This window comes from Hibiscus syriacus, unplaced genomic scaffold (genome assembly GCF_006381635.1).
Source record: "Hibiscus syriacus cultivar Baekdansim isolate YM2019G1 unplaced genomic scaffold, ASM638163v2 tig00009023_pilon, whole genome shotgun sequence".
Classification (NCBI taxonomy): Eukaryota; Viridiplantae; Streptophyta; class Magnoliopsida; order Malvales; family Malvaceae; genus Hibiscus; species Hibiscus syriacus.
The window spans coordinates 256037-328125 of record NW_024062184.1 but is presented as its reverse complement, the minus strand read 5'-3'; the positions used below and the strand labels follow the sequence as shown (position 1 = coordinate 328125).

The 72089-nt window shown below is 32.9% G+C and overlaps 1 protein-coding gene and 1 pseudogene across 1 annotated transcript; both read left to right on the top strand.

The window, feature by feature from the left end:
- The first annotated feature begins 44784 nt into the window (after nucleotides 1-44784).
- On the top strand, nucleotides 44785-60829 carry LOC120203080 (annotated as a pseudogene).
- LOC120203045 (ubiquitin carboxyl-terminal hydrolase 16-like) lies at nucleotides 45135-47486 on the top strand. Its single transcript, XM_039203415.1, has 3 exons — nucleotides 45135-45418; nucleotides 46198-46750; nucleotides 46866-47486. Exons 1-3 carry the CDS (start codon nucleotides 45135-45137, stop codon nucleotides 47484-47486), a joined length of 1458 nt encoding a protein of 485 aa, XP_039059346.1.
- Nucleotides 60830-72089: the final 11260 nt, after the last annotated feature.

The following is a 72089-nucleotide window of genomic DNA, read 5'->3' as shown; positions in this document are numbered from 1 at the left end:
TAAGCTAAAGTTAGAGTCTCTAGGATACCAAAGTCCTAAACTAGGAGTGTCCTTAAGGTATCTAAAGATTCTTTTAACAACTAGTAAATGTGATTTCTTAGGACATGATTGAAATCTAGCACATAACCAAACACTAAACATAATTTTCGGTCTACTTGCAGTTAGATAAAGCAAAGAGCAATCATTGACCTATATAATTTAACATCCACACATTTACCTCCTTCATCTATGTCAAGCTTTGTTGATGAGCTCATTGGAGTGTTATGTGGTTTCCCATTTTCCAGTCCAAACTTCTTGAGCATATCTTTGACGTACTTAGCTTGATTGATGAAGATGCCATCTTTTCTTTGCTTGATTTGGAGTCCCAAGAAAAATGAGATCTCCCCCATCATGCTCATCTCGAATTCACTTTGCATTAGCTTAGAAAATTCTTGGCAAAGAACATCATTAGTAGAACCAAATATTATATCATCAACATAAATTTGAACTACTAATAAATATTTACCTTTATGCTTTAAAAACAATGTAATGTCAACCTTTCCTTTTGAAAAACCTTTTTCGATTAAAAAATTTGACAATCTTTCATACCAAACTCTAGGAGTTTTTTTTAAACCATAAAGTGCTTTTGTCAATTTAAGAACATGATTTGGAAATTTTGAATCTTCAAAACCAGGAGGTTGTTCCACATACACTTCTTCTTTTATAAAACCATTTAAAAATGCACTTTTAACATCCATTTGATATAATTTAAATTCATGAAAACATGCAAATGCTAATAATATTCTAATTGCTTCCATCCTAGGTATGGGAGCGTATGTTTCATCATAGTCTATGCCCACTTCTTGAGTATACCCTTGAGCAACAAGTCTAGCCTTGTTTCTCACTATATTACCACTTTCATCATGCTTATTCCTAAATACCCATCTAGTACCTACAGTAGATTTATTACTAGGCCTTTCAACTAATGTCCATACTTTACTTCTCTCAAATTGATTTAACTCTTCTTGCATAGCCATAATCCAATGTTCATCTTTTAATGCTTCTTTAATATTCTTAGGCTCTATGCATGAAATAAATGCAACATAATTACAAATATTTCTAAGAGAAGATCGAGTAGTTACCCCTTTGGATGGATCACCTATAATTTCACCATCCTTGACATAGTTGTACTCTCTTAGATAATATACTTCCCTTTCTGCAATGGTTGGGTTCTCGAGAGGATCATGAGTTTCCTCATCTTTTGTTTCTTCTTTTGATGATGATTCTCCAATGTCATGTCTAACGTCATTTGCTTGCATAACCCTACATCATCATCAACATAAGAATCCTTCCTCGGAAGGGGATTATCATCGAAAACAACATGTATAGACTCTTCTACAACTAATGTTCTTTTATTAAATACTCGATAAGCTTTAGAATTTAAGGAATAACCCAGAAAAAATCCTTCATCACTTTTAGCATCAAATTTGCCAAGGTTTTCTTCACCGTTGTTTAAAATAAAACATTTACATCCAAAAGGATGAAAATAGCTAATGTTAGACTTTTATTTTTGAAACTTTCATGTAGAGTTTTCTTTAAAATTGGCCTAATCATTACTCGATTTACAACATAACAAGTGGTATTTGTGGCTTCCACCCAAAAATATTTTGGCAAATTATTTTCAAAAAGCATGGTTCTAGCCATTTCCTCTAAAGTTCGATTTTTCCTCTCAACAACTCCATTTTTTTGAGGAGTTATAGGTGCTGAAAAATTATGGCTAATACCATTAGAATTACAAAATTCAGTAAATCCAAGATTTTCAAATTCAGTTCCATGATCACTCCTAACACTAGTTATAGAGTAACCTTTTTCGTTTTAGGATTACTTTTGAAACGTGATGAATTTTTATAATGCTTCATCTTTAGTTTTCCACCCAAGCTAGTAGTTCTAGATGGCCTAAAAGATCTAAATGGATCAATTGTAATACTCTATTTCCTCTAAGTTCGATTTTTCCTCTCAACAACTCCATTTTTTGAGGAGTTTAGTGCTGAAAATATGGCTAATACCATTAGAATTACAAAATTCAGTAAATCCAAGATTTTCAAATTCAGTTCCATGATCCATCCCTAACACTAGTTATAGAGTAACCTTTTTCGTTTTGGATTACTTTTGAAAACGTGATGAATTTTTATAATGCTTCATCTTTAGTACTTAAGATAACCCAGTATATCTACAATAGTCATCTACCAATACAAAAGCATATTGTTTTCCACCCAAGCTAGTAGTTCTAGATGGCCTAAAAAGATCTAAATGGATCAATTGTAATACTCTACTAGTGGATACGTCATTAATGGATTTAAAAGAATTCGCTTTTGTTTTCCTTTAGCACAAGCATCAGATTTTATCATTATAAATTTTAATTTAGGCAACCCTCGAACTAATCTCCTTGAATTAGCCGTTGCAAAACACTCATACTAGCATGTCCTAGTCTCCTATGCCATAACCAACTATCATACTCATCTTTAGCAACTAGGCATAAATTAGTCATATCTATGGAATCTAAATGCACCATGTAATGTTTCCTATTCTATGACCAATAAGCATAATCCGATTAGATGCAATGTCAATGACCTTACAACCATTAATATCAAATATGACATTGAATCCTTTATCGCACAATTGACTAATACTTAATAGATTATGCTTTAATCCATTAACATATAAAGCATTCTTAATTTTTATGGAAGAGGTATTACCTATAATGCCTATACCTTCAATGTGACCTTTTGAGTTATCACCAAAAGTCACCTCTCCTCCATTTTTGGATTTGAACTCTATGAACCGGCTTTTTTCACCGGTCATGTGTCTTGAGCATCCACTATCAAGGTACCATGTGAATTTGTTTCCCATGCCTTGTAGCAATGCTCCTTTTCCTACAAACATATATTATTTTTTATTTTTGGTACCCAAATTATTTTGGGTCCATATTCATTAGTTTCCAAAATTCTAGTCCCCTTAGCTATCCATTTGTGTAGGATAACCTTATCTTTAGTAGTAATGAGTTCTTTAGGAACCCATATACTTCTAATGATTTTTCCATTAGAGGTTCTTTGGGGACCTCTATGATTGTAGTTTCTAAAACTTTTTCTAACAAAGTTGGTTTTTGAAGTTTTTCCTTTTTCAAAAAGTTTTGATCCTACTTTATAAAAATAAGCTTTAAGATCATCAATTTTCTTTTGATGATCATCATTGACTCTAGAAAGTAAATTTTGCAAATCAAAATTTTTCTTTTCAAACTCTTCTAGTTTGATTTGTAAATTTTTTATTTTACTTTCAAGATCATTGTTGGTCTTGGATATGAGATTATTTTCATTTTTCAATTTTAAAATATCATTTTTGTATTTTAAAAACAATTTCTCATAATCTAAAGCCAACCCATTATATTCCTCTAATAACTCATCATAAGATAAATCATCTAAATCAAATGAGTTATAGGTTACCTTAGAATCTTCCCCCAATACCATCAAGCACAAGTTTGCTACTTCTTGTTCCTCTTCATTGGAACCTTCTTCATCGCTCCATGTAGCCACGTGAGCCTTGTGCTTATTCTTTGATTGACCCTTTCTCTTCAATTATGGGCAATCATATTTGACATGCCCCGGTTTTTTGCATTCATAGCAAATGATCGGGTCTTTTTCTTTTGGTTCATTCTTGAAGCCTTCATTTCGTTTGAATTTTCTTCCTTGGTTTGGCCTCATCATTTTTTCAGAACTGTTTGGCAAACAATGCCATCTCCTCGTCATTTTCATCTTCATCCGAATCACTCTCATTTTTTGTTGATTTGATAGCAACTCCCACGTTCTTCTTCTTCTCCTTCTCCTTTGGTGTCTCGTCAATCTTATCGAGGTCCACCTCATCTTCAAGCATCATTTCATGAGTGAGGAGAGAACCGATTATCTCTTCAAGAGTTAAGGACTTTAGGTTCTTAACCTCGATGATTGTCGTATTCTTTGATTGCCACGATTTTGGAAGTGAGTAAACTAAATTCCTCACAAGCTTTTCGTTTGGAATGATCTCTCCATATGATTTGAGACCATTGACAATCGTTGAGAATCTATCTATCATAGCTTTGATATCTTCATTTGGTTTCATCCTGAAATTTTCATAGCTATGTGTTAAAAGACTAATTTTAGATTCTTTTACCTTGTTTGTGCCTTCATGAGTGACTTGTAGTTTATCCCATATTTCTTTAGCGGTTTTACAAGATGAAACTCTTCCGTATTCATCTGGTCCAAGAGCACAAAATATGATATGAATAGCTTTGGAGTTGAGCTGGAACATTATTGTCTCTCATTCACTCCACAATCTTTGATGAGTGAGAGGCTTGATATATCCGTCTTTTATAGCATTCCATGCTCCCATGTCACTTGCTTGAATTAAATACATCATCATATTCTTCCAATAGGCATAATTAGCTCCATTGAAGAAAGGAGGCTTGTTGACGGGCATCGAATCGAGACCGGAGTTGAAGTTTGAAGTGGAGGCCATTCATGACTTGATTATCGATGTAACTCTTCTCGAATCGACTCAAGAGGTGATTAAACCTTCAAATGAGTGAGGCTCCAATACCAATTGTTGATTTAATCGATCGATGGAATCGGTCAAGAGGGGGTGAATTGACAATTAAAATTTTGGTGGAAGCTTTTTGCAGAAAATTGAAAAACTTTGCACAACGATTTAGAGTGGTTCGACTTTCTTAACCAAAGTCTACGTCCACTAACTTAGCTATCCAAACTAAGGATTTTCCAACAAATTCACTAATTTTTTCTTTCTTTTGAGGCCAAAGAGATAACCTTACAACTCCCTCAAGAATATACCTCAATTCTTGAGAACACTCTTTCTCAAAGAGAAGATTACAAATTTACAAACTTAATGAAAAACCTCACAAGACAAATGTGTTTGCACAATTCTAGAACAAAGAAAAGAACACTCAAGAATAAATACAATTGAGTACAAGTAGTGTTCTTGAAAGCAAAATGAATATTGAATGAAAAATAGGCTTGAAATGCTCAAACTTGAGGTTTGATGCTTTCTCTTTGATTCTCTCTTAATTCTTGATTCTTGTTGTTTCTTGTTTTTTATCAATGGCTTCTAAGTTTGTTTAAATACTCCTTCAATTGATTCTGAACGTTGGGGATGATTAGTTGAGTCAATAGAGTCGTGTAAGTGTGAAAACAATTAATAAAATAATTGGGAGCGCGTCTTATGCATCGATGCATAAGGCTAGTGCATCGGTACACTATGTGTAAAATTCAAATATTTCGACCGTTGGACCCTTAGTACATTGGTGCACTAAGAGTGCATCGATGCATAAAGTGCATTCGATGTTTCAAACAAGCCTAAGTGCATCGCTGCATGGTATGTGCATCGATGCATATAATGCATTCGATGTTCAATTTATTCAATGGTTATGATACGTTTATGTCCGTAGGCCATATGTTCCAAGGAAGCCAGTTAGCTAAGGAACCATTTGTTGAGAATGCATTGGAAGATTTAGGCATTGATGTGATATTGGATGATGAGGCTAAATAAGGAAGAGCAATATTACACCATCAGGCTTCGTGCTAAACAATTGGACTGCAGAAGAGTTACCATAAGTTTACAAAACTTTTTCAGAGTAATGCATAAAACATTTTCTTGTTGTCTAAACCTAGGGCAATAGGTGATCTTTTGTAAAGGGTTAATCTACTTGTTTTAAATCTTCAATGAAAGATGCATTCCCATTAATTCACAAAGTAGCAAACATTCTCCCGTGCATTTTTTCACTCTTTATTATTTATGTATATATTATTTCATTCTATTTTGATATGGGATATATTCTTCTGTATGTGTATATGTATATATATCTTCTCATTCATTATTATTTCAGGACCTCTGATATCAATAGTATGAATGATGATGATACTGACCAGAAGATTGATTTCGAGCTACCCATATATCAAGGGGAAATTGAGGGTTATGATATTAATGAGGAATGTTACTTACCTTCTGAACTGTTAAAAATGGTGGAAATGGAAGATAAATAGATTGTGACTCATGAAGAGTCCACTGAAATTTTGAATATGGGATTAGATGAAAATAAGAAAGAAGTAAAGTTTGGCACCACCCTATCTGCCGGAGGACGACAGAGTTTGATTGAACTGCTTCGAGAGTACAAAGACGTGTTTTCTTGGTCATATGAGGACATTCTAGGTTTAGATACTGAATTTGTGATACACAAATTATCGATAAAGCCAGAATATAAACTTGTGCAACTAAAGCTTAGAACGATGAGACCCAATATGCTATTGAAAATTAAATAAGAAGTAAAGAAGCAATTCGATGATGGATTCCTTAAAGTAGCCAAGTATCTTGTGTGGGTGGAAAATATCATCCCAGTACCAAAGAAGGATGTGAAAGTTCATATGTGTGTTGACTATAGAGATCTTAATAGGGCGAACCTGAAAGATAATTTTCCTTTGCCACACATAGACATACTAGTGGACAATACTGCTGTAAATTCCCTATCTTCGTTCATGGATGGGTTCTCTGGTTACAATCAAATAAAGATACATCCTGAAGATATGGAAAATAGTAAGTTTTTCAATATGTGGGGAACATTTTGCTACAAGGTGATGTTGTTTGGGCTAAAGAATATAGGGGTAACATACCAGAAAGACATGGTAATATTGTTTGATGACATGATGGATAAAGAAATATAAATTTATGTCGATGATATGAATGTTAAGGCCAATACAGAGGAGGAACACGTAGAGAATTTGAGGAAACTCTTCCAAATATTGAGAAAATGCCAGCTAAAACTCAATCCAAGCAAATGTACATTCGAGGTGATGTTTGGGAAACTTTTGGGGTTTATAGTGAACAAAAAAGGATTGAAGTAGATCCAGATAAACTCAAAGCTATTCAGGATTTACCACCCCCATAAACACAATAAGAAGTTCAAGGATTCTTGGGAGATTAAACTACATTGCTCGATTTATTTCATAAATTAATCAAGAAGTATGATCCAATATTTTTCCTTCTCTGTAAAAATAACCCAGGGGTATGGGGTGATGATTGTCAAGAAGCATTTGAAGCAATAAAGTGATATTTGTCAAATGATTCAGTCTTAATGCCACCTATCTCAGGCAAACCATTAATTCTTTGTCTGACAATCTTTGATAATTCAATGGGGTGTGTATTAGGGCAGCATGACCAAACTAAGGAAAAAAAGAGAGCAATTTACTACCTCAACAAAAAGTTTGTTGATTGCGAGGCAAGGTACTCACTGATCAAAAAGTTGTGTTGTGCATTAGTTTGGACTACTCGAAGGCTTAGGCAGTATATGTTGTATTACTCTAATTGGTTTATCTCTAGACTTGACCCTTTGAAATATTTAATGAGTGTACCTACTTTATCTAGAAGATTGGCTCGTTGCCAAATTTTATTGTCTGAGTTTGACATACAATATGTGAGCCAAAAAGCAATTAAATGAAGTACTATAGCAAATTTCATTGCAAATAAGGCTTCTGAAGAGTATGAAATGTTGAACCTCGATTTCTCAAACAAAGATGTGATGGCTATTTCAGTTGAAGGGGCATTTACTTCTACCAATGAACATTGGAAGTTGAACTTTGATGGTGCTTCGAATGCCTTGGGGAAATTTTGGTCTCACATGGTGGAGAACACTATTCTTTCACTAGTCGATTGAATTTTGATTGCACAAACAACATGGGTGAGTATGAATCATGTATTTTGGGTCTCAGAGCTTCTATTGAGTGTAAAGTAAAACACTCAAAGTGTATGGGAATTCAGCTCTGGTAATTTATCAACTTAGAGGTGAATGGGAAACAAAATATCCCAAGTTGGTGGAATATCGTAAGTTGGTCTTGGAGCTTATCAAAAAGTTTGAAGAAGTCATATTCCATTACCTCCCGAGAGAAGAGAATTAAATGGCGGATGCTCTAGCCACTTTGGTAGAAACCTTTAAAGAAAATAAGCATTCAAATATGATGCCCATTGAGATGTCTTATGAGTATCCAGCCTATTACTATAGCATAGAAGAGGAAGATGATGGAAATCCTTAGTATTATTATCTCCTGCAATACATCAGATGTCAAAGTTATCATTAACAGGTAACTGAGAATGATAAAAAAACTATTAGAAGGATGGCTGTAGAGTATGTGCTTGATGACAAGATCTTGTAACAGAAAAGTCATGATCAAGTTTTGTTGAGATGTGTGGATGCCAAAGAAGCCAAAACAATCACTGAAGAAGTGCATGAGGGAGTATGTGGTACACATGCTAATGAACATGCAATGACTAGATAAATAATGAGATTTGGATATTATTGGTCAACCATGGAAACCGATTGCATCAATTAAGACAGAAAATGTCACAAGTGCCAGATTTATGGAGATAAAATCCATACCCATCCTCATATATTATACGTGATAATTGCTCTGTGGCCATTCTATATGTAGGGCATGGGTTTCATTGGACAAAATTTTCCCAAGGCTTCAAATGGGAGTCATTTCATCTTGGTGGCAATAGACTACTTCACCAAATGTGTAGAAGTGGCTTCCTATACAAATGTCACTCATTTAACAGTCTGCAAGTTCTTAAAGAAATAGATTATTTTTCGATATGGGTTACCATAAAGAATTGTCACTGACAATGCCTTGAAATAAAACAATAAGATGATGGAATCAGTATGTAAGCAGTTCAAGATAAAATATCATAATTCCACTTCTTATCACTCGAAGATAAATGGGGCAGTAGAGGTAGCCAATAGGAACATCAAGAGGATTATAGAGAAAATGACTGGACTTATAAAGGCTGGCATGAGAAGTTATCATTTGCTCTGTTTGCCTATCGAACTTCGATAAGAACATCAATTGGGGCAACTCCATTTTCTTTAGCATATGGGATGGAAACTATGTTACCCATCAGGTAAAAATTCCATCGCTTTGAGTTCCATCAGAAGTTAAATTAGATGAAGAAGAATGGGTACAAGCTAGGTATGACCAACTGGATCTGATTGATGAGAAAATATTAAAAGCTATCTGTCATGGAAAGATGTACCAGAAATGTATGATGAGGGCACACGATAAGAAGGTTTACCCATGAGAGTATTAGGAAAGAGATCTAGTACTTAAAAAGATACTGCCAATTAAAAAAGACTTTAGAGTTAAATAGATGCAAAATTGGAAGATACATTATATTGTGAAGAAGGTCTTTTCCAGAGGAACTTTGATCCTCATAGAGATGGATAGACCAGAGTTACCTAACCCTGTGAATTTTGACACTATCAATAAATACTTCGCTTGAAGAAAAAAATGAAGAAAATAGAAAAACAAAAATGAAAAATAAATAAAATGGGGTTAGGATGAAAATCAGTAAAGGGCGTCTTGAAACCAAATGAGGTCTCAAGTTGAAAACCCGCAAAGGGCAGCTTGAGAATCATTCAAATTCAGGATTCATGCATGGTGGAGGTTCTGAATTAATTTTGAGGATTTGAGAAGTGACATCAAATAGTGACCAGGGTTAGGACTAGAGATTGAAAAAGGCTTGAATAACCATAAAAGAAATAAAGAGCACATAAGATGCAAATACATGTTTACAGCATCCAACAATCAGGGAATTTGGTAGTACAGGGGGAACTTCACACCCTTGTGCATTGTCACAATTCTCATGATCCCTTTAACAAAAGCTACACTTTAGTCATTTTGCAGCGTGCCAGTTCAAAAGCATTCATACTATTAATATCTAGAGCTGCCTACTTCATTTTTTTTTAATTTTTCAGTTAAAAGTTTGGCATGTATTTACCCAAAAAATTCTTTACGTTTATAATTAAAAAGCAGTCTTTTTCTTGTTAAAACCATGTTGCAAGCATCCTAATTTGAAGATAAAAACATGTAGATTAACTTGGAAAACATGAGATCAGTGTGTATTATTGTACCAAAATTTTTAGAAAAGTGCAAGTGTTCTAAAGCTAACAAGGGTTTTAGCATGAGGTTTACATGATAATGGGCTACAAAAAAATAAAACCTTGGGCTACATTTAAAAGCTCAGCAAGTTTGGATAATCCAAGATGTTTGTTAATTATCAAGTAGCTAGTCATGAATAATGTATGGGTTCAGGAATAAAGAGAATCAAAGTCATGTATAACCAAAGAGTGTCTGATCAAGATTGTTAGTTCGGGTGAACTACTGGGGATTTTTGGGCCCGAGGTTTGACTGAATTACAACGTGGTCACCAAAAGAGAGTTCTTATTTGAAAAAGAAAATACCCTAAAATTGCATCATTGCACACATTTTAGACATACATAGGATCATGGCATTCATAAAATGCATGATGATGATAAATGTAATTAAGTACTTACAGGTTTTCCAAAGGGAAAGTTTGAAGTTGTCGAGACCCAATATAAAGTATCCAACTCAAAGTCCCAAAAAGGGAAAGGTTCAACTGACACTCTAGTCGAGGCAGATTCCCATATTTGGTGGCTGCGAGATAAGCTTCAAAGAAAAATCATTTTCCAAAGATTATCTTGAATTCCAAAACTTTCAGGTATGATGTTTTCAAATTCTCAAACATATTCTAATAAGTGGTAATGCTTAATTTTCAGATTTGATATTCTTGAAAACAAGAGAAGTAAATCGAAATCGATCCAATCTTCTCTAGAGAACAGTGGAATGAATCAACATTTCCAGATCTGATCTACCCTGAAGAAACAGCAGAACAAATCCCCTATTTCCAAATTTGATCTTCCATGAAGAAGCAATGGAACAAGTCTTCCTCGATTCAATATTCCCTAAAGAATAGTGGAATGAATCAACATTTCCAAATCTGATATACCCTAAAGAAACAGCGGAACAAATCCCTTATTTTTTTCATATTTGATCTTTCCTAAGAACAGTGGAACAATTCTGTCTCGATTCAATATTCCCTGAAGAACAGTGAAATGAATCAACGTTTCCATATCTAATCTACCCAGAAGAAGCAGTGGAGTAGATCTCTTTTTCAGATTCTATCTTCAAAAATCTCTCTTGAGATGTTCATTTCCAGTCTTATTTGAGATAATATCATATTTCCAAGTACATATTTGATCGGAAAAAATATCTTTGTCTCTTCGTCTTTGCCCTATTCTTGTTAACACAATAATGGGCAAAGAGGGGCAGTTGTTGACACTCGTTTTCACACGGGGATCTTGTTAATTTTATTATTATTAATTATTATTATTATTATTATTATTATTATTACTATCATTATTATTTATTATTTATATTAATTTTTATTTTTATATCTGTGGCAGGACAAATTACAAACCCAAATTGGGCCCCAAATACAACCAGCCTAAGTGACCCAGTGGGCCTAAATAGTAGGTCCAGGCCCACTAAGATTAAGGTTTGTTGAAACCCTAGCCTCTCACGCCGCCGTCGCTTCCATTTCCTATCCAAGAAGCACACCGCGCTGATCTTCGGAGCCATCAAGCCGAGCAGGGTCAGATTTTGACGAAATCCAAGGCGTTTAATGTCTTACCATCTGTGGTCTACCCCAAACAAAGAGATTGATGCTCCAACACTCCATTCCACACCAACTTAGCAAGCAACTACAAGTTCAAGGCAATGTCATAATTCAAATTTTTTCAAAAAAAATGTAAATCGAGGTTATAAAACCCCGATTTTGAGTTGTAAAATATTTTTTTCCTTTGATTTTCGGAAGCAATAAAAGAGCAAAAAATTTAAGGTAAACCTTCTTTTTTTCTTTTTTTTATTTTGAAATATATATATATATATAAACAATAAAAAAAGAGGAGGAAACCGAGTAATTAACTGAGAGAGTAGTCGCCCGGTGATTATTTGTCGTCGAGATGGTCGGAGATAAGGGAAACCAAAGTGTCGAAGCCTTTTTGTTGGTGTTTAGAAATGATTTTTGGTGAGTTTTAGCCCCTGATCAGGGTCTAAGGTAGTAGATATGGAATTTTAAGGTTTTTGGGTCAGTTTAGGAGTTCTGATCGTCGTGTACGGCAGTCGAAGTAGTGGTGTGAGGTGGTCGGCAATGGCTGGTCGAAGGAAAGAATAGATGGAAAAGATTTAATTTTTTTTAAGTTTTAGATGAAAATGAAAAAATGAGAAAAGTGAGTTTTATAGGAGAAGTTTAGGGGAAAATCATGCATAGGTCCCTCATAGTTTAGCACGTTTTTTCATGTTGGTCACCTTCGAGGACCTAGGTTGTTATTTACCTGTTTTCAGGCATGTTATGTATTTTTTGGATATTTTCTATTTAGTCTCTTAGGGTGCGTTTGGTTCACGGAATGTAAGATTACCAGTGGGAATGTAAGATTACCAGTGGGAATAAAAGATTACCAGGTAATAGGATTACTGGGAATGTTGTATTTTGTGTTTGGTTGGTTTAGCATAAATGTAAGATTACCGTGTTTGGTTAAAGGAATAAAAGATTATTGGAATGTATTTGACCAAATTGTCCTTATTATATATTTGCATAATATTACAAATTGTAAAATATTTATATTTCTTTAAAAAAAATTAATTCATAAATTTATATAATTTTTTTACAAAATTAAAAATATAAAAAGAATGAAGGGTAAATTTTTTTCAACCCCTGAACTTCATATAAAATTTTAATTATAGACTTTTTTTTGTAAATCTAAATAACTTAAGGATAAATTTGTAATTTAACCTTCGTAGAATTTTTATCAATAGAAAAAAATATTTGAAAAAAATAAAAATTTAAGTCCAAAACGCCGGTAATGTAACAATACGGGAATTGAGTAATTCCCGGTAATACCCCAAAAAATCTATTATTGGTAATAAAACATTACCGGAATGAGATTCCCGACCAACCAAACATGGGAATGCGGGATTCCCATCCCATGGGAATCCCACAATCCTTGAACCAAACACCCCCTTATAGTTTAGCATTTTTTGCATATTGGTCACCTACGAGGACCTTAGTTGTTATTTACCCATTTTTATGCATGTTATGTTTTTGTTTTGGAATATTCACTGTTTAGTCCCCTTATTTAGGTGTGTTTTTACATTTTGGTCATGTGTAGTGATTATTTAATTTTATTTTAATATTTTTGGACTGATTTAGTAATTTACCCATTTTTCTTTAATAGTATGTTTTAGGCTTTGAAAATGAATAATTATTAAATAGTCCCTGTAGTTTCAATATGTTTTATATTTTGGTCTCTGGTCTGTTTTTTTTTTAATTTAGTTTAACCATGTCATTTAATTTTATTTTAATTCGATCCCCGTATCTTTCTTATTTTTATTCATTAAAATTTTGGCACTTAATGTTGAATATGTCCATTTTGGTCACTTTTGCACTTTATTTTATTTTAATTTTTGACATGATGATTTATTTGTTTACATTCTAGTGATTTTTGCAGTTTGTTTTATTTTAATTTTGCATGTTGCTTTTATGTTATTTTATTTTAGTCACTAATTAGTTATGTTATTTCTATTTTTAAATTAATTTGCATGGTACCCTCATAAGAATTTCTTGACTCGAATCAAAATAATTTGACTAAGTGTAATATTCGTTCATTTTAAGATTGTCGTAAAGTGACTATCTTAACTTATAAGAAAGTTAATTTCAATGTTTTAAAATGAAAGTTTATCCCATTAAGTGAAATGAATTAAATGATTCCATTTTAAAATTTGGGGATTGAGAAAAAGATCATGTTCTTTTAATTAAGTTCACCGAGAAAAGGTTGTTAGATCGAATCTAAGGTCTCGTCTCGATGTATTTAAATAATCGAACATTCTTATTCTCATTAAAGGTTGGTAAATTAAATAATTAATTGTACTTCCTTGATGTATGTTTTTAATTTTTTATTTCTGGCATGTATTTTCAATGGGATTTCAAAATAAATAATATTCGAATTAATATTAAATTTTAGGATGAAATATTAATATCTCTTTATTTCGATTGGAGTAATAAATGACTGCTTTAAGGCATGAGAGGTCATTTATTATCGATTGGAAATATTTAGACATTATCGTTTTCCCTCTTGAAATTCAAAGAATGTATTTTTTTTAAAAGGTCTTAGAGTTATTTTGTTTTATTGTATTGTTATTTATACGCTTAATTTTTTAGTTAATAATGAGCTTAACTATAGAATTGCAATATTTCTTTATTTTAGTTGGAGTAAGAATCGACTGTTTTAAGGCATGAGAGGTCGATTCTTCTAGATAGGAAACAATTAAATATTATTATTTTTTGTTCTAAAAGTCAAATAATATTATTTGTACGGTATCTTAAACTAAATTAAACTCGAACTCATAAATTTCATTGCAAAGACAACTAATTAATCGACTAGGTACCGATTTAGGGAACTGTGGGGGTGCTAATCCTTCTCCGCACGTAATCGACTCCTGAACTCAAATTTTGGTAACACATACAGTAAATTTGTTGTTTTAATTAAAATTAATATTTTTCTTAAAATAACAAATGCATTTTTGGGTGCCCAATCACACTCTAATCAAAGATTGGTGGTAACTCCTTGAATCAAGTTTTATTGATAATAGGTCATTAAATTATTTGAGACATGATCTTTTAAAAATCACTTCTTTTAAAATTTAAATTATGTTATTTTAGAAATAAAAAAAAATCGTTTCGAAAATATCAATTGTTGAATTTAAGTGCATGTGCATAAAGCTATCCAAAAATGTTATGCATTTGAAAATTTGATATCAATTGTTAGAGAGATATCAATTGTTAGAGAGATATCATTTGCACTAAATTACATGCATAAACATTTAAATTTAGGTCAAAAGTTAAAATTTGTAAAAACAAAACATTAAAACCAATTTTGACCAAAATTGTTTATATGATGAACTAAAAATTATGAAAGATCATTAATACTTTAAAATGTCCATCGTAATACACTTTTCAACATACATGAGATTAAAAACATAAAATTATTTAAAATCAAAACTCATGCATGCTTAAACTGGATGAGCAACCAATTATGCAAGATAATTAAAATAAGCTTAGGTGTTACCCATTTCTTTTCAAGTGTGACTAGAGCATTTGAATATCTTCACTTTCATCACCATTGCTCCCACACACCTACAAGAGACATTTATTTGGATTTTTGGTATCCAAATTGCTTTGGATCCTTGAACGTTAGTGCCAATGTCTCTAGTTTCATTAGGAACCCATACTTGTCTAATTTTAAAAGATTTTCTTTTCTTTATAGGACAAGTATATACATTGTGACCATGAAAATGGAAATGTGAGCATTTTGCCATTTTTAAACATAATGATTGTTTCTAGAAATTAATTATTTTTCTTTTGTTAAGCTTTCAAGCTTAACTTTCAAATCAAAATTTTCTTTTGTTTCTAAATCATTGATTTTGACTTTTGAAAGCTCTAAATAATTTTTCAAAGTTTCATTTTATTTTTCAAAATCAATTTTTTCTTTCAAAATCACATCATTTTCAATTTTAAATTTTGAAATTAATTTATTATATTTGGAATTCATGGTCTCAATTTCTAAATACAACTCATCCTAGGCAACTTGTAACTCGTTAAAAAATAAGAATTTGATTCACTAGAGCTAGAAGATACCATTGAATCTTCTTCGATGGCCATGAGGCATAGGTTGGTTACTTTATCTTCATCATTGAAGTCATCTTCATCACTCCAAGCCATCAAAAATGTCTTCTTCTTACTTGATCCCTTCTTATTTAGGAGGGGATAATCATACGTGACATGCCCCGTTCTTTGACATTCGAAACACACCGGGGGACCCTTCTTTTTCCTTGATTCATGCTTCACTTCCTTAGAAGTCATGAATCTCTTGAATATTTTGAAGAGCTTGGCCATCTCTTCTTCTTCATATTCATTATCCACCTCTTCACTTGAGTCTTGATCACTCTCATTGGTGGAATGAAGCTCTAATACCAATTATTGGGGATTATCGATAAACTCAATTGAACAACCGAATAATTAACAAGAGGGGTGAATTGGCTTTTTGAGTTTAGGGAGTAAGGAGTAAAAAAAGGATAGGAAAATTTGCCCAAGAATTTATAGTGGTTCAAATTCTCAACCAAGTCTACATCCACTACCTTCGCTACTCACTGAGGATTTTCTAATAGATTCACTAATTTGTTCTTTCTTTTTACAGGATCAAGAGATAACCTTTACACTCCCTAGCTGTTCAAAGGCTTAGCTAGAACATATCCCTTTTTCAAAGGGTTAAAGAAGTAAAAAAGAAAAATCTCTTAAAAGGAAGGTGTTTACAAAGAGTTAAGCTCAAAATAATAAAACCTAAAGATATTCAATTAAGCTCAAAACACAAATATTTACAAGAGAAAGAAAAATAAAGATTGAAAAACTTTTCTCTTGTGTATGAATGTTTGGATAGGTGTTGGTAACCTTCTTCAAGTGTCCTCAACATGTTTTTATATGCTGGAATGAGTTTGTGGTCGTTTCTAGTTGTTGGGATGATTTGGAGCCGTTAAGGATTATTTTTCTGCAAAATAAAACTGCATAGGACAGGGAGTATCGGTTCCTTTAATGAGTATCGATACTACCTTTGTAATATTTAAATAAACTAGTCGTTATTATCCTTTGGTCCTGACCAGTAACGATAATATGCTTCATGGTATCGATACTATTGTGTAAAGTGTTATTGGTACCCCTTTGAGTATCGGTACCTATTTTGTATCGTGAAATTTGAGTTATTTGGAAAACATCTGGTAGTATCGATACTACCTAGAGAGTATCGCTACTTTTCTTACATTTGGTATCGGTACTACATGAACAATATCGGTATTGTTCATGTAGTATTGTTCATGTAGTACCGATACTATAAGAACAATATTAGTACTTCGTACCCATAAAAACGTTCTTTGCTCTAATTCTAGTTTAATGAACTTTGAATTATTTTTGAAAACTTTGAAAAGATTCAATCAAATCCAAAAACATTTTGCCTTAATTTGTTATATCAAAATATTATAAAACATAGTTCAACAATTAAGCTCATTAAACTTTTGTTCGACTCGTGCTCGTTAAAAAAACTTGTTGCTCGACTCATTGCTCCTTAAGTTCGATGCTCGTTAAGCTCACCAAAATTTTTAACTTATTTTCTTAAATATAGGTAAAATCTACTAATACTATATATAGCTTAATATAAACATAAATTAATAAATTTAACCAAAAATATTATCAAAAGGTTGTATGAAACAATTTCAAAGTCTAAACTCCAAAGTAACAATCCACAAATACATTTTGATTTTTTAGTGTATTAAAATACTAATTAATAATTTAGTATTTTTTTATTATTTATTAGAAAATTGATAGAATAGTAATTTATCATCTTTTCTATTATCTATTAGTAAATTAATATTTTTTAATGAAATAATGTTTTAAGATAACTACTGAAAAATTACATAAAAAAATTAACGAGCTACTCAAGAACTTATCGAGCCGAATTGGACTTTACTCGTTTCAACTCGTTAAGGTCTCAAGTTGAGCTCAAGTTCGAGTCGAGTCATCCTAGGTCAAGTTTTTATCGAGTTGAGTTCGAGATGCTCACGAGTTGGTCAACTCATTAAGCACCCCTAACCAAGACATCTCTCGTCATTTTAAGTTAAATGAACGATTTACACTTTCTTCAAAATCTCATTAGTTGGAGTATTGAAGATATCTCTTATCGCTTTAAGTTAGAGGAACGACTCACTTTCTTTAAAGTTGCAATGCCTCAAGTTGAAGGACCAAAGACATATCTCATCACTTCCATTGCTCCTTAAGTTCGATGCTCGTTAAGCTCACCAAAATTTTTAACTTATTTTCTTAAATATAGGTAAAATCTCTAATACTATATAGCTTAATATAAACATAAATTAATAAATTAACCAAAAATATTATCAAAAGGTTGTATGAAACAATTTCAAAGTCTAACTCCAAGTAACAATCCACAAATACATTTGATTTTGAGGTGTATAAAATACTAATAATAATTTAATGTTTTTTTTATTATTAGAAAATTGATAGAATAGTAATTTATCATCTTCCTATTATCTATTAGTAAATTAATTTTTAATGAAATATGTTTTAAGATAACTACTGAAAATTACAAAAAAATTAACGAGCTACTCAAGAACTTATCGAGCCGAATTGGACTTTACTCGTTTTCAACTCGTTAAGGTCTCAAGTTGAGCTCAAGTTCGAGTCGAGTCATCCTAGGTCAAGTTTTTATCGAGTTGAGTTCGAGATGCTCACGAGTTGGTCAACTCATTAAGCACCCCTAACCAAGACATCTCTCGTCATTTTAAGTTAAATGAACGATTTACACTTTCTTCAAAATCTCATTAGTTGGAGTATTGAAGATATCTCTTATCGCTTTAAGTTAGAGGAACGACTCACTTTCTTTAAAGTTGCAATGCCTCAAGTTGAAGGACCAAAGACATATCTCATCACTTCAAGGTGGAGGGATAATTCACTTTCTTCAAAGTCTCAATGCCTCAAGTTGAAGGATTGAAGACATCTATCATAGCTTCAAGTTGGAGGAGCGATTTACACTTTATTTGGAGCCTTAATGTGTAAAGTTGGAAGAAAAAAGACATTTCTTATCGCTTCATGTTGTATGAACATTTCCCTTTTTTTAAAGATTTAGTGCCTTGGTTGGAGGACTGGAGATATTTCTCATTGTTTCAAGTTGGAGGAGCGATTTACTTTTTCAAAAATCCCATTGCCTCAAATTGAATAGACAAGTCATCATCATATTGAAATCACATCTCCTCGGGTTGGAAGAACGAATCATCTCCTCAGTTTAAAGCTTCACTTATGACTAAATAACTTCAAAGAACATGTAACATGTCAATCTTTTTTTTTTCTTTTTTTTCATCATGATAAGGAATCCTTGCTGAACTTTAGAACTCCACGTTCAACAGAGTACTTATACCTTTTTGAATCTCGAATATTAAGTGAAATTAGATTCTTTTTCAGATCTGGTACATATCGTACATTACTGAGAGTTTTAACGACATCATCAAACATCTTCACTTTGTTTATTCCTATCCCTACAATTCTGTATGAGACATAATTACCCATCAAATTAACACATGTTGAAATAGTTTCATATATTGTAAATCTATCTTGATTAGGACATATATGATTGGTACACCTATAGTTGATGATCTATTCTTCGCTTGCTTTAGAGTTGTTGTCAGCTATGACTAGGAGTTATTTATCATTGTACTTTCCTCTACGTTGACCTCACTAGATTTTTCAAAGTTATACTCCATGTTTTATCTTTTGATTTTATTATGTAACTTGTAACACTCTAATTTAAAGTGGCTTTCTTTTTTAAAAAAAAATTACCTTTGTTGGAGGATATTGACATGACCTTGCCTTTACCTCTGAAATTACATTATATTTTCCCTCAATTTTTACTTGTCGATCCATGAACTATGGGACTCTCTGTTTGGGACTTTGGTCCAGCTACAAGATGCTTAATATTTTTACACGAATGTATGTTATCATGCATTTCTCCAAGAGTAAGTGTTGTATTGCATAAGATGGTTTATCTGAAGGAGAAGTTAGAGAGGGGCAATGAACAAAAGAAAATCAATCTTAAGTTTATTAGTTGTACTTCACATCCATGGTCTCTAGATCATATATAATTTCATTGGATGCAACTAGGTGGTTTTTAAGTGACAAACATTTTGCTAACTTGTGTAAGTAGAGACATTACTTCATATACAACTTTTTTATTAATATTTTTTTTCATGCATAGTTGCTCCAATTTCACCTATAAAAAAGCAAATGTCTTTTCTTTCAACACATCTTGTGAATTTTGATTTAATAAGTGTAGATGAATCTAATATAAGGGATTTTTAACACACTCTATTAATCTTATATCTTTATTAATTTGAATCGGATCAAACTCAAATCAAACTCTAACACTTATAATATACAAAACGATTGAAAAACAATATCATCTGTCCCTCATGTTATTGTTTTTCTCTCTTTAATTTTTTTCTTATTCCTACTATAAATTTTATAATTTAATACGATTATAATATTTATGATAATAATATATGTTTTCAATTTTTATTATAGCATTTATTCGGTATTCATAAGCCTCAAAGCGAGTACTTTTTTTCCCTTTTTTGGATCAATAATTGAAAAGAATCTAACTATTTTCCTTTTGTTCTTTTGTGGATCTGAAATTCCACTAGATGTCGGTGTGACTTAAATAAGAAATAAAAATCTTAAGTAATTTTTATGAATAATAATACATTATTGATAATATTGTATTAAATGTAATAAGTTTTGCAATGCATTTGATGAATATATTACTATTGAGTATTTTCTAATGGGGCAGGATCCAATTACATAGTATAATTTTTTTAGTTATATATCTTTCTAGGATCGTTTAATGAGAGAAATCAAAGGCTGAGATTAACAGTAGGAAATGTGAAGATATTCAATGGGAAAAAAACAAGGAGTTAATATCAGCCTTTGATTTCTCCTTATCCAACGATCCTAAAATTGTGTAAAACTAAAAGTTTTACACTAGGTGTAAGTGGATCCTAACCATTTTCTAATAGTACTTTTAGAATATTTGTTTATAATTTTTTATAAGATTAAAATTACATTTAGAACACCTTGAATCTAATACAATCATGTAGATTAATTTATAGTTTTAATTCAATTATACATTTAGAACATTAAATTAATTAATATATATATATATATATATTATATAAATGAAATTTTAACAAAATTGATAAGATCTGATAGACCTAATAAATATAATTCGATTAATTGAATTAAATATCTTGGACTATAATCTAAATTTAAAATTGAGATATATTTAAAATATATGGACCAAGTATGTGCATGGGTGCACCTTATTGCATTAACTCCCTTAAATTTCAATGGCATTGTACTTAACAAATATAACTAAATCCAAGTTGTTTATGTGATATGTATACCCATTTTATAATTTGATTTGTGTATTTTATATATGCTTCAACTCATGTCATACTGAAATGAGTATTTAATATCCAAATTAATGACTAAAGTGTTGAAAATATTTAATTGATATAGTATTAATATTCTAAATGTATAATTAAATAATTTTTAATTTAAGAATTTAATTTAAAATTTAAAAGATAATTTAAGGATTTTCCATGAAATTAACCTTTATATAAGTACCCTGTTGAAACATAGTATTCAAATACAAAATTATGGAGAGTTCTGCTGTAAGGCGGTTAAAAAACGACTAAAAAATGGCATGATTGGTTAAACAAGTGACAGGTTAAAATCAATACCATAAATGTTAATTGATTTAACCGGAAATATTATTTGAGTTGGTAATAAAAACGGTAATAACCGGTTATGTTATCATCCTATGTAAAATGCGCAAAAAAAAATATAGACGATAACATAACCTGTTAATTACCGTTAACATTATCAAACACAATAACATATTAGGTAGCGCTTATATAACGTAATAGGTAGCACCTATTTAAAGCTGATGGGGCTTTGGAAATCCGACGATAACATAATTGGTTAATTACTGGAAACATTATCAAGCATAATAACATATTAGGTAGCGCTTATATAACGTAATAGGTAGCGCCTTTTTAAGCTGATGGGGCTTTGGAAATCTGACGATAACAAAATAGGTTAATTACTTAATTTGTTATTAGTATTATCAACATATTAGGTAACGCCTAAAATGTTACCAAAGTTTAAGCTGATAGAGCCTTAGAAATCCGACGATAACATAACCGGTTAATTACTAGAAACATTATCAAACATAATAACATATTAGGTAGCGCTTATATAACGTAATATGTAGTGCCTTTCTAATGTTGATGGGGCTTTGGAAATCCGACGATAACAAAATAGGTTAACTACTTAATTTGTTATTTGTATTATCAACATATTAGGTAACGCCTAAAATGTTACCAAAGTTTAAGCTGATAGAGCCTTAGAAATCCGAAGATAACATAACCGGTTAATTACTGGAAACATTATCAAGCATAATAACATATTAGGTAGTGCTTATGTAACGTAATAGGTTGCGCATTATTAAAGTTGATGGGGCCTTAGAAATCTGATGATAATAAAATAGGTTAATTACTTAATTTGTTATCAGTATTATCAACATATTAGGTAACGCCTAAATGTTAACAAAATTTAAGTTGATGAAGCCTTAGGAATCCAACGATAATATAACCGGTTAATCACTTGATTTTTTTTCAAGCTTTATCAACATGGTAATTGTTTACGCATATTATAATGATGCCGGTTGACTTTAACCGTTTTCATTGGAAATTAATCTATTACTTTAAAGTAATTGGTTTCGAAATTATAAGTATGGAATATATATGTGTGTGTGTGTGTCGATACATTTAACGTGTATATTGTTTGAGCCTTTAAGTGGAATTAACCAAAGTTAAAGCTGATGGAGCCTTAGAATTGATGATAACATGATCGGTTAATTACTTGATTTGTTATCAAGTTTTACCAACATATTACCCTGTACATTGTTTACTTAATTTTCATGATACCAATTGACTTTAACCGTTTTCATTGTCAATTAGCCTATTACTTGAAAGTAATAGGTTTTGGAATTATAAGTATGGAATATATATATATATATATATATATATCGATACATTTTGCATGCAGATTGTTTGAGCCTTCATGTGGAATTAAAGTATCGAGACTGATATAACAAAGTATTGATACATATATAAAAGTTTACGATATTATCATTATACCGATATAATTTTACCGTGTACCTTCTAAATTTAACTATTACTTATACAAAGCTCTTTATCTATGGGTTATCAGAATGTTGGATTTACACATAAAGGCAATTACAATGCACTTGAAAGATGTAAAGAAAAGGAAATCGTCAATGGGATGTCAACGCACTAATTCCTTGCTTTTATCAGGTACTTGGAGTATCGATACTCGGACCTTTCCATATGTTCCCTTGCATCATGTACTTGGACCTTGCCAAACAATTTGTAAAATAGAGTCTCCCGGAAATCATGGACATAATCAACTTTGTAGTTAGGATTATCCAGGTTAATCATGTTGATTGCATAGCCCAATAAAACCCTCTTACAGGGTCCAAATGGTAAGCTAGGAATTGGTAAGACAAGCTTTCTTTGAGGGTTTAGGGACTGAACCCCTCCCACGTAAGGAGTGCATGATTGAACATTACATATAATAGTTGTATTCAGCTCTTGAAGAATTGTTCTTCATTGTATATAAGGATAGTTGTAATGATATCCGTTCATGTTTCAAAACCAATTAGTTAGATGCATGCAGTACCCTATATCCTCGAGGTAGATGACAAGAAATCTGGCACTTAAAGATTTACCAAGAGTGGTAGCTTTTTTCTCTACATGAAGACGAAACCTATAATCAACATCGTTGTTATCCATTATGCCTATAATGCTCAAGAGAACCTGCTGAATGAAGGGATTTGCACACAACCGCGAGTATTTTATGGGAAACCCCAAGTATGGGTTACCCATACATCTCTGTTGTAGAATTTTAGTAGAGTAGTTGGGGTTTCTAATAAAATACTCGTAGTTGTGTGCAAATCCTATCATTTAGTAGGTTCTCTTCAGCAGTATAGGCATAATGGCAAAGTTGATTCTAGGTTCGGTCTTCATGCAGAGCAGAAGCTACCGCTCTTGGTAAATCTTTAAGTGTCAGATTTCTTGTACTCTGTCTCGAGAATATAGGGTATTGCATGCATTCAACTAATTGGTTTCGAAACGTGAACATATATCATTACAACTATCATTATATACAATGAAGAACAATTATTCAATAACTGAATACAACTATTATATGTAATGTTCAATCATGCACTCCTTATGTGGAAGGGGTTTAATCCCTAAAACCTCAAAGAAAGCTTGTCTTACCAATTCCTAGCTTAATATTTGGACCCTGCAATGGGGTTTTATTGGCTATACAGTCAACATTATTATCAGCTTCCTGCATCATTTGGCATTCAGTCAAACTGTAGAGATTTGAAATTTGTAATCAATTAAAAGTTCTTAAATACTTTAATCCAATTACCATTTCAAGAACAATTACATGAATACATTAATACTTACTGGAAGTACATATATTCACACAGTGGTTGCTTTCGATTTTCTTCAATGTTGATACATTGGGGCTCCATTTGAAGGCCATCATCTTCTCAAACAAAGATTGAACTTTCAACCTATAATAGGTCCATTTCAAGGTCATCATCTTCGCGAAGAAATGCTTATTTAATTCGAAAACACCAAACTCAAAAACCTAACCCCTAATTATGAAGACTATAATACTAAAAAATTAGGATTTTTATAGCATACCTTTCGATTCGATTACATCAACAAACAAACAACTACGCTTCCAAAAATACGCTACCACTATTTAAAACAACTAATTTCCCTCTAAAACTATGGTCATCTTCTATATATTTCTCTAGATTAGGGTTATCTTTGTAACCCCGATATGTTGTTTATATTGAATACTTTTACAAAAGTATCAATACTTTTGTGTACGGTATTGATACTTTGGAGATGTTTCATTTTTTCAAAACCGGTAGCTATTTACCGGTTACATTGTATATTGAAACTGATTTTATCAATTTTTAACCTTTTATATCATCATGTATCGATACATGTGTCATAAGTATCGATACTTCTTACGTGCATCTAGTTTTGGGAAGCATACTGGACAAAAAGTATCGATACATATACCAAAAGTATCAATACTTTATATAAACATATTTTGCCATTAAACCGATATATTTTTACAGCTTACACTGTATATTTACCTATTACTTTAAAGTAATTGGTTTTGTAGTTTTAAGAATCGATACTTTTCATACGCGTATCAATACTTTATAGGCGCAATTATGGAAATCAGTTTTTTCAGAAAGATGAACATGTTATATTATTTTAAAATCGATACCATTACCCTTACAGAAGTATCGATACTTTTATGTACAATATCGATACTTTCGAGATGTTTAGTTTTTTTTCAAAACCTGTAGCTATTTACCATTTTTGTCATATCAAAACCGGTTTTATCAATTTTAGCATGTTATATTATCATGTATCGATATATGTGTCATAGGTATCGATACTTCCTACGTGCATCTAGTTTGAGAAGCATACTGGACAAAAAGTATCGATACTTTATATAAACATATTTCACCATTAAACTGGTATATTTTTATAGCTTACATTGTATATTTACCTATTACTTTAAAGTAATCGGTTTCGATGTTTTAATAATCGATATTTTTTATACGTGTATCGATACTTTATAGGCGCAATTATGGAAACCGATTTTGTCAAAAAGATGAACATGTTATGTTATTTTAAAATCAATACCATTACCCTTATAAAAGTATCGATACTTTTATGTACAATATTGATACTCTCGAGACGTTTTTTTTTTTCAAAATCGGTAGCTATTTACCATTTTTGTCATATTAAAACTGGTTTTATCAATTTTTAACATGTTATATTATCATGTATCGATGCATGTGTCATAGGTATCGATATTTCCTACGTGTATCTAGTTTGGGAAGCATACTGGAACCAAAGTATCGATACATATACCAAAAGTATCAATACTTTATATAAACATATTTTACCATTAAACCGATATATTTTTACAGCTTACATTGTATATTTACCTATTACTTTAAAGTAATTGGTTTCGAAGTTTTAAGAATCGATATTCTTCATAAGTGTATCGATATTTTATAGGCGTAGTTATGGAAATCGGTTTTGTCAATTTTTTAGATGTTAAGTTATTTATATTGAAATCGGTTTTGTCAATTTCCAACCTGTTATATTGTCATGTATCGGTACACGTTTCTTAGGTACCGATACTTTATAGGCGCAATTATAGAAACTGGTTGTGTCCATTTTTAATATGCTATATTTAATCGATTGTTTAAAATTTTTACCGTTTTCACAAATTTTAACCGGTATAGAAATTCTAAGTATGGAAACTTTTGTTGAGATTATAAAAAACGATACTTTAATAATGTGTATTGATACATTTGAAGGCAGATATAAAATACATTAATAACTAGTAATTATATTTTAACAATCTTCAAATATAAAATATAGATACGTGTAGTATGTGTATCGATACAGAGACGTAAATATGGATATAAAATCTTGACCAATCAACCAACAACGCTTCGGAGATCAAATGTCGTTATATATTCGGAGCAATCAACCTAAATGAAACACGAGGGAAACCCGACCATCATAATTTTAAGTAACAAGCAGGAAGATTGGATATGTGAATAATGTCTTCCAGATAGTATCCATTTCATCCATCTCATGAAGATAGGAGAACCGTAAACCGAAACCGTCTAAGAGAAACATAGCTGATGTAGAAGCAGCTGTATATTTAAAATCTCGAAGGCGATCCATTTGGTTCTCAAACATTTAAAGCATCATAACCATATCGGACTTATGATTTGGGTGCTACACGGGAAATGAACAAAATGTAACAAAAAATTCTCAAGAATTAAATACTAGATCTTTTAATAATAATGTTAAATAATGGAAGATACACACGTAAATCATAAGTATCAGTACATGGAATTTTAAAACCTATTACTTTAAAGTAATAGGTAAATTAACAATGTAAATGAATAAAAGTGCTCCGGTATAATAAAAATAGTCGTAAATGACAAGTTGAGACGCTTGTCATGTATGCCTATTATCGTTGCACCGGTAGAATTTGACCATTTACATTGTTAATTTAGCTAATTATCGATACTTTATGCATGTGTATAACCTTCAATTTTTTTTATTATTATTACAAGTTATAGCCCTCAATTATCGGGATTTTTAGTTGTCCTTTCTTGCATTTCTCGTATATCACTCAGATCATACGTCCAAAACGTTTCTAACGCTTTAACTGTTTGAAAACCAAATACATCACCGTTGAGATTTTAAATCTGCATCTGCTTCTACATCATGTATGTTTCGCTCTGATGGTTTTAGTTTAGGGTTAACCTATCTCAATTAGCTGGTTGAAATGGATAATATCCGAAAGGCATTCTTCATATATCCAATCTCTCAGCTTGTTCCTCAAAATTATGAAGGTCGGGATTTACCTCGCGTTTCGAGTTGGGAAAAACAATGGAAATTAGGAATAATCAATGATAATATGCAAATTGTCTAAGTTAATAAGTATTGAAAAAGGTTGTTGTTACCTTAGAAATGGCATTTGATGTTACCTCCCGATGCATTGAGCAAGTTGTTGTTTGAAGGGAACAAAGGCTCTAGCTCATATTTATAGTGGAGCCGAAATTTAAATTGAAATTCAAACTCCAATTTAAAATGAAATAAACATGAATTGAAGTCTTAAATTGAACATGAAAATTGCATAATTGATTCCTATTATTCAAGTAGCATGCGTTATGTACCATCAAGCCGAGAAAGACAATACTGATTCAGTTCAAAGCTGAGTTGATGGGGTTGTCACATGGGAATAAAGCAGTGACATGGAAGAGAAGAGGAGATAGATAGATTATTATCTTTGCATTGCCCCATCAAAATAGAATATTTATTGTGTAAGTCATATGTTCTACTGTGGAATATTAAAATACACATTTATTGTGTTATATGTTTTAGTATATTTAAATGAAAATAGTGCATTATGTGTTTTATGTGAATCGAATAAAATATACACACAATATAAGTAAACCAAACAAACATACACAATAATTTTATACATAACAATGTTCAAATAATCTACCCACAACGAAATTAATCTGAAGAAAAAGGGTTATTACTAACGAAGTCTGAAACATTAGGCATATTCCACAAATTTTCCAAATACTCTCGTATGTTACCGCTTTTTGCTAAGGACATATATAAATAATTAAAATTATCAAACTAATCAGGTGTAATTTTACTAACAAGAAACTAAATTCATATAAGCATGAATAAATTTGTGTCATATCTAAAGCATTGTCCTCCGAATACGAAGCGTCAAAGGGATGTGGACATATGTAATTGTATTGCTATATAAAAACATAAAATGTTAATCAACCAATGTATGAACACCTGTTTAACTAGAGAAACATAAGGTATAAATGTAACTTACCAGATTATAAATCATTTTTCCCGCTGAATCATCAGCCAACAGTGTATTTATGGCGTTAAATTCAGGAAACACATTCCAAACATCATGGAGATCTTTACAGTATATAACACTATTTTTGTTTTGCACTTTCCTTGATCCTGTTTACAGACAGTCGAACATAAATATGTAAGAATCATAAACAAATAAAAGTTAGCAAAGTTTAATGACATTCATCTTACCCAAATGAATAGAAACTGTCACACAACAAAGGTAGTTTCTGAAGTACACGATCGATGTTATACATGAGATTGTTAACAATTTCGAATATTAACATCTAATTGTAGATTAACGATTTTTTCTATAGTAATTCAATTTCTTAATAGTGTTAACCTCATCTTGAAAGACCAAATGGCAACAACAAAATTTTCTAAACAAAAATGTTCATATACTCCTGGTCTCAATATAACATCTACAACATGAAGAAAATAAAATTAAAGTTGTACGCTTATATGTTAAAATAATGGATACAAATGAACAGAATTAAAACCTTTTGGATTTCATGAGAAGTAGGCAAAAACACCATTGACATAAAAAATTACAAGTTTTCTTACCGGCGGTGTTGCAGACACGATATACTTGTTTGGATCTTCATCGTCGTCATCATCATCTATAATGTCGTCATCTCCATTGAACACTTGGTTTTCCACCATTGTTAAAAGAAAATCAAATACATTTTACAACATGTAAATGTTTAGAACATAAATAATAAATTAATTAACTCGTTTGATCTCGTTGACGTAATTCGTTACGCAAGTTGGAGACTTCATCGCGCAATGATGCAATATCAGCTTGCATTTCACTCATACGAGAATCAAAATGCTCCTGGAAATTGACCATATATTCCATCATTGTCTTCATTGTGACATCATCTCCACCTATAGTGTCTTCCATTGTTGCGTCTTCTATCGGTTATTGCGGCTTCCATCGGTTGGTGGTCTTCATAGCCAATGGGGTACATTTTCTCCTTCTCTTGTTCTACTCCAACGCCATCCTTGACAAGCTTCCAACCGAAATTTTTAATAAAATCGTATCTCGCTCTAGTCATCGATAACATGTCAATCTTACGGGTTAATCGAACAGGGGAGTCAAGCAAAAAATCAACTTCATGCTTCTTCAATAGATGGGTGATGACATATCCATATAGTAGTGAAGTTGTGATAGATGCTCCCTTTGTGATTATATAAACAATTGTCTTAAATATCAGTTGAGCAATGTTTGCAGCCATTTTAGAGCTATACTTCGCTAACCACCAATAATCGCAAGCTCGAATAACGAAAAAAATTCCCCCAGAAGGTCGAATAAACCAAGTGAGCATTTTGTGAAACACTCTTGACTCTACATCGAGGTAAATTGGGCTATTTCATTCAATGCGTTTTATTGTAGTATCTAAATCGTTTTCATCCGAATCCCCTTTATTCTCGACACCTATACCCACAACAATAGAATCTGGAGATATATATATATATATATCCTTCCCCATGACATGCGTATTAATTTCGATTATTTTATTCCTATTAGGTTCAAGCTCAAAGGAAGCATTATTGTAGAAGACTCTAACTAGGTATATGAAATATTTTTGTTCTACACCAAGAAATTCAAGCCAACACCAAGATGTAAATATCTCTTTAAAACTAAAATTATATTTTTCATCAAACATGAAATCCATGTCAATAACACGTTCGGGACGAATCTTCCTTACTTTGAAACTCCGATGACATTTTTCTTTCTCCTTATCGGTTCTAAAGTTGTGAATATCAAACGACCTGATTTGGTCAGAATCCCTTTGTTGAGAAGAAGAGCTTGGTTGAGAAGAAGGTTGGCGCTGAAAAGACCCGCGCCTCTGACGTTTTAGAGCCATTTTTAGGTGTGGATGCTGTTACATTGAAACAAAAGGCATTAAGGGAAAAAATAGTCCAATCCGTAAATCAATCAAACTCTAATTTATGGAAAAATATCGATAAATTTACCTGAAGATCTTATCGTAATTGTTCTGAATGATTGTATTCATCGGAGTGGAAGAGTTATGATTTGCCTTTAGGGTTTAGGGTTTTTTATTTAGAGGGGAGGACCGATTCTTCTATCTTTTAAATAATTAAGACAAAAAAACACGCGTAATATCAACAGGTTAAAAATATTAACTTAACCGATTAATATCGTAATATCGGTAATAGTATCGAAAGTATCGGTGTTTTCATATTGGAAAAAAAGTATAGATACAACTTAAAAAAGTATCGATACTTTTTGTTTATCTATTCTCTCATTAAATCGGTATATTTTTACCGGTTACATTATAAATTTACCTATTACTTTATAATAATCGGTTCAATGTTTTAAGGATCGATACTTCTCATATATGTATCGATACTTTAAGCGTCCATCTCATTTGGGATTCATACTGGACAAAAAGTATCGATACATCTTAAAAAAGTATCGATACTTTTTGCTTACCTATTTCTCATTACACCGGTATATTTTTACCGGTTACATTGTAAAATTATCTATTACTTTATAATAATTGGTTTCGAAGTTTTAAGGATCGATACTTATCATACATGTATCGTACTTTATGCGTGCATCTCGTTTGGGATTCATACTGGACAAAAAAGTATCGATACAACTTAAAAAAGTATCGATACTTTTTGCTTACCTATTCTCTCATTAAACCGTTATATTTTTACTGGTTACATTGTAAAATTACCTATAACTTTATAATAATTGGTTTCGATGTTTTAAGGATGGATACTTATCATACATGTATTGATACTTTATGTGTGTATCTCGTTTGGGGTTCATACTGGACAAAAAGTATCGATACAACTTAAAAAAGTATCGATACTTTTTGTTTACCTATTCTCTCATTAAACCGGTATATTTTTACCGATTACATTGTAAATTTACCTATTACTTTATAATCCTCAGTTTCGATGTTTTAAGGATCGATACTTCTCATACATGTATCGATACTTTATGCATCAATCTCGTTTGGGATTCATACTAGACAAAAAGTATCGATACAACTTAAAAAAGTATCGATACTTTTTGCTTACCTATTCTCTCATTAAACCGATATATTTTTACCGGTTACATTGTAAAATTACTTATTACTTTATAATAATCAGTTTCAATGTTTTAAGGATCGATACTTTTAATATTTGTCTCGATATTTTTTTTACTAACTTACGTTTGGGAAGCATACTGGACATAAAGTATCGATACATATTAAAAAAGTCTCGATACGTTATGTTTACTCATTTTGTCATTAAAAGGTATATTTTTACCACTTACATTGTAAATTTACCTATTACTTTAAAGTAATAAATGTTAAATTTGGTAGTTATTAATTGTACATACCTAAATATGTCCTAAGAAATTTTTATGAACCTTTACTTGCATCTCCATCAACTCTTGTTGGGACCACTGAACTCGCACAAGCAAATTTTTATCGTTCTTTGGAACCATTAGTGATGGATCATACTACATCAGACAATGTTAAGCCAACCGAGGAATGCAATGAAGTACATATTGTTGATGAATCTGACAGATTGGTTGGTCAGCTCTTCTCTTCACGTGAGGAAGCTTAGGACTTTTACAAGGGATTCGTACGGAAACATGGTTTTAGTGCACGTCAAGTAACAACATGCCTTGATATGGAAGGGAATATGAAGACACAAGAATTTTGTTGTTCAAAAGAAGGGTTTCAATAATTTTGATCATCAACGTGCTCATATGGCAATCACAAGAACGGATGCAAGGCTAAAGTTGTAATTACAATAACAAATACAAGGGATCAGTGGGTTGTAAGTAAGTCTTCTTAGCAACATAATCATACATTGTGCACACCTGCTATGACACCATTTATGAGTTCAAAACGAGTTGTGAGTAAGGCTGATGTGGATGAGGCAACAACATTGAAAGACGTCGGTGTTGGAACATCACAAGTAATAAATTATTTAACACAGCAGGCAGGGGGTTATCATAATGTTGGATTTGCACATAAAGACCTCTACAATGCACTTCAAAGAGGTAAAGCAAAGGAAATCTTCAATGGTGATGTCAATGCACTTATTGCTTACTTTGATTATAAGAAACATGATGATCTCGAGTTTTTATGACATACTCGGTAGACGAATCAGGGGTATTGAATAATCTTATTTGGTCTAATTCTACATCGAGATCATATTACACGTGCTTCGGTGATGTAATTGAGTTCGACACAACGTACAAAGATAATTTGTATGGTCAACCAGTTATACCTATTGTCGGTGCCAATCATCACCATAACACAATAGTGTTTACTACTGCCATAATCGCTGACAAAACGTCCCAATCTTTCGAGTGGGTGCTAAAGAATTTTTTAGAAGCCATGATGAATAAATTGCCTATTTCAGTTGTCACCGATGGGATAGGGCAATGCATAGGGCTATCAAATATGTTATCCTTTCTACTAAGCACAAATTATGTTCTTGGCTTCTTTCTCGCAATGTACAAGCAAACATTAGTGACTCGAAATTTACAGCAGCATTCTCAAAATGCATGCTTTCTGGTGGACAACCGAGGAATTTAATACTCAATAGAGTTTAATTATTTTAGAATTCAATGTCGAAAAGCATCCATGGGTGATTGAGAAGGGAAATACTTGGCACTTACAGGTACAAGCATATCTAACTGGTCATTTCTTTGCCAATATTCGCTCAACACAAAGGTGCAAGTCTATGAATGCTTCACTCGCGATTGCACTGAAAAATAAGAAGACATATTTAGATGTTGTTCGTGCACTTGAAGAATGGATTAGTAGAATGCGTATCAACGAGTTGAAAGTGGATTACTTAAGTTCCCAGACGAAGCCCTTCCAGATCACAAAATTGATTGACCTTGAAAGCCATATTTGTGAGATATATATACGTGAATCTTTTCGTTTGTTCCAAGAAGAACTTCAACGGAAGACATTGTACAAGCTTCAGGAAGAGATTCAGTCCTTATCAGATGAATGTCAAAATTATATTTTGAAAAAGTACAAAGAAAAAAATAAGACTTTTGAAATCAGTTTTGATTTCAGTACAAAAACCCTAAATTACTTGTGTAGAAAATTTGAGACCGTCGAAATTCCATGTCGCCATCAACTTCACGTTTTGAAGCACTTGGATTACACATCCTTGCTCGGGTCTTTGATTCTAAGTAGGTGGACTAAGGATGCAAAGGCTTGTGTAATCAGTTTTGTTGACTTGAATGTGCCTCCAGAAGTAATGCAAATGACAAGGTTTGCTGTTTACGTGAAACGTCAAGTCGGTTATGCTACATTGCATCAAAGACAAATGTGTCTTTCAAAACCGTAAGAGATTAGATGAAAAGACTAACAACTTAATTTGAAAACTCATTTGGTTTGAATGATTCAGTTAATCGAAGTAATGTAGTAAACAACGTTTGTGACCCTAAACAAAAACAACGTAAGTGAAAAGAAGTAGCAAAGAATAAGGTTGAGAAGAAAATTAGGTGATGTGGGTTCTGCAATGGTGAGGGACATAACAAACTAACATGTCATCGAGTCAACCTCGTTTTGGAAACAAGCACACAGCCTATATCAACTATTTTTTTAAAGACTGAATGGAATGGTCGACCGGTCCCACAATGATGACAATTATATGAGTGACTTTTGGAATAATGCAAACAACGATCTCCATATATTGTAAGTATCAGCATAACTCCTATTATGTATAAGAAACATGTATAACAACCTATTGCTAACTTTTCTCATCTCATACATAATTACATTCAGATACAAAATTATAAATCATATACAAAATTTCGCTTACATCATCGGGGCTTATTGTTATTCATGTGTCTGATGGTCACCTCTTCTCTCCGTCTATTTTGATCGTGGCTTATGAGATCGTTTAATATTCACATACGATCTCATTCTCCAACAACCTATATTAAAATTATTAGTATGTTAAGTATTGTTAACCACAATATTCAATCTACGACTTTTAACATTTTAACCGCAAACTATTTTTTCATTCCAATTACAAAATCATATGTTGACCCTCTAGAACCGATCGCTTGCATCCGTATAATCACATAAATGCCGCAATCATATCTATTACAAAATTTGAATACCACACATGTCAATTATGAAATTGCATAAATTGTGCTTTCTATTTATGATAACATCTCATATCATTCAATTGCTCATTCATCTTATGCTCCACAAATTTGAAATGTTTCAATGGGACCTTTAGATGCCCACATGCTTTTACAAAAATGTGTTCCTTATTATATTTATCTAATATTGTCATATGCATTAAAAATATCAAGTTATGGTCCAAACAAATTATGCATTATAAATTACATAATTTCCTTTCATACATACCAATTTCTAAGCATCATTCACTCTGTCTTTAGCCGCTGAAGATGAAAATAGACTATTATATACCGTTGCAACACAAGAAACCATATCCAACACCAACAGATACCAATGGGTATCATTTTCATTTATTGTGATAAGAATATGCAATAAATTTCACACCCAATTTGACAAAATTCAACATTATATCTCCCAAAACATCATTTGCAAATCGTATGGTGTCTTATTGTGTCACAGTCAGTGAATTTCGTATAGTCATTCAATATCATCTCCCAAAAGCTCGCAACACCAGTAACAGTTGCATTGCTATCCAATGTCATTCTCTGTATTTACACGACAATCATTATTAATTGACCATCTATAACACTACTTTTCAACATTTATTAATTTAACTCACCTATAAGAGTTGTATGGAAGGTAGCAATCTTCCTATTCAGCGGTAACTTATTCGATTCGTAAACCAAGACCCAATCGACCAAATCAATAACCTAACAAAATTAATTACACAATTAGAACATATTCACTAGGTTTTAACATTTTTTACCTTCTACTTACCACACCGCCAACTCATTTCATAGGCTTCAACGTTTCAACGTTGGATACTGTAGCGAATTGATTTCCCATTTCGATTACAATATCTCTGTATGAAGCATTAGGATTAATATTTTGTCATAAAATATTTAAATATCACTCACAAAGTAATATATTTCACTTACGTCGATTGTAACCCACTATTCCATGTATAATGACACATTGTAGCTTCGTATTCACCAATTCCGCTTGGTATTTTCACTTTTTCAACCTAAAATTTTGCTTACAAATTTTTGTCACAACATAATAATAAAAATCAAATTAAGTTTTCTTTTATTCAGCTTACCTTCTGCTTCTTCTTGGGTGCAGGACATTCTGAATCCAAATCCGCATCTATTACACTCTTCGATATCCGCATAACATCCACATCCTTCCTCTTCACTTCATCCATATTTTCTTCTTCATCTTTTTTTAAACTCATCGTATTTTTCCTCCACATAACTCTTCATCTCTTTTATTTCACCCTTCATTTTTCCCCTTTATCTAAATTTTTCTCAACCACTCTCATCACCCTCTTAAGTTCACCTCTCAATTCCATAACTTCCTTCACCGCTCTATCAATGTTTCCACCAATCACCCCCTTAAGTTCACCTCTCAATTCCACAACTTCTTTCACCACTCCATCTATTTTTCTACCCACTTCCCCCTTAGGGCTCTCAATTGCCTCTTCGACTCTGGATTGTCTTTGCAAACAATCATAAACAAATTTTTTTACCTCCGCCAATTCAGATATCAAAACGTCAAATTTACTTTATTTGGCCTCACCATAATCCCCCTACTACCATATCTTCTTCCTTCTCCTCTTCCTCATCTTCCTCATTTCCAATAACCTTCAAAATTAAATTACAATATTAATACATTGATTATATTCTTAATATTATGTAATTACATTTATTACCCTTTCTTGCCTTGTTAGTTTTTCCAACTTCAACTTCGCCATCACTCTAACTAATTCTTCCTTCCCCCATACACGGATACGTGCCACTCCGATTCTTTCGTATGCCAGCAACTATTACAGTCCGACAAAAAATTGAACAGTATAACCTGTATTTATAATTAAAATTATCATTTTATATAATAATTATACTATCATTTTATATAAACAACCAACACGTCCTTCAACTCATTTACCTCTAAGATTTCTATGCACTATTTGAGGTATCTCTGGCTTCGGCCCTTTTGAAAGCTAATTATTGATTCAATCAATCTGGAATGGATATATTCAGCCTAATTGAATTCATCTTTCAAGCCTTCATTGCAAATCAGTTTCATATTGTCCTTGCTCAGGAATGTATCACCCGTTGGACAAGAAAGATCCCGACAAGGTACAATATAAATCGGGCCTTCAGGTTATCCCCTCGTAAGCTCCTCTTTTGATTTCCTCTTCAAGTTCAGCATATGTCACATTGTGCTTTAAATCATATTTGGAGGCAAGTCTTTTCCAGTTCTTAGTCTTAATGATTTCTTCAACACTTTTTCCTTCAACACTTTTTCCTTTATCTTCTACCCCCAAGACGACTACAACACATGGGACCCCTGGAGGAAATGAATATTCACCATATTTAAATCTATATTTTCTACATCGAATTGCTCCACCAATGATCGACACAATTCCCTCTGAATTGGTCGATCTCTTACTCCAATCAAAGATCCAAACCTCATTTCTTCCAGCACATTAACTTTATTCTTCTCCTTAAGGTGTTTAATTATTGAGTTCAATCTTTTTATGCTGCACAAGTTTAATGAATACCTTCTTTTCATGTGCTTTCCTCCAAGCTTTGTATTGTTGTCTATCCTTTTTGACCATGTCAGGTAAGGTTCATTCTCAGCATCAGTCATCGACTTCCATTTCTCCAACACATCATGTTTCACCTAAAATTAAGCATAAACGTTTCTTAATCAATACATTAACGCTAAATAATACTCAATGTCAATTTCATTTTACAAACCGAACCGATGTGATTACCAGCTTCCTTCATCCTTTGGCATTCAGTCATACTGTCAACATTTAAAATTTGTAATCAATTTAAAGTTCTTAAATACTTTAATCCAATTACCATTTCAACAAAAATACATTGATACTTACTAGAAGTACATATATTCACCCAGTGGATGCTTTTGATTTACTTTATTGTTCATACTCTCGGACTCAATTTCAAAGTCATCTTCGCGAACAACAATTGCAGTGTCCATTGACTTCATTTTTCCTTCATATATCAGTTTACGCAAATCAAAATCAAATATGGTTACATACACTTTATTCAATATACAAATATCGATAACTACTCTTATTATAAAACGGTTTCCTTCAAAGAATTTGAATGGCCACTACTACAAGTATCAGTACATTTATACAACCTACAATATAATTCTCTACCTATAATATTATATACAGGTATCGATATTTATTTTCTACTATAATATCACTTTCTAACTCTAATCGGTCCCAAATCCTTCTTGGCTTCAAATCCCAAAACTAAACCCATAAACCCTAATCCATATTTCCTTCAAATGAATGAGAATACTCTATACTAAAAGTATCAGTACATTTATACAACCTACAATATCATTTTCTACCTATAATATTTTATAAAAGTATCGATATTTATTATCTACCTAGAATATCACTTTCTACCTGTAATCAATCCCAAATGCTTCTTTACTTCAAAAACCCAAACACATAAAACCTATTTCTGATTACTGTAATAATAAAAAACTAGGGTTTCGACAACGTACTTTTCGATTCGATTGCAGCAACAAACAAACAACGTCTCTTTCAAAATGCCTTCCTTCTGAAATACAACAACAATTACGCTTCGATTTTGAAAACTACAGCCGTGTTCTATCTATTTTCAGAGGAAATTTAGCTATGCCTTTGATATTTTAATCGGATATGTTATTTATATTTAATCGATACAATTACCCAAGTATCGATACTTTCGATACGTTTTCATTTTTTTCTTATAAAAGTATCGATAATATCTTACATATACTTATTAAAGTATCGATACCTTCAACATATATGGTAGCACTTTACCGGTTTTATCATATTGAAACTGGTTTTGTCATATTTTTACTTGTTATATTGTTATGTATTAATACATATTTATAAAGTATCGATATTTATAGGTGTTATTATTGCAATTCATTTAAATTCCTAAAGTATCGATAATATCTTACATATACTTATTAAAGTATCGATACCTTCAACATATCCGGTAGATATTTACCGGTTTTGTCATATTTTTACCTCTTATATTGTTATGTATCGATATATGTTTATACAGTATCAATACTTTATAGGTGTTATTATTACAATTCTTTTAAATTCCTAAAGTATCGATAATATAATACTTATTATAATATCGATACTTTCAACATATCCGGTAGCACTTTACCGGTTTTGTCATATTGAATCCGGTTTTGTCATATTGAACCCGGTTTTGTCTTATTTTTACCTGATATATTTTTATGTATCAATATTTATTTGAATGATATCGATACCTACCGACAAGCTAAGTTTGCAGGTTGTCAAATTTTTTAATATTTCTTCATAATTTCCACCTACAACATTATTATTACTCAATATTTCTGGTAGCGCTAAACCGACTTTATTAAGTATCTTATTATGTTTTTTATAACGCCGTATATTAATCTACATTTCCTAAGATAACTCCCAAAATTAGAATTGTGATATTGTAATAAAGTCAAAAGTTGATTAGAAAAGAACCCTGAATTTGACTAATAAACTCGCCGACAGTCAATTTGAGTAATAAATTTGATTTCCTTTTTCTGAACATTTCATAGAAATGTCATTTTCCAACGAGCAAAACAAAACCACCAAATTTTGCGTATGCATTACAAAAGAAGGCTTAAATAATAAAATATGGCAGATCTCAATGTTACAGAGAGATGGTAAAAATATTCAATTTTGATATATTTAATCTTATTTCATTTTTTTAATATTATTTTGGTAAATACAAAATAATATATATTTAAAGATAATTCTTAATATTTGATATTTAATAATTGTATCCTGACGTTTTTGGTGTTCTAACTCGAAATCTCATTAAATAATAACAATTCATTTACTACCAAAATCATTAGGGTCGTACTAATTTTTTTAGTTTGTATATTCAATATATTTACATATTTACATTATATATTATGTAATCATGACATATTTAAACAGAGACTAAATATAAGTTGGATTAGAGGGCCATGGCCCCATAAAACTTAAAAAAAATTATTTTGACTCTTAAATTTTTTTAAAAATTTACTTTGGCTTCTTCAAAATTTTTAGAATTCGAGTTAAATTTTTAATATTTTTAATAAAACCCCCTCTCATAATTTTTAAAAATTCTCATTAAGCCTCTTAAAATTTCAAAAATTATAGTTAAACCCTAAGTTTTTGAAAGAAAAAAATATAAACTAAACCCTTCAAAATTTTAAAAATCTTAATTTAAATCTCTATTTTTTTAAAAAATTTTAAGTTGCTCTCAAACTCTATCACCAAGTTTTTTCACTGTATTTAAATTTATAAATTCAATTCATATAAATAATATTTAGACACAACAACAACCGGCCTTAATTGTTAAGGGGTTATTATTATCTCTTTAAATTTCATATTTGAGTACCGCGCATGTAATTATATGAGTATTTATTGTCAATTATTGAAATTTTTTTAATATACTTTACCTTATATTCACTCTCGAATTATAAAAAAAATAGTCGTTAGACAAATAATAAATCCGACATGAAAGTTTTCATTTTTATTAAAGAGTTAATTGTATCACAAGTATTCAATGTATCACTCTTATTCTAAATTGGTCCTTAAAACTTGAGAATTTAAAAATTAATTTAAAATAAGAATAATAGTTTGATTGCATATAATGCAATTAATTTTTAATTAAATGAAATTAAAAAACAATGACTTGTAGATTGGTTTATTTCCAGTCGTGGAAAACTGAAAGACTGAACAAAGGGAAAAGAGAATAATTAATTATGGAAGGAAAAAGGCGAGTCATTAGATTCCGGCTCCCACCAAACCAATAACAAATATCCACCGTCGGATTCCACTAACAAATAAAAAACCGGAAGTTTAGTTAAGCCGGTTCAACTCATGGCCCCCACTTTGGTCCGAATAATTGATGGCCAAAGAATTCACGCTTCTCGATACCCCAAGACAAAATTCCATTCCCCTCGACCACCAGATTTCCCTTTCTAATAACATAATCTAAATTAATATCTATTTGAATAAAATATTTTTTTTAATTTATCATTAGTATTTAATCTATTAATTGATTAATCCATATCAATTACTGCAGAGATAAGGACAATTCTCGCAGTCCAGTTTACTTCATTCGTAAAATTTAGAATTTAGACTGTAACATCCATCTTCCGTATATCTTTCCGTACACGAGATACGAATGTCACATCACTTTTTAAAATATTTTATCGTTTGAAAACTAGTAAAATTTCGTTTTGAAATTTAAATTAAAGCATTTTAGCACAATTATAAAACAGTCATCGAAATATACTATCAAATTCCACTTTATATACATTCCAACATTTTTCTTTAAATTCGATTACATACCAGCAATTGTTTAAAAACAAACATGATTGTCCTACCGTTATTGTTGAGAGTCAATCTTAACAGATGAAAGTTGTTGCTACTGCTACACTCCTTACGCAATTAATCCTTGCCTTTACCTACGCGTGAAATAAACACACGTTAAGTATTTACTTAGTGAGATATAAAACTACAAGGATATTACAATTATACGAAAATATCTTATAAATATTGAATGAATAATTTAATTTCATCATTCATAAGAACCAATTAAGCCCTCATCAGTTAAACCATAATTCTTTCATAACATCATGGAAATTATTCTTAGTTGTCCATCATACTTATCCTTATGTATATTTTTCTCCTTTTATTCTTTATTTGCCCTATGTACATTAAATGTGAAGGTATCATACATGTATTGCACCAAGGTGCTAATTAGTCACATATCTTTTATAATCATTATGATGGCACCTTAAATACTGTTAATGCACTGTTTGATATTTTCATTTAGGTATCATTTCATGCCCATTATGTACTATTTACGTTTTCCTTTATAACATCCCTTCATACTAGTTATGCATTATTGTACATTATATATATATATCATCCCTTATTATCACTTATATACCATTCATATCATATTACATTATAATTCCTTTATTCTTTACCCAAAGGTATTTATCTTTTCACGTAACTTCCATATTTTACACTTTTCTGTCAAATGCACAGCTAGTTCATTATTCTTTTATTCAACAGTGTTTAACCTTTCATCTTTTATTCAACAATATTTAACTATTCATCTAACTGGCATAGTTGACACCTTTATGCCAATTGCACAGTTAGGCTATTATTCTTTTATTCAACGGTCTTTAACCATTCATCTAACTGGCATAATTGACACCTTTCTACCAATTGCTTAGGCCATTATTCTTTTATTCAACAGTGTTTGACCTTTCATCTTTGACTCAACAATATTTAATTATTCATCTAATGCATAATTGACACATTTCTGCCAATTACACAGTTAGGCCATTATTTTTTTATTTTGGACTAGTTTCTACTCTAATAATTATTTATATTATCAATTAACTCTTTATAATTTATTATAAACCTGTGCTAACATAGTAATTTACCAATTTCCTATTCATGTTCATTTATTAAGATGCACACGTAGTGCCTTTACGATAGTTCATCAACTCATGATGGATTTCGTGGGTTGCACACATCGTGCCTATACGGTTATTCATCAACTCATGATGAGTTCCGTGAATTTGCACACATAGTGCCTGTACGGTTATTCATCAACTCATGATGAATTCCGTGAAATGCACACTTAGTGCCAAAACGGTTATTCATCCACATAGGATGAATTACGTGGAATGCACACATAGCGCCGAAACGGTTATTCATCCACGTAGGATGAATTCCGTGGAATGTACACATAGTGTCGAAACGGTTATTCATCCACATATGATGAATTCCGTGGAAAGCACATATAGTGCCGAAACAATTATTCATCCACATATGATGAATTTTGTGGAATGCACACATAGTGCCGAAACAGTTATTCATCCACATATGATGAATTCCGTGGAATGCACACTTGGTGCCTATTTGGTAATCACCACACACATATTAAACAATCATACATATATGATTAGTGAAACATATAGTGACACAATTAAATACACTCACCTGACTTTCCTCGCTATATATCCAAAACGCAAAGTTGATCACTCTGGTACTTTGCCTTTGTATTTAGTTTTGCTTGACTCGGGAGCTTGGTTCCAATCTACTCAAGCACCCATTAAAACATGGTACCCAATGTTAGTATATTTCCTAACCATTATACTTAAACCATACTCAAAAGGACATATCATTAACTTTTTATACTAATATCAGCCTATTTTTAACATTTCTGGCTCCATAGTATCGATACTACTACCCTGGTACCGATACTTCTATACATGGTACCGATATACCCTTCAGTATCGATACCAATTTTAGGTTCGACGTTGCCTGGTATTAATACCCTTACCATGGTATCGGTACTACCATACTATGGTACCGATACCCCTTCTGGTATCGATACCAATTTTAGCTTCGATGATGCTTGGTATCGATACCCTTACTATGGTATCGATACTACCTCGTCGGTATCGATACTGATTTAATCAGTATCGATACTACTTAGCTAATTCATCATATTTTAGTTTATAGTATCAGTACTATTCTATCAGTATCGATACCCTTGTCCAGATTTTCCAGTTTTTAACCCGATTATTAGCCAAATGGGGCCAAATTTCTTTATGTTTACACCCAACAATGCTATTTAACTCTTTTCTACTTATTCCTACTAGCTTTCCTTCATTTAGCTTCTTAAAACATCTAAAATCTCTCAAGCTTACTTGAGTCTAAGAATCACACCATATTTTCTAACTTGTTTTTAAACTCATCCAATGCTTCTAATCTCTCATTTACTACTTTGACAAGTCAAAACTACCAGTAAACATCAATAAACACTCATATATAACATATCATTCAAAAACCCATTTTCTTAAATCTCAAATATTTTACTAATTACTTAGTTTTAACCTTGAACTTTCCTTAAGCCTCTATATTACTTAAGGTTTCAAAACATGTCCATAAACTAAAGAATAAACTAACTTAAAGGAAACTTACCTTGGCTATGGGGAGAATACATGAGCGCGGGAGAAGGAGAAGAAGAATATATAACTTTCCCCTTTTCATTCTTAAATCTCTAATAATGAAATAATTTTAAATTCATTTCTCCTTAAAGGACCAAAATGCCCTCTTTATTCTTCAATTGTTACTAATTGATCTTAAACACTATTCCAAATCATTTCTTATCTTTTATAATTTATTTAAATAGATCCTCAAATTCTAAATCTTTCCAATAATGTCACTGACCTAATATTTGGGGTATTACATAGACTTTTGACATTATTTAAAATATTATGTCTCATTTCACTGGCTAACTAATTGTTAGTGAATAAAATATTATTCTAAACAAACTAATTACTATTTTAATAATAAATCTATACATTAAAATTACAATTATAAACCTAGAAATATGCTAAATTCTAAATTCTAAATATAAATGTTATATTTTAACTTCACACGAGACCCTTAAATTAAAGGGTAAATTACACCGTTCCTTACAATACTTTACTCTTTCTCATATTTTGCTCACTATACTTTTAAATTTTTTAATTTGATCATTGAACTTTACAGATTAAATCATTTTGTTCACTCATCCGTTATATCTCTAATATTTTGATGACATGACATTATTAATTTATTTTTAATATAAAATAATTAAAAAAGTAACAAAAAGACGAAGGTGGCAGGATGCCACTGCTGGCATCCGTCAACAACCGTAGATTGTGGTCATTCGGTCTTAAATTTCACTGGTCGCTTTGCTTTGACACCGTTAGTCCAAATCTGACCTCCATTTTGTCGGAACTTGCTCTGAAGTACACGAATTTGAGATTGAAATTGAGAAAGCCAAAAAGTTTCAGTTTAGATTCAAGGTTTTTGAGATATTTTTGGGCAAAACAACCATCAAATTCGGACTCAAGGGTTGAGATGAACCGACCTATGAAATTTGGGATCGAATGACCAACATTAACGACGGTGGCTGGCAGTAGCATCTGACCACCTTCAATATTTTGGTTTTTTTTTAATCATTTTATATTAAAAATAAATAAAAATGTCATATTATTACATCGTTAAATAGCTAACAGCAAAGTAAGCAAAAATATTCAATATGTAAAATTCAGTGAGCAAATTAAAAAGCTGAAAGTACGATAAGTGAAATAAGAGAGAAAATAAAGTACAATAAAAAATGATGTAATTTACCCTAACTTAAAAATAAATCATATAAATTAAGTTTACACCATCTAATTATTAAATAATTTTATTTAATTAAACTATACCTTTTTAATGTTATTTTTCCTTTTATTGTTCCTTCTCTCTGTTAAAATTCCGATCTGAAAAAGGAAAAAAATTGTTTTCTGATAATCTGCCGAGCTGAAGAAGAAGCTAAAGCTTTCACCTTTTTGGCTAACTCAAGCAACACCAACATTCTTCTCTCACTGCCAGTCCCTTTTGGATTTGTTAATTTTTATTTGGCTTTTTTTTTTATAAAATTCTCGAATTGTTTCATTTTCGGAGATCACGGTTCGGTTCAATGTTCTTTTTTGGGGTCCAGAATCAACGGCTGCGGTTGCATGTTCGACGGCCGGAGTTTGTTCCATCGCGAGAGCGTTCGAGACGGCGACGTTTTGGAATCTATGTGCATTGGTAAGATTAGGAGGGCTAGGATTTGGCGACTCCGTTGGATGCCTATTTGTAACAGGTGCAGGATAAATGCTTCTTGTCGGGGATCTAGGGTTTTCGAGCCTGGTCCTTGTGGTCTCATTCGTTCTTCCATTGATCGGCTTTTTCGTTAGGCGGAAATGGCGGCTATCTGTAGCCAGGCAAGCGGAGATCCAGAGGCTTTTGATTTTGGCCTCGGAGGAGACTGCTAGAGCGGAGCTTGAGGCCACGGTTGGATATGGTGCAGTTTCCATTTCGTGGAACTATCACCAATGCGCTGTTTGTTATTGTCCTGCTACTACTCGCTGCGCCCGCTGTAAAGCCGTTCGATACTGGTTGGTTAGCTTGTTATTTTTCTAACTTAGAATTATTGAGATTTCTTTCTTCATTTAGGCCATTAGTTTGAACTTTGAACGGCATTTGAGATGAATAAACAGTATGAAATTGAAATAATATTTGATTAGATGAGTGCTTCAATTTGCGCTATGCAAGTTAGAAAGGAAGCAATTTAGCAGTGAGAAAGGAAGCAATTTAGCTGTGAGAAAGGAAGCAATTTAGAAGACTTCTGAAAATAAATTATGAACTCAACATCCAAAGTCAAGCATTAAGTTTGGTGTTGGTCTTGATTCTTAAATGCCGCAATGTTTTGATGGATAGATATGTTGATTTTGAGCAAGTGTTTTTGTTTCTAGATTCCATGTCTGAGCCTCCTATCTCCATGTTACGAAGATTGGATATTAGAACACAATTCCTCTTCATGATGACCTTTTTCTTTGTGCCCTTTCTCACCTGCAGTTTAAGACTTTTTTCTTTACTTTTTCCCCGGTCATACATTTTAGGGGTTAAGGATGTGTATGTTAAGTGTTAACTTAGTATTTTCGCGAAATTGTTAAAATGTAGTTTTTATGTAAAAGAAACGAATATTCTCACTTGGAGAATAATTTAGCTTTTCCCCATCACTTTGTTTAGGGTTTTTTAAGGATGTGTTACTGATTCAATGGGACAACAATAGTCAATTATGGCTGTATTTAGCATTATTTTTCTGATGATACAGTTGATTATGTGCAATGTCTTTCAATAATATAATATTTACATCAAATTTTGGCTGTTTCAGTTCTCCCAAGTGTCAAATTATTTACTGGCGTCGAGGTCACAAGGAAGAATGTTATCCGCCTCCGATTGTTGCACACCAAATTCATGATGAGGGAGGTGATTACGTTCAGAAGGTGATAGAGCAAGACCAATATGGAGACGGATATGAAAACAAAGGAAAGTTGGATGCAAAGTTAACTAGAACATCCTCCAAAGAATCTGCATTGTTTAACTCCAAAACAGGACTTGCACTGTTGAGTTCCTCTAGCTCTTCTGCGGTTTTACATGGGAAGGATGATGATGCAAAGGTTGAGCTTCATGCTGATGGTGAAGGACTGAACTCTGCTTCTGAATCTTCCAGTGCTTCATTTTCTGGATTCTCTTCTTCTGCTGCTGGTAGTGAATCATCTGATGATGTTTCTATGTGTGAGAGCATAAGTTCAAATGAGCCTGATAAATTAGATAGTTCTTTTTCTGCTGATGCTAATCTTGACACCTTTTGGACTTCGTCTGTTGTCAACAATTTGGATCAAACCAATCCATCATCCCCAAAAATTGTTAGGCTGGTTGATTCTGTAGATAAAATTTCTAAAATAAAAAAAATTAAATCGGACTAAGCCTGATCAAAGTGGAGAGAGACAGTGCAGAGTGACTAGTTCTTCAGGATCAGGTGGTAATGATATGTGTTAGGGATCAATTGTGGAGGGTTCTAGATTGTCTTCTGGTTTCTGGGACAGAACTCTGAAATCAGTTCCATCTACAAATGTTGCTGACAATGAGTCTTTTAACTCGTATCATAAAAAAGGCGGTAAAGGTGCCTCACTTGATTCTGGGTCATCCTTACATTTTTCGTTTACTTTGTCTGGAAATGCTTCTTCCTCACATCCACACAGCTCCAACGTGAAAGATGCTAAATTGGATGATGCTCCTCAGGTTGCTAATACTTCAGGGCATGCCAAGCTTTCTGATGGAGTAACTTTGTCAGACAATGTTGGCCTAGATTCTCTGAATGTCAGAAACTCCAAGTCTTCAAATTCTGGATGGGCTAATCAGGTGGAGTGTGGGTCTAACAATATTTCGCATGCTGCAAAACCCAAAGAAGCTATCAGTACAGATGTTCCACTAGTCAGTTTTGAAAAATCAGGCTCTACTGCTTTCATTAATGGACCTAGCAATGCTTCTCATACATTTAAGTCATCTGATGCTTATTCATACAATGCCAGAGTGCTTGTTGTTTCCAGTGTGAAATCCGGGAAAACTAATGGCGTTCATGCAAAATGTTGCGAAATTACCTCAGGTTTCAAGTTCTAATTGTAAGAATGGATTGAAAATCTCCATGTTGAAAGTTGTTGATCAATTCAGAGGATCTAAAATGCCCTAACACTATCAACTTGGAGCTTGTAATGAGGTTGGTGGAACTTTAGCAATAAGCTTAAAGTTACAATTTTAGCCCTAACGAGCCTTTGACATATTAGCTTTTTCTCCTTTGCAGGAAATTTTTTCATATGAGTCATTTGTCGGTGGAACTTTAGCAATAAGCTTAAAGTTACTATTTTAGCCCTAACGAGCCTTGGACATATTAGCTTTTTCTCCTTTGCAGGAAATTTTTTCATATGAGTCATTTGTCAAACTTTATAGTTGGAATAAGGTGGAACTGCAACCACGTGGTCTTATAAACTGTGGAAATGGGTAATATAAGATTGTTTCCTTTTCTTTTTATTATGATGAATATTTATGGAAAAAATATGCTGTGCTTTTTTGGTTTTATATTATTGGCTAAATCCATCAACCTGTTGTGCATTTAATTTTACAACAGAACCACCACACTTGCAGCTTCATAACAGCCCTATCCTAAAATCACCATTCTGAAAGGTTATAAATCCATAAGAGTGGGAAAATATTTTTAGTTAAGGTATGACAACCAAGAAAAACAAATACAAACTAAAATGCAAGCAATATTAAAGAAAATCATCTTCACCCATGAGGTTAAAACAAAAAAAATCAATTAAAAAAGTACCCCATAAAATCCAGATCAAAATGGATAGAAGATGGAGATAGAAATACTAGATTTTTCCATAATTGTGCTTCGATTAGGATGAGGAGGAATGCTTTGAATGCGTTGAATATCCGGGGTAATGTTATTCAAGAACCTTCTGTCATTAAGACCACTATTAGAGACCACTTCTTTAAGAATTTCAACGAGCATTCGAATTTAGAGGTGGATGAGATAAGGTTGAATTTTCCTAGTATTTCAGTTGAACAGAATCTATGTTTAGAGAAGGAATTTACAGAGGAGGAAGTTTGGGAGACTTTACAATCTTGTGATAGTAATAAAGCGCCGGGACCGGATGGTTTAAATTTGGGCTTCTTCAAAAGGTTTTGGCCTGTCCTCAAGGTTGATATTATGAAATTTTTTCATGATTTTTATTTGGGGAAAGACTGGGAACATGGGGTTAATCACACTTTTATCACTCTCATTCCAAAAGTCGCTAACATTGGCGGTCTAGATGACTTTAGGCCAATTAGCCTAGTTGGTGGGTTGTATAAGATCATTTCTAAGTGTTTGTCGAGGAGATTGAGGGGTTGCATTTCAGACATCTTTAGTCCAACACAGTTCGCCTTCATACCAGGTAGACATATTCTGGACTTTTCTTTAATTGCTAATGAAGGAGTGGATTATTGGAGAAAACATGGTCTCAAGGGCTGTGTATTCAAGGTTGATTTCAAGAAAGCCTACGATTCTGTTGAGTGGTCTATTTTATTTAAAATAATGGAGAAAATGGGCTTCGGTTCCAGATGGAGGGGCTGGATTAAGCAGTGTGTAACCACAGCTTCTGTTTCGGTTCTTGTAAATGGAGTACCCTCTGAGGAATTCTTAATGACTAAAGGCCTTCGACAGGGTTGCTCTCTGTCTCCTTTGTTGTTTAACTTAGTAGGGGAGGTACTTAATCTATTGATACGAAGGTCTGTGTCTCAAGGTTTATTTTCTGGAATGGTGATTGGCAGAGAACAGGGGTCTGCATATGTGTCTCATTTACAGTTTGCGGATGATTTGATTATATTTTCTGGTGCTTCGAAAATGCAAATTCAGAATGTCGGTGCTTAGAGTATTTCAAGTGGTTTCTGGTCTACAATTGAATTTGAAGAAGAGCAAATTGTTTGGGGTTAATGAAGGGAACTGCTGGAATGGGCTACTTCTATTGGATGTTCAATTGGAAGATTTCCTTCCGAATATCTAGGGCTTCCCCTTGGGGCTACTAGGAATTCTGCAGCTATTTGGAAACCAGTCATTAATAATTTTTTTAACAAGCTAACCGGGTGGAGGGCTGCATCTCTTTCTTTAGCAGGGAGGCTAGTGTTAATCAAGGCGGTTCTTTGTTCGCTTCCTACATATTATCTTTCCATATTTAAAATTCCAGCTTCGGTTCTAAAAACCCTTAACTCTATCATGTCAAATTTCCTATGGGGAGGGGGAACTGGCATTAGAAAAATCCACTGGGTTAGCTGATCCAATGTTTGCAAGCCGAAGAGTGAAGGGGGCTTAGGAGTTCTTAATCTCAACTTGATGAATAGAGCGCTTTTAGGGAAATGGACTTGGAGGTTTGCCAATGATAGGGACGCAGTTTGGAGGGAAGTTGTTTGTGCCAAATATAGACTCGATTCTTCAGTTTTAACTCTTGACAGTAAGGTACCTCCTAAAGTATCATGGATTTGGAGATCATTGCTTAATAATTATTTTAAAGAAGACTTCTTTGGCACTAAATTTAGAAGCATGTGTAGTTTTCATGTTGGTGATGGTAAAAATATTCGGTTTTGGCAAGATATTTGGGCTGTGGATTATCCACTTGTTGTCATTTTCCCAAGACTATTTACTATTTCCTTAAATCAGTTTGGGAAATTATCTGAATTCGGTGAGTATATCTCTTCCGTTTGGACTTGGGATGTTAAATTTAGAAGAACTCTTCATGCCTGGGAACTTGAACAATGGTCTAACTTGCTGGCTATCATTTCGAATTTTTCGCTCTCTTTGGATTTTCCTGATCGTGTGCTTTGGAAAGGGACTGAAGATGGGGTTTTTACTGTTAGATCAGCTGTTAATCTATGTTCATCGGAGACTTTGGGATTGGATGAGGTATTTTCTGGAAGAAGTTTATTTGGAGAGGCCTACTGCCTCCAAGAGTAGAGTTTTTAATAGATCAATTTAGATAATACTTGGGATTTTGGTTTATTAATTAGTCTGCAAACTTTAGGAATTATTGATTTAGGTCCTTAAACTTCTAGTCTCTTAGAACTCGGTATTTTAGATCTTTGACCTTTTAGTCCCCGAACTTCAATTAGACCTTTAAGATTGACATAATCAAATAGGTTAAATAGAGCCTATATTTCAATATAGTTCTCTTAATTTAGGGAATAATTATAGTCAGCCCTTGCTTAAATGCTCAAGGGACTATTTCGGTTATTCGGTTCAATAATTGGTTTAAAAATAAAATAGGGTTAATATTAGAACTACATTTTAGGCTTGAGCTTCTAGGTTCTTCAATTTTCATAATTTGACACTTTAAGCTAGAAAAATCCTTAATTGACCCTTAGCTTAATTAGGATGAATAAAAATTTGTTTGATTGCATTTTATTTTTAAACCTAAGGCAATGTTCACTTATTAGGGAATTAATGGTATATCTCCCTCAAGTATGCTTAGGAGTGACTACTGGCGATTCCCGAAATAAGTCGACATCCTTTTCAAGACCGCATCATGATTTCTAAAATTAAGGCAATGTCCGGTTATTAGGTACAATAGTTGATCTCCCTTATTTATGCTAGGGGCGAATGCTATTGGCCTGAATAAACAAATACCCTTGTCAACTTTGCATCCGTAATGATTTTTAAATTAAATAAAGTTCGAACTCAAAATTTCCAATTCTAAATATAGGGTAATCAACTAGGTACCAATTTTTGGGCGCTTGTGGGGTGCTAATCCTTCCCCACGCGTAACCAACTCCCGAACCTGATTTCTGGATTTTCGCAGACCTTAAAACTTGATATTTTGATAAAAATAAACTGTTTTATTAAAATCACCCGGTTTTTATGGTGTCCTAATCGCATCTTAAAATGATTAGTGGCGACTCCTCACATTTCAAAATTCTTTTCAAAGAAAAACTCCCAAGTCGGTACTGGACTTTTCCCGTCCGAGCGAAAAACAGTGTGGACACCACACAGTACATAAAGTCAAAACAACCCTGGATCCACCAACTGGCTGTAGTATGTCATCTCTTAGTGCTCCGGAAATTAAGCTGGAGACTATTCGGAATCAGTTGTCCAACTTTAACTCAGTACTCTCTTCAAGGTGGTATGCTCTTAAAAGGATTCGTGTTGCACCTCATTTACCTGCAAATCGTTCTTTCACAGCCAAAAGTTAAGCATATATGCATGCTGGAACTCAGTATGTAAAACAAGTATCTAGACTGCTAAAAACTGGCATAACAAGTTTACGCAACGGTTCATCGTCATATGAAATTGTGCAAGGTATTATCTTTGTCTTTTGAAAACCCTTGTTTTCTCATTAGAGATTACACAGTAGGATCCTGTTTGAATGGATTTATTCATATTATCTACTTAGACTTAAGAAGTACTCATGCTGTCTATGCTAAAGCCAATCGATGCCCACATCATTTATGGAAATCATGGAACATGCTAGCTCCTTAGTTCTGCTACACGTGGTATTTTTCTTGAAAGATGTGGTTTTACAATTGAATTGTAGATTGCTTTAAGGGCATCTGCATTTAATTGTTTGTAACTAAAACATTTTGATATTACTTATCTGTAGTATTGCTTGGATATTTGTTTCTTCCAGTTTATCTTCCTTTTTAGTTATGGATTAGCCAACTTGTTATTTTTTCTTTAATTTTCCAACATCCTTTCCTCTCTGTCCATACATGTCATTAGAAACATATGCTTGCATGCTGAGGCTGAAAAGTTCAACTGACGAAAACAACATAAGAATGCATCCTGGATCTGGTGAAACACATCTCTTGTATGCAACTGTTCCTTAACTCTCTTGCTTTCTCTAAATTTCTCTAAAACTGTTACAAGATAGGAACCGATACCTCTTGCAGCTTCCCAGATAGTTTGGGAGATGAACTAATTGTTGAAGTTCAAGACTCCAAGGGGAAGCATTTGGGTCGTATCCTTGTACAAGTGGCTGCTGCTGCTGAAGATTTGGTATTGTTCCAAAATACCGACAATTAGTTCTACTTAATTTGTAATTTTCTTTTATTTAATAATGCTCATATGAAAGTTGAATGTAGACTGACAAGTTGCGCTGGTGGTCTATTTACCGTGAGCCAGAACATGAACCTGTAGGCAAGCTTCAGCTGTATATATACTACTCAACTTCAGATGATAATAGTCATCTCAAGGTGAACTAGTCTTGATTAGCTTAAACTTTTAAATCGTAGTTCCTTAATTAATTGCATTGATGTCTGTAGCTCATAGTTTGAAGAAAGAAGGTTTGGTCCATTTGTTTGCTTTCAATATGGTACTATTGTCTGACATTTAGTTGTTTAATCTAAAAAAATGAATTAATTCTTCAATGGTTTTGTGATATTAATTGCATTCTTTTTTAGTGTGGTTCTGTTGCAGAAACAGTTGCTTATGACCTTTTCTTGGAAGTTGCAATGAAGGTTCAACGATTCCAACAAAGAAATTTACAATTATATGGATCATGGAAATGATTGTTAACAGAGTTTGCCTTGTATTATGGAGTTTCTGATGTCTACACCAAGAAGCTAAGGTAATTGAATTTTGCCTTTTCTTTTTTTTTTGGTCCTGTTGGCATTCATATTTTAGAAGGTTACTGTTTTGGTCAATGTTTTTAGGTCTGGCATCTGTACATTTTTTACAGGTATCTTTCTTATGTAATGGATGTGGCCACGCCTACTGCTGACTGCCTGGGATTGGTGCATGAATTGTTAGTGCCAGTTGTTATGAAGGGCCATACTAAAGGAGCATTGACTCATCAAGAGGTACTACTCGTTCCACCTTTTGTTTGTAAGCTATACTATTGTTCTCCCTAATAACACAGATGTGCTTTTTGCTGCATCCCCAGAATCGAGTTTTGGGAGAAACCAAAGATCAGATCGAGCAGATCCTTTCTCTGGTTTTCGAGAACTACAAATCACTTGATGAATCATCATTCTCAGGCATTATGGATGTGTTCAAGCCTGCAACAGGACTTGCAGCACCGGCACTGGAACCTGCAGTTAAGCTATATACTCTTCTACATGACATATTGTCTCCAGAAGCACAGACAAATCTGTGTCATTATTTCCAGGTTCAGAATTTAATTTCCTTAATGATGTCCTATCTTTCTACATCTCACCTGCACATTCTAAATATTCATATATACACAGGCTGCTGCAAGAAACAGATCAAGAAGGCACTTGGCTGAGACTGATGAATTTGTTACCACCAACGATGAACCCAATTTTTTGGACCCTTTTTCAGTGTCTACTGCTTACCAGAATATGGCATGTAGGAACATTAAGAACGAGATATTAACTGATACTGAGATTCACAATCAACATATACTTCCCAGTTATGTTCCCTTTTTTTGTTTTTGTATCTGTTTTAAGCATGCTCAAAAAGTAAAATCCCATTCATGTGATGGATCATGCCAAAAAATTTATCAGTAATTGAGATATATATTTGATTTTAAGATAAGCATGATGCTGGCATTAATTACTTACTACTATTGACGTAATCTGTGATGTGATGGTCATGAGTCTGCTATCTTTTAATATGCTTAAACAATGTGTTTATGTTTACCCTTTTGTACCAAAATTGTTGATAAAATATGCCCTTTCACTTTCCAGACCACCATACCAGGTCATACAATCATGCATGTGTGAATTTTTCATTAGGCACATCTATATGAAGTCACAACATTAAATCGAGTTCCTTCTTTGTGCAGTTTTATTGACCTACCAAACCTATCAGCATCTATATACAGCATTGAGCTTTGCAGCAGATTACGTGCTTTCCTTCTTGCATGCCCACCATCTGGCCCTTCACCACCTGTGGTAGAACTTATTATTGAAACTGCCGATTTCCAGAGAGATCTTTCCAGCTGGAACATAAGGTAACTTTTTAGTAATAGCCATTCTTTTAGTAATATTTCGTTTGACCATTACGTGCTCATTTACTTTTCTTGCAGTCATGTGAAAGATGGAGTTGATAAAAAGGAGTTGTTCCACTTGTACATCATGATATGGATTCAAGATAATTAGCAATCTCTACTTGAATCATGCAAACTAGATAAGGTACATTCTTTAAGCAACAATCTTATTGTCGAACCAGATTTCCTTCTTGTAACTTCATTAATATTACCGTGGCCTACCTGATCATTGTCATCTTCTCTAAGCATGTGATGACTTCTCTATTCTTTTTACATGATTACAATTGAAATCCACAAATAAAGATAATCTTAAAGTATTCTATTCTAGAAGCATCTTGCAGATATTATCAAACTGGTCTTCGTAGATTGGTTTTGGTGTGAAAGTTATCTGAATTTTATATACTTGCAGGTAAAGTGGTCAGGAGTTAGAACACAACATTCTACAACTTTTATTGATGAAATGTATGAACAACTCAAGGAGACTTTGAGCGACTATGAAATCATCATCTGCCGGTGGCCTGAATATATTTTTGTGCTGGAAAATGTATGTCATCTACTACTCATATTTTTCCTCAGAGTTTGTGCTAGTGAACGTCCTTTCAGTATGCATCGTGAATTGTTTAACCAGGTATTTCATGAACAAGTAATAAACTACTGGCTATGTTTCTATACCAGGCTATTTTGATGTTGAGAAAGCAATAGCGGAAGCTCTTGATAAGCAATATGCAGATGTAGTGTCTCCTTTGAAGGAAAATCTGGTACCAAAGAAATTCAGCGTTAAGTACATACAGAAACTTACTAAACGATCCGTATGCTCCTACACCGTTCCTGATGAGGTAAGCTATAGAATAACTTCATTGAACAAGAATCTCCATTGGATTCATACTCCTTGTACTCGTTTGATTAATAGCTTGATTGCTACATTCAGCTGGGTATCCTGTTGAATTCTATGAAAAGGGTGCTTGATGTCCTACGTCCCAAGATAGACACCCAGTTCAAGTCATGGGGTTCGTGCATTCCTGATGGTGGAAATACGGCTCCTGGAGAGCGTCTTAGTGAGGTGATGGTGATGTTGAGAACCAAGTTTAGAGGGTACCTGCAGGCTGTTGTTGAAAAACTTGCTGACAATGTTAGTCATTTTCATATAGTGGCCATGAATTTAATTTCGAGTTTATCTGAATCCTGAAAAGAACTTTTAGAGAAGCAGAAATCTTAGACTATAACAAGAATTAATTTGTTAGATAATTGTTTTGTGGGTGTCTTTATTATCAGACTCTAGGGTTGTCCAGCAAATTAAGCTTGATTTTCATGCTGCTTCATGCATCAACAACATCAATAGCTTCTTTTATTTTCCGAAGTAGCAATCACTGTTCTTTTGGGAATTTAATATCCCCTGAAGAGAAACTATGATGATCTTTCATTCTGTATGAAGGCTATATGCGTCGATATATATAATCTCAAAGTTTCAAATTCAATCCAAAAATGTTGGTCGATCATTTTATTAGCAGCATATTGTATCTTTCAGTTTTCGTCATTCCAGAGGCATATCAGTCAATTGTATATGCTTGAAGTTTCTCATTCAATCATTTTAATTTGTTTGAGTAATATTTTGGTTATGCTGTTGAATTGTTTTTTGTTTTTTATTTTCTTTTTTCTCCAAACCAAATTACAGAACTCAACAAATTGAAAAAAAAAAATTCTCCAAGATTCTAAAGAAACCATGGAAGAGTCTGATATTCGGCGCATAATGTATTCATTAATAGAACAGCTGATAAGTACAATAAATCACCTTCATATTGTTTTTGAGACTCATGTTTTCATTGCAATTTGCTGATGGTACTGGGATAGGATGGGACAAGTAAGTTGTAGATGAATGATGCATTAAATGGTTTGAAATTTGCAATTGAAGCTAATAATATGCACAACTTACATGATCTTTTCTTCCTCTTATTTTTTTGTCTTATCAATGCAGGATGTTCTCGGCTTCTTGGTAAACCAGAGATAATAAATCATGGTACAAAGGTTCTCGAATTGCTGTATCTGTAAGTGAAAGCCTAACAATCTTTTCCATTCTTGTTCAAAATAAGTTCCTGAATTTATTACTATACTGAGCATTGCATATTCTAGATGAACATGTTTACGAATATTTATAGAATGTTAGTGAACAATGAACAAATCATATATTGTTAAATTGAGAGAGGAACCAAATGTTCAAGAGGATTCTTCCTCAATTGTGTATCAAAACTTGAATATATCCATGGGTATTTATGCAAGAGTTGAATGGATCTAACTAGGGAAATAATCCTACAATTACCAAGTAATTACTATAGTTCCGCCTTATAAATAAGCCAACAAATTGATTCCCAAGATTTCAACTGAGTTGGTCAACACCCTCCTCAAGTTGGTTCAAAGATGTCACACATGCTCAACTTGAAGACCAAATTATGTTTAGTTCTATTATCGAGTCCTTTGGTGAAGACATCTGTTAGTTGTCTCTTTGGTGTCACATGGATTAAGTTCAAAGCACCTGTGTGTATATTCTCTTTAATGAAGTGTTGATCGATCTCAATATGTTCATCCAGTCATGTTGAACCAGATTTTGAACAATACTAATAGAAGCATTGTTATCCAGTACAAGAATACCACATTTCCTTTTGATAACCTTAATTCTGCCAGTAATTTCCGTAACCATGGGAGCTCACAAACTCATTGTGCCATTGCCCTGTATTCTGCCTCAGCACTCGATCAAGCAACTACATTTTGTGTATTGCTTCTCCAAGTAATCAGATTTCCTCCCACAAAAGTGCAATACTCGGTTGTGAACTTTAGATTATCCAAAGACCTAGCTTAGTCTATATTTGTAAAGGCTTCTATCCGGAGATGACCATATTTGGAAAATAAAAGTCCCTTTCATAGAGCAGACTTCATATAACATAGAATGCAAGAAACAACTTGCATACGACTCTCGAGGATCATGCATAAATCGGCTTACCAAGCCAACTGCAAATGTTATATTAGGTCTCGTATGCGAGAAATAAATGTGTCATTCAATTAACCTTTGGTATCTCCCCTTATCAACAGTTTCCCCAATTCCTGCTTGCAGCTTGTGGTTGCTTTTTATGGGTGGTTCCAGAAGATCCAAAATATGCTTCCACTGCGAAATGAAGATTCTTCTTCTGGACCTAGCCACTTCAATTCCTAGAAAGTATTGCAATTTTGTCAAGTCCTTGATTCAAATTCCCGAGCTAATTTCTATCTCAACCGGGCCATCTCTTCTTTCTCATCTCTTGTTACCACAATGTCATCAGTGTTGCTCTATAGATAGTCAAATGAGATCATGGCTTTGCTAAATTTATCAAACCATGTCCTAAGAGATTGTTTTAACCCATATAAATCCTTCTTCAACCTACACATAGTTTCTTGTGTTTTTTAATCATCAAAGCTTGAAGGAATCACCATATAAACTTCTTCATTTAGGTCACCCTGAAATAAAGCATTCTTCTCATCAAATTATTGCAAATCTCAATTAAAATTGGTTGCACATTATAGTAAAATTATGTTGGTGTTCATCTTTGCAACAAGAGAAAAAGTTTCATGATAGTCCATTCTATATGTTTGAGTGAAGCTTTTGGCTATCAATCTAGCTTTATATTTTTCAATCGAACCATCTATCTTCTGATTCACAATGACGATCCACTTGCAACTAACCTATTTTTTTTTCTAGCTTTTCAGGTTTCATTCTTTGCTAGAGCCTCCATCTCTTAATCATGACTCCCTATCTCGTATTATTGACATGCTCCCTCTAATATTGTGGAATAGTCACAGGATAAGGACAAGACACAAATTATTTAGGAAGGGGTTAGTGTGTCATAAAAACCAAAGTTCGAAATAGGATGTTTGATACATGACCTGACAACTTAGAACAAATAAGTAAATCTAAATAAACATGGATTAAGGGTAACTCACCAGCAGAAGAAGATTCTTGACACTAAGTAAGCTGCATGGTGAATTTTTCTTCTCTATTTCTTTTTGAGTTTCTTCTTAAATCGGGTTTATCTAGTAGAAGAGGAATTCTCTATGGTCCATCCATACATTCTACCATCTCCCTTCGACACCATTCTCTCTTGGAATAAAATTTTCCAAATCCATAGGATTAGGCATCATTTTTTCCTGCTCAATCTCATCCTGAAGAGATGATGAAGTTGTACGATAATATGGTTCATCTTCTCAGACAATGTCATTCATACTAACAGAATACTTCGGTGAAGGAAGATGATAGCACTTATAGCCAAATGTTTTTGTGAATACCCAATAAACACACACTTAAGAGCTCGAGGATCCAGTTTTCTTTCATTCTTCGTATGAACAAAGAAAACACAACCAAATACTTTTGGAGGAACTTTGTACTCTCTACTTTCAAGCAAAGCCTTTAAAGGAATTCTGTCTTTAGAGGCATTCTATTAATAAGCAACTAAGACTATATCTCCTATTAAGGCTTAGGAAGGCTCATTGTGAACTTGAGAGACTAAGCAACCTCCAAAAGATGCATGTTCTTCCTCTCTGCTACTCCATTTTGTTCTCTAGTTCTTGGACAAATTGTTTGATGGATTGCCTGTGTGACTCCAAATATTCCCTAAAATTGTATTTTGTTCCATTCAGTTATCAAAATTTTTACTTTTGCATCAAATTGTGTACTAATCTTCATCTGAAAAGATTGAAAATAAGAAAACACTTCCTCTTAGATTTTTAGCAAATACACTCATATCATTCTAGTGCAGCAATAAAAAAGTCACAAACCATCGTTTACTGATTAAAGAGGTATTTCGGTTCGGTCCTCAAACATCAGAATGAATCATTGAAAAAGGAACAATACTTAAATTATTTCATAAGGGATAAGAGTTTTTAGTATGTTTAGGATACTCTCAAGCATCACAGACTAATGAAATTGAGTTTTTGATAACAAACTAGGAAATAACTTCTCTCAAACATAAATGATGGATTTCTTAACCGTCTTTGATACTTAATTAGTTCCTTGTTGGCATCTTTATTTGTTAAAGCCTAACATGGTGTTAAGTCCTAATCTTCCTCCGGCATGTAGAAGCCATCATATAATTTACCATTACCAATCCTTTTTCCTGTTTGAAGATCCTGCAAGACAATGATCAGGGTAAAATTTTAACTTTGTAGTTAGAGCTTTAGTAATGATGATATTGGCAGACAAGAGATTGTGGGGAAATTTGGGAACATGAAGTACAAAAGACAAATGTAATTTTAGTGGTACAGTTAACAGAACTTGATCCTTATATGGAGGTAAAGGAAACATCAGTTATTTGAACACTATCTTCGAGTGTTGTAGGAGAATAATTAAGATTTTAGAGGATCCTGTCATGTGTCTATTCACACCAGAATCCATACTCCAAGATTTAGAATCAGCATGTGCTTTAAAGACATTACCTGACTGTACAAAATTGGATGTTACTTGAGATGAGGTGAGATGAGCCAAAAGTAGCTCGCATTCCTTCCTTCCCTCTGGTGGGTCTGCCATGTAACTTCCAGCAAGTCTCCTTGATATGCCTAGGCCTCCTACAATATTCACACTAGAACAAATGATCTTCTTCAGAATTTTTTGCCTTTGTTTTTGCAACCCACTATCAACCAAACCGGCACTGTCAACCGGTGTCATATAAAGCATTGCATTCTTACAACTCTCTTCTTGTTGAACATTGGCAAAAGTCTGGGTTTTTGTGGCTCTGATGCCATGTTAAATTGAGAGGAACGATATGTTCAAGAAGATTCTTCCTCAATTGTGTATTTAAACTTCTTGAATCCATCAATGGGTATTTATACAAGAGATGAATGATGTTAGCAATGTTTTTAGTGTATAAACAATCAAATTACTAAGAAAATGCAGATGGGTTGAAATCTTAGTATCCTAGTAAAAAAGACTGAAGGCTAAGATAAGAAGCGCTATCATTCTCTTCAAACTTCTGAAGGCTAACGTATTTTAACTCAAATTATTGGGATATTAAAATGTAATCTTTAATGTTGTGAATTTGCAGATCCTGGATGATATTTTTTGCATCACAGATGCAACAGCTTGTTGGCAATGCACTCCCGGAAAAGGACCTTGAGCCACCAAGGTCTATCTTGGAGGTGCGGTCGATGCTCGGTAAGGATGGCTTATAATGCACTTCCCCACATTTATTTTGTGTAGATAAACAATGAGCTAATGGCGCCCCACGCACACATTAGAACAAAAACCTTACCAAGGTTGGAGAAGAAAAAAATGTTGCCACCAACATAAGATCATCTCAATGGCCTTCCAAAAAAGAAAAAAAAATGGAAGATATATATTTTTACTCTTGAATCTTTCCTTTCCTTGACCTATTTTTTTTCTTTTCCGTCTTGCTCAACATGTGTACATTCCTTTGTGTATACAAATCTTAGTAGAATCATAATCACTGTCCATATCTTACAAGAAAACCTCATATGTTGTATATAGGTTTTATCCTTAAACCCTAATTATGATAGTGATGATCCATCATGTTTTGCAATCTAGTCACGCCTACAACATTGTTAGGTGTAATAATAAGATGTTATCCGTAAAAAGGAATGTTGAATTTAACACTAGGAAATTTTGAACACATGAAGTGACCTTTGTGGTAAAAAGAAATGTTGCTATCTATAGAGGTCATGGGTTTGAGCGGCTATGTTGTGTTGTGAAATGGTTAAATTTTTTTTAACGTATATACTTTATAATAAATAACTTTAGACTATTAAAAGAAATTTGGAATTTCAAAATGATTTTTAAATGGACGTAGATATTAAAAAAAATAAAGAACACATCTTACAAACGGTTTTTGCGTTAACCTTAGTTCAATAAATTATTTTTTTTAAATGTTATTTTACCATAACAATTTGCACTTGGAAGATTATATATAATTGTGATATGATTAACGGGTTCTTAACATATCAACCTCAAGAGGATCTAAATTGCGATGAGAAAGATTATATGTATTTTCCCTTACATATATTCGATTTAAGTTAAAAAAATTATAAAAATATTTTCAAATATTTTGAATTTTCAAAAAGTTTAGATTTTTGAATATATATATATATATATATTATATTTTAAGATATTTATTGATGTGTTTTATACATTTAACTAATGATATGATATTTGTATTACATATAACAATCTAATTAATTATTGAAAAATCTATTCATTACATTTTGAAATTATTGTAAAAATTGACTGAAATATGTCACCTCTGCTAAAATAAAATTACCAACTTCATATGAGAACCGTTACATAGAGTTTCCTTTGTGCATACAAATATTATTAGAATCATACTCGAAATCAATTGACCATATTGTTACAAGAAAATCGTATTGGATGTCAGATTTAACCTTGAACCCTAATTATGGTGGTAATGATCCATCATGATTTGTAAACTCGACACGAAATAAAATTTAATAAATATTGATTGTTGTGATAAATCACATTATATTTATTAAGAAAGATTTAAAATTGAGATTTAAAAATAATATTATTGAAAAAAATTAAAGATTTTATTTATTCTCCAATTGACAAATGATATGAATCTATCGAGTGGACGAAATGGTTTAGAGTTTCCTTCATAATTATTGATAACGGACAAATGTATGACTTTATGTTAAGGTGCAAACTTCTAAAATTGTAGGAAAAAACAAATTTATAAAATTATAGAGGGAAAAACATATTTATAATTAAAAATGCATAAAAAATTTAAAACGTAGGATAATTTTAAATTTTAGAGGAGACTCTTGAAGAAATTTTTATAACAATGCAGTACTTAAAATAAAAATGCAATATTTAAAAGAAATAATTTGAAATGAAAGGCCTTGAGAAGTTTATATTTTATCTTGGGTTACATATTAAAAACCTTTAGAATGAATCTTTATGCATAAAATAACATTCATAGAAAAAGGTGTCAAGGTGAATTTATAGGTATAATACACATTTATTGAGTACCTCAATAATTTTTAGGTCACTTGTTGTAAGTAAGGATTTTTTTCGATCTCGAGAAAATGATAAATATCTTCTTGATCTGAAAGTATCATACTTAAGTGTTATTGATGCCCTAGCGTACCTTGTTGGTCATATACTATCAATTGCTTTTAATTTATTAGCAAAATTTAACTCATATCCAACTAAGAGACATTAGAATAATGTTAATAATATATTTCATTATGTTTAAGGTACGTACGAAAGATATGAGATTATTTTTCTCTAATTTATCTAAAATATATTTTGTTGATTTTACAGTTGAAGTGTTTTTATCTAATCCTCATAATGCTAAATTACAAACTGGTTATATTTTCACGATGATGGTATTGCAATCTCTTGGCACTCTATGAAATAAACAATCATTTTCACTTCTAATCATGTTGGAATTTTGACCATCAATGAGGCTAGTCGTGAATGTGTGTGGTTAAGAATTTATCAAATATGAGGAGGTTGTGGTTTATGCTTCAAAAAAGAACATTCGACAATCTTATATGAAGATAGTATAGTTTGCATTGCACAACTTAAAGAATGATATATAAAGAGTGGTAGAACAAAACACATCTCATTAAAATTCTTCTTCAATCTTGATTTATAGAAGATTGGAGATAAATATTCAACATATACGTTCAAGTGAGAATTAGACAGATTTACTTATTGAGTTTTTTTTCCATTACATTTGAGAAGTTATTTTTTTATTATCCATAGTTTTGTCTCATTGAATTTTCATAGAAATATTTTTAACGAGGCATGTCACACCCCAATTTTCAATATAAATTTATTGAATAAATTATTTAATTTTAAGGACTAAAGTGCAAGTTTTTGAAACTTTTTGGGCTAATTTCAAAAGTTTGGGAAGTTTAGGGACTAGTCCCATAATTTTTCCATAACCTATTTGACACCAAAAATAAAAAAAAAAAACCTGAAACCCACCCATTTCGTGAAACCATATCCAGAACCTTTCCCCCAGTCCCCCAGTCAAAATTTTTCGCCGGCTTGCCCTCATCATCTACTCGCCGGTACCATCTGAAGCGTCGGGCTGTCGCAAAGCAAACCCAGTTGGTTACTCATTGTAATACCCCACCAACCATCGTCGATGGCGTATAAAGCTCTATCGAAACCCATTCTTCCTCCTTAGATAAAAGCATTTTTCGGCCGATCCGACGATCCTCTCGCCTCACCGCCATCACCAATGTGTTTCCCATCCTGTTTCGTACAAAACCCGACCCAAGGTGCTTCCCATCGTCATGTTTTCTCTGTTTGTTGTTGGTAATGGTTCCGTCTACTCTTTTTATATGTCTCCGTCATGATTTCGGTTAGATTTTGGGTAATTTGGAAATAATATGTTTTGATGCAGCTTGTGGAGTAATTGACCAGCCAAATTGGCCCTCGTCGCCACTGCACGTGCCGCCACACGTTGACAGTGCACGTGGGGCTCTCCAACCGGTCTAGGAGCATTCTAGAACTGATTCAGTCAGACCAAACTAGTCCAATCAAACCGGTTTGAACCGAGTTAGTTTGACCGGAATTGAGTCAACCCAACTCGACCCGTTGACTTTGACCTAACCCATTGAATTTGATCTGACCCATTGACTTTGACCAGAGTTGACTGTTGACTTTGACCAAAAAGTCAATTTTTTTGAAAAGTTATATTTTATGTGTTCCAACGTCCCGAGTCTGAATCTGAAGTCTGTTTTGCCAAATTCTAACCCGATAATCTTTTTTCAGCATTTTACCTTCCGATTTGATCATTTTCCGTAATTAAGCACCGTTTCTAATGTAATTTCTGTTTATATGTATCCGATATATTATTGGACGTTGGATTCAAGTTCGAGGGCGATCTAATGGAGTTTAATTGGTTAATCGATGTGGCTCATGAATCGAGGCAATACTCTACTACCATTTGTATATTTTTTGGAACTCATTGATAATTGATAAATGTATGATTGAAAATGATTGGTTAATTAGGTGTATTTAATTATCATTGGACTCAAACTTAATATGGAATAAAGGCAGAACACTATATAAGACTCAAACGGCTCACAAAAGAAATTGGTATACCAATCTGAAATAATTCTAAGTTCAGGGATTAGTTGGTAAATAAATTGACCTCATGATCCAAAACTCTAATTAATTTGTTTAAAGGTTAAATGCTAGAAATACTTGATTAAGAAATTACAAGATTACCCCTATGAGGTAAAAATGGTCAGGACTGACCCTAATAGTAAAAGTGCCCTGTGAATTCGTAATTAATCTGAAAAACTACTGATTCACCTCTTAAATTCTCGATTTTCTCGGATAGTCACTAATAATCGAATCCTAAAATTTGAGAAGGTACAAGACCTATAATTGTTGATTTATCAGCAAGCACCTAAAGACTAAAATATTGGAAGTATTTTCATGTTTGAAGTATTCGAAAAAATTGAATTAAATGGAAAGACTGGACGAAGGAAAGGACTGAAATACCCTTGAATTGTAATTTGACCAAAATGCTCTTGTACTGTAAAAGACCAAGATTTCCCCTGAAGGTAAAAAAATAACCCAAAAAGGACATATTTGACCAATTATCAGAAAAATGCATATGTTTGGATTGAAATGAATTACCGAAATGTCATCGAATTGTGAAATAACTAAAATAACCTCCGATATTCAAATGATTAAAATACCCCTGAACCCCAAAAAGATTAAAATACCTTAAACTTCAAGATGACTGAAGTAACCTCGAGTGTTAAAGTGGCCTAAATATCCTAACGACTTGGAATAAGTGAGTGTCTTTGGATAAATTTTATAAACACCAATAAACTTATGTTGTATCATCCCTAAAGGTTATGGAGCATAACTCAAGTATATTGGGTATTCTTGATACTGATACATCACAGAAAAATATAATACCATCGAATTCTTGATCGTCTCCTCTAGTTCCGTTCAGGGGTGATTCTGAAAGGGACCAGTTCAACCAGTGTAATCAATATTAAAAGGTGATTATTCGTCAAGTATATTAGTCCGAATTATTGACAAGTTTTACAGGGTGGAGATCGATTAGTATGATTTGACTCGAGGTCATGATAATGCAATATAAATTTAGAATAATGCAAACTACGGTTTTACCCTTATTGGATTAAGTTACTAATAAACCATCACAAATTAAAATGTCTGAAATACGTCTAATTGCTTGAATAATGAAACCCTCATGTTATCTCTATGTCTTCAAAAATTATTATTTAAAGGTTCCTGAGTATTTTTTTTAATACACTCGAATATTAAATGAATTTTTTGAAATATCAATTTTAGAAAGTTGATTAGATCCGTTAATAAATGAACCTTTTTTATAGGGACATCGATTCAGAATTCTGTCTAATCTACAGAAGTTATACGTTTTTCCTTCTTGGTAATGATCAATTGCCTCCGAAAAATATATGAATATTTTATGATCTTGATAATCACTTCCTGAATGAATGATGAATCCGTCAGCTATCAAACCCCCTTTTTATAGGGATCTCATTTATGAAATTTAATCACTTTACAGAAGTTTCGTGTTTCCCCCACTTGATAATTGCTAAGTACCTCAGAAAAATAATTGGATCCTCTAGTGTGTTCCTATGTACCACATGACTATTTTATCTGTTTTGAAATGCGTTTCACCTAAATTTATGATTTACTAATTTACTGGCTTATGATATATGGCTACATGTTATGTGTTCTCTAGTTACCTGTTTTCACTGAAAAATATAATCGTTCATGATTTATGGATCATGGAATCTATTATTTATTGTATGAACCGATTACTGGGGAATTATCTGGGTAGGCTGGAGTATGGAGGTTCAACTCTGATTAAACTGGTAATTCCTTACAGACCTAAGGTGACCTTTGGTAGGCTTTAAGGCCCCAAGGCACTCCCTTGGGTAAATCATGGGACTACATATGGTGTATGGGTGAAGGGCATTTATGTGGATTATTTCATTGTCACTCTTACGAGATTTTACTGGATCACGATCCTGATATTACTGTTTACTGTTAAATTTGATTTCTATTGGATACTGTATGGGTAGGATTATGGAGCATGGAGGTTCAACTTTGATCAAGCTGGTAATTCCTTATGGACCTAAGGGGACCCTTGGGTAGGCCCCAAGGTATTCCCTTATGGTGGCTCCTTTACTGTGTGCTTAGGGTTTATCCTTATAGATGTAATTTTGGGGAAACAACATAAAGGTGTTCAATTGGAGGGTATTATTGTGATTTTAAAATATGTTTTAAACCACTAAATTTTTTAAAGGATCTATATATGTTACTCTGTTTTGTTGGAACACACTAGCATCCTATTCTGATCTCCTAAACTTGGTCATATGAATGTTTCCTCTGAACTAAAATCTTCTTCTCTTTTACTTGAAGAAATATCAGTGGAACTTCAGCTCCTCACGAAAACCTCTAGACATCTAAATCAATAAGGAAAATTTTATGATTTCCCATTTATATGCATGTCCTTCAGCATCACTTGGTAGTTCTGCATTACTGGGCTTCCCAAAGCTCACTATTTTACTCTCAATTTTAGGTTAAAAGAATCGACCTGGTGCAACTATCGACTTATATAATGGCAGTTCCTTTGGCTTGGGACGATGAGTACGGTACAAGTGTAATTAGGGGGCATGTAGGTCACATTTGATTTTTATACTAAATATTAATGGTTTTTCTGAACTTGTATTTTAATTATAAATTGTTTTATGATTTTATGCATTTTAATAGAAATTTTAATTTTTTTTGGGATTTTTATTGTGGGTCGCTCCGGTGACCCTAATGTGACACCTCGGATCGGATCGAGTAGGGTCACCCACATCGATCTGTGAGTGTTACAAGGCAACATGAAAAAATGTAATTAAATTATAATAATAATAATAAAAGACGCGTTAATTGATTGATTTTAAACTAATTAATAAAATTTATCTTTGAATAAATGTCAATCTCTTTCTTTCTAATTACCTTCTATGATCATATTTTTCTGTTTTTATACAATTTTAATGGTATTTTTTTTATAATTTTGAGATGAATAGGTAGAACTACATGGCTCGTTTGATGGTTAAAACGACAACATAATAAAGAAATATGTATTTAATAGTTAAATGTGCTAATTAATGATAGATAATAATGTAAAGTATGTATTTAATCACTCAATTATTCTTGCAGTTTCATTTTGGTCACCTAATTATTTTTTTCAAAATCATACCTAAAGTTATGTTTTAGTTTCATTTTGGGTCACTCACCGTTAAAAATTAACGGTGATACTAACATATCATCATACGATATGTTACGTTATTATTGATTTTTTTAAAAAAATACTATGTCACTAGTTCTGTTTATTTTTTAACAGTGGGTGACCAAAAAAGATTCAAAGCATAACTTTATATATGATTTTGAAAAAAAAAGAAATTTGTGACTGAAATAGAACTATTAGAATAATTGAGTGACTAGATATATAATTTACTCTAGATAATATATAAACAGTGGCCATATTCTCATCTTATCGTCCCTAATAACTTCTCTACAAATCCTTGTATCTCTTCTAGTACACTAATAACAAATACAATGAACTCTTTTCCAGGGGTTTGAAGACTCAAACTTTTCCATTGATTATTATGTTTGTTGGGATATTACTTCCATGAGATTCGATTAAGTCAAGTTTAGTGGAAAAAAATTAAGTTAGTTGAATTTACACGTACCATTTTATCATTCAAATTTCATTTGATTTTTTTTTCAAATGAAGTTAAATTTTTGAAATTTGAATCAAGTCAATTGAATATATTTATTTAAATTTAGATGTAATTACGTTACACCTCCTTTATATTTCCCTACGAGTCACATCTTTAGTTTTACTCTCCGCCAATCGAAACATATGAAAGAACTCCTTTAATTGATGACTCTGGAGATCCATATCCTGCGATCAACAACATTTGATATGATATCTTATAGCCCCATATGGTCTACCAAAATTAAATATATTGTCTTCAACTTGTCAGCCTACAAGTAATCATAATGACCATAGATCTGACACCAACACTAAGAGTTATTATAAAACCTCTCAGCCAAGATTCAGAGAGTGGACTTATTCTTTAAATTGTCTCTTTTCAGCTCCAGACTTTCTTTATCACCACAAGCTAGTGGCGACCACCAGCTAAGACACATTTCTTCTTCTAAAATCATCGATTGCAGCTCTCCACCTAAATCTAAAGGGGTGAATTGTCTATAGTCTCCATAAACCAAATGTTACTTATAACAACTAAAGCGGTGAGCGTGGAACACCTCCTGATGGGGAAGGAATAAGTCGAGAAGAATCTCCAAGAGAAAAATAACCAATATCTGAACAAAAATCTAATCGTAAAATTTCCCTGATGTACTTGGTTTTTTCTGGCTAATGGCTGAGATCAACCTACAGAACTTGCATGTGTGGCCTCAAGCTTATTGGGCAGCCTCAAGCTTATTGGGAAGCCTAATCGTAGTTGCCGTGGTAGGATCAACTGACCCTCCAATTCCACTGGAGCATACGTCAAGGATAAGAAAAAGCAAGGAAGGATAACATAGACAACATGCCACACTCTTCTCACTCGAATGATTTCTTATAAGCGTTAGCAGCAGGTAAGCAACATCGTTCAAGGCCTTGATTTTACGAAGCACACCCTATCGACCTGCCCTAGTTCGGACCATGCACAACTCTCATCAATTTGGTAATCTAAACATTTGAATAAAAAGTCTAGCTCACGTTTTCATCAAACACCACCACCGTCGCACACAAGCAAAAGGCTGATGAATCTACTGGGTCTATCAACTAAGAAACAGTGGATGTTGCTAACATGGATGTTCATTACTACAATGACACCATAGGTATCATCAAGCAAGGGGTAAGCACACAAGTAACGCTAGTAATTGTCGTGCAGCCAATAATTACGACAATAACTCTATTAGTTGTCATGCAAAATTATTAGTTGTCATACAACTAATAATAGTTATATAATGCATAATAATGGTTCATAATGCATTGTGAGTTGGCAACAATAATGGTTAATAGTTGGCACTAATAATGGTTGAAAAGTGACATGGAAAAATCTCACATTTAGTCATTGTAATTTAGGGTATTTGCAAGATTAGTCCTTAAAGCTTCTACTATAAATACCCTAGCTCATTTAGCTTCAAAACCATCCCAAAGCATTCTAGCTTTCTTCCAATACTAGAGAGAATTTAGAGAGTTTCTTGAGAGTTGTTTTCTCCTTTTTATCAAGAGAGAATTATCATTGTTTTCTCATTGGTAGATTGAGAGAAGTTGTAATTCCTATTTTCTCATAGTGAAATTCTTCTACCGTTGCCCGTAGTTTTTACCCTATATTATTTAGGGGTTTTCCACGTAAAATTTGTGTCTCTTTTATCTTCATTTTTATTTTCTCAAATTATCAGTTGTGATTTTTCTTTATTCGATAGCCGTCTTCCGCAACAATTGGTATCCGAGCCATATTTGAGTGTGTAATATCTGCTTATTGTCTTTGTGGTTGCCATAAAAAGGTGAATCCTCCAATATAAGAAAGTAAGAAGGTATTACCCATTCTTTGATGGTTCTAGAGAACTATTCACGATAGTGAAATAGTGGAAGCTATCCGTAATAGAAGCTATGGCAACAAAATTTGATATTGAAAAATTTAATAGGAGAAATTTCTCATTGTGAAAATTGAAGATGAAGGCCATCCTGAGGAAAGACGGTTGTCTAGCAGCTATCAGTGAAAGGCCGGTAGATTTCACAGACGACAACAAATGGATCGAAATGGACGGGAATGTTATGGCAAACTTTCATCTAGCATTAGCAGATGAAGTATTGTCAAGCATCGAGGAGAAGAAGAAAACTAAGGAGATATGGGATCATCTCATCAAATTGTACGAGGCCACATCGTTGCACAATAAAATTTTCCTTAAGAGGAAATTGTACACTCTCCGGATGTCAGAATCTACTTCAGTGACGGAGCACTTAAACACACTGAACACTTTATTTTCTCAGCTTACATCCTTAAGCTGTAAAATAGTAGAACAAGAACGTGCTGAACTTCTACTTCAAAGTCTACCAGATTCGTATGATCAACTCATCATCAACTTGACAAACAATAATGTCACCAGTCTAGTCTTCGATGACGTTGCAGCTGTTGTTCTACAAGAATAAAATTGGCGCAAGAACAAGGAAAACATACAAGTAAATCTGCAACAAGAAGAAGCGTTGACAACGATGAGAGGGAGATCAACAGAATGTGGCCAAAGCAGCAGTCACAAACATGGTAGATCGAAGTTGAGAAGCAAGAAGAATTTAAAGTGCTACAACTGTGGAAACAAGGGTCACTTAAAGAAGGATTGTTGGAGTCTAAATAAAAACTCCAATCCACAAGGCAAGACTGTAAACACTTCAGATGATGGAGATGCTCTATGCTGTGAAGCGTCAACCACCGTAGAAGGTAGAAAGAGATATGCAGATATATGGCTCATTGATTCGGAAGCAACATATCACATGACCTCAAGAAGAGAATTGTTCCATCATTATGAACCTGTCTCTGGAGGATCTGTGTATAGTTGCAATGATCATGCCTTAGAGATCATTGGCGTGAGAACCATCAAACTGAAGATGTATGATGAAACAATTAAAGTTGTTCGAGATGTGCGGCACGTGAAAGGCCTGAAGAAAAATTTATTATCCTACGGATTGTTGGATAATAATGCAAGTAAGATTGAAACACGAAAAGGAATCATGAAGGTGTTCTGTGGAGCGCTTGTGGTGCTGAAAGGCGAAAAGATAGCTGAAAACTTGTACATGCTGAAGGGAGAAACTTTGCTAGAAGCAGAAGCATCTGTTTCCGCATGTAGTTCAGATTCTGAAATGCTATGGCATCAGAAACTTGGATACATGTCAGAAAAAGGAATGAAAGTCCTTGTGGAGAAAAAGCTAATTTCAGGCTTAACAAAGGTATCACTTTCTTTGTGTGAGCATAACATAACAAGCAGCACCGGTTGAAATTCAACACGTCAAATTCTAGAGCCAAAAGTGTTCTAGAAGTGGTTCACTCTGATGTATGGCAAGCACCAGTTACATCCCTAGGCGGAGCAAAATACTTTGTCTCATTTATTAATGACTACTCCAGGAGATGTTAGGTGTACCCTATTAAGAAAAAGTCAGATGTGTTTTCCACTTTCAAAAACTTCAAAGCACGGGTGGAACTTGATTCTGGAAATAAGATCAAGTGTTTCAGAACAGATAATGGAGGAGAATACACAAGTGAAGAATTTGATGACTTTTGCACGAAAGAAGGCATCAAAAGATAGTTCATAGTGGCAAACACTCCTCAACAAAATGGAGTGGTAGAGCGGATGAGCAGAACTTTGTTAGAAAGAACAAGAGCAATATTGAGGGATGCAGGCCTAGAAAAATCATTCTGGACAGAAGAGGTCAATACCGCCTGTTATTTGGTGAATCGATCTCCATCAACTGCAATAGAGCTGAAGACACCAATGGAGATGTGGACTGGTAAACCAGCTGATTATTCAAACCTCCATGTATTTGGAAGTATTGTGTACGTGATGTACAACACCCAAGAAATTTCAAAGTTGGATCCAAAATCTAAGAAATGTAAATTCTTGGGGTATGCTAATGAAGTAAAGGGGTATCACTTGTGGGATCCCATT

What these genes read in the sequence shown, in the direction of transcription:
- LOC120203045 (XM_039203415.1), top strand. Translation starts at nt 45,135, where the DNA reads ATGCTTCTTGTCGGGGATCTAGGGTTTTCGAGCCTGGTCCTTGTGGTC. An exon ending in TGTAAAGCCGTTCGATACTG is followed by an intron (nt 45,419 to 46,197) that starts GTTGGTTAGCTT and finishes TGGCTGTTTCAG; the next exon opens with TTCTCCCAAGTGTCAAATTA. An exon ending in TTGTTAGGCTGGTTGATTCT is followed by an intron (nt 46,751 to 46,865) that starts GTAGATAAAATT and finishes GATATGTGTTAG; the next exon opens with GGATCAATTGTGGAGGGTTC.